The 71,833-nt window shown below is 47.4% G+C and overlaps 3 protein-coding genes and 1 pseudogene across 3 annotated transcripts; all 4 read right to left on the reverse strand.

Moving 5' to 3' along the window:
- Positions 1–16,488: 16,488 nt before the first annotated feature.
- On the reverse strand, positions 16,489–17,424 carry LOC146341511 (olfactory receptor 5V1-like). Its single transcript, XM_084807503.1, has one exon. It carries the CDS (start codon positions 17,422–17,424, stop codon positions 16,489–16,491), a length of 936 nt encoding a protein of 311 aa, XP_084663629.1.
- A 15,762-nt stretch (positions 17,425–33,186) lies between these two features.
- On the reverse strand, positions 33,187–36,195 carry LOC146341512 (olfactory receptor 5V1-like; annotated as a pseudogene).
- Positions 36,196–47,473: 11,278 nt separating this feature from the next.
- Positions 47,474–48,409, reverse strand: LOC146341513 (olfactory receptor 5V1-like). Its single transcript, XM_084807504.1, has one exon. It carries the CDS (start codon positions 48,407–48,409, stop codon positions 47,474–47,476), a length of 936 nt encoding a protein of 311 aa, XP_084663630.1.
- Positions 48,410–53,656: 5,247 nt separating this feature from the next.
- LOC146341514 (olfactory receptor 5V1-like) lies at positions 53,657–54,592 on the reverse strand. Its single transcript, XM_084807505.1, has one exon. It carries the CDS (start codon positions 54,590–54,592, stop codon positions 53,657–53,659), a length of 936 nt encoding a protein of 311 aa, XP_084663631.1.
- Between the last annotated feature and the right edge of the window lie 17,241 nt (positions 54,593–71,833).

Genomic DNA, 71,833 nt, shown 5'->3' on the forward strand with positions numbered 1-71,833 from the left:
CCCCTGCCCTGAGACGTGCAGTAATTACTTTCAGCCAAAACACTTCCTCCTCCTCCTTGGGGCTTCCCAAAACAAGGCTGCCCCAGGTGTGCCTGAGCGATGCACTCTTTGTTTAAAACAACACTGTTTGAAAGAAAGAAAGAAAGAAAGAAAGAAAGAAAGAAAGAAAGAACCTTTTAAAATGGCCATGACCATCTGCAGCCCTGCATGAGGTATTATTCCCCCTGCTAGGCTTTCTATTTCCACATCCAGCCTTGTTGGTGACGTTGTGAGGCTAAAATGGAGAGGAGAACCAACTCTGTGCATGTCTACTCAGAAGTAAGTCTTATTGAGTTCAATGCAACTTACTCTTACACATGTCAGCACCCCACTTGCCCCCAGCTCAGCTTTGTATTTCCACATCCAGCTCATTAGCAAACCTCCTGTTAGTTATCTCACTGGGTGACTTTGGGCTGGACTCTAACCACTACATCATACTTCTGTTATATGAAACTTGTGAAGAAAAAGAGACAGTATAATGGAAAGTTCTTTCTGAAGCAGTCACACTTCAGAAGCACCAGTAGAGAAGCACCAGTGCATGCTCCCCCCCCCAACACACGCTGGGGTTCATTCCGCGGGGTGGTGTGGGGTGGGAGGCTGTTCTGCCATGGGTTTCGGGGGGCCTCACTGCATTCAGCCTCACTGAAATCTGTGGCACAATTCTCCGCCATCCCTAATGTTAAGAAAAAAATGTTGTGGAAATAATATGCCTATGTTGGGAGCGGGGGGAGCATGCACTAGGTGAACTGGATACAAAAATCAATGGATCATTTTTTCACAACATAAACAGCAGGTGTGTGGGAATCTAAAATGGAGGCCCTGTGCTTACACTAGAGTAAAAAAACAAACAAACAGGTGTATGCATGGGGAGAGAACAAAATATGTAGCTGCCTGCTGCATCTTTAATATAGTGTCTGCTTTGGTCCACAGAATTAATATATTGGGTTGGATCCAGATTTATGCTGGAACTAGGGATGTCAGAGAATTCCGCCACGGACTGAAATGGGATCGAATTCCCTTCAGTCTGTGCCATGGATGGTACTTCCTGAATGGTTAGTGCCCCACTTTTGTCAAACCCCTTGAATTACAGCTGGAAGTCCTGACTTCACTCCCATCTGGGTGTGTTTCCTTTCAACTTCAGTGTCGTGGTGTACAGAGGCCAACTGCCAAAACAGTTATCCTTGTTCCAATATTTCTGGCCCTGACTGTAAAATGGCAGAACACAGAATGTCCTTGCATATGTATGATGAGACACACTGTATCTCCCAAGCCTTCTGGACCTGCAAAATGAATCTGTGGATTCTGGTAAACCTCAGCTCATTATGGGACAGGCAGAGCCAAATGATGCTATCAAGAGATGAGAATGACCCAAAGCAAAGCAATGTATTGAGGATAAATTAATAAGGGATAATTCTCTTTTGCAGTGGCTGTAATACTAGTAAGGTCTGCATTGGTTCTTCAGACTCAATATTATTTTTTTATTTTATTTTATTTATTTATATCCCACCTTTCTTCTACCATGGAATTCAAGGTGGCTACATGTGGTTCCCAGGTAGTCTCCCCTCCAAGCACTGACCAGATCCAGACCTGCTTAGCTTCAGCAAGGTGGTTACCTCATGTGCCTTCAGTCTATGCCCAGACTATTTCAACACTAGATGGTGGTACGCTGTACAGAAGCTCTGATGTATGCTGTCTAATGGTGCAATTATGTAATTCTGTAATGCTATTTTTTTGTTTGTTTCTTGGCCAAACCAGTTAGGAAGCTAATGACATCCAAATTATTACCCCAGCTTTTATATGGGTCTGCTCTGTGGGTTCATTCAGATATCTTGGCCCTGGAATCAGAATAGTATACATTTCTGTTTAGAGCCCTGTGTGTTCCTAGATCCACCTTCCCAAGGCCTGTTGTCCAGTGGGAACTTCAGCTCAGACGATGGCTATCTAATTCTGGCTTGAGATAATTTTTCAACAAGATTCTCTTTTGTCCTATTGGCATAGAAAGACATGGGGGAAGAATCATGGGCCACCAAAATGCATGAAATCAGCCCCAAAATGGGGTTTTCCATGAGCTATTTGATTTCCAGGTGCCACTTCTCTGGAAGACATCTTATTGATGTTGATTTTCAGACTATGACCATACTACTGGACAATATATTCAATATTTCAAAGCGAGGTGTCAGTGGGCCGCAAGAAAACTCTGATGCATGTTATTACACGCTTCTGATACTATCTTAAGGTGCAATTATGTAATTAGGTTAAGAGAAGGTATATGTTTGCTTTTGTTTTATTGGTTACATAGCAGCAAAGAGATAAAAATAATGTTTATTACAAATACATGTCACAGATTAAACAGAGACTGAAATTTGATATATACAAGTGGGACAAGCAACAAAATGTTGCAGTGTAGGGTGCTCCTGTTCTGGATGCCTCCTCCCCTCCTAACAGGCAGTCACTCCACACACTCAGTCCTCATAGGACTGTTTGAGGGGTGATTCTCCCTCTTCCTCCCTCGCCTGAAGTTTTTGTACTTCTGCAAACCACTGAATTACCTTGAGACTGCTAATCCTCCCCCCTTGCACACTTCCAAATCAGAATTCTTGTGAACAAGGTAATAACCCAGGGGAAATGCTTACCAATAAAGTTAAATAAATAACTAAAAAGCAAAGAAAAAGAAAAGAAAAGTAATGGTTCCTTGTATATGATCCTATGGTGGGGTGAGAGGGGAAACAGAAGACATCACTTGCGAGCGGAGATGGGTTAAAGAAGACGCAGACAACAAGCTTGGGTTGAAAATTGGGCCACATTTATTAAATACTTGCAAAGGGGTAACTAGGACGGGCATCTAACTGTGTCAGCAGCTAGCTGGCACTTCTTGGGCAAAAACATACCCAGCCTGAGGGGTGGCGGTGATCTCGCCATCCCTCTGGACTGCCCCTTCTGGGGGAGGTAGACCTTCCGGTGTCACCCCCGACCTGGTGCCGCACAACACCTGGGTGAGTGAGTAGGGTTGGTCTCCCAGGCAACCCTTATCCCCCCGCCGAGCCGCACAACCCGTTCGGGGGGCCCTCAGGCATCACCTGTCACCAAAAGGTGCCTCTGCATGCACACCATCCCTACTTTTCTGTTTTTGCCTGTCCTAGCCGCCAACTGGAATGTGACCGATGATAAAGACGATATTCCCTTACAGGACACACTCGACCCGCAAAACAGTGTGACGTAGGCAAAAAAGACGCACAGTAATAGGCGAATCGAACTGTGAGCCAAAAAATTCCTACATGGTTCCCAAAGGGCAACCGGTAATAAACCCACACTGCTTAGGGGAGGGTGGGAGGGAGCTGCGTAGAGCCAGAGAGCTGAGATTGGGAAGGGGACTGAGTTTAAGGCAACTCAGCCTGCCCCTCCTAGCATGGTGGTGCCACTGGGGTGCACCAATCAGAGGCCCCTATGTCTTGTCACCCCACCCGCCCACAATGCCCCCCCCTTTTGGCCAGACAAGCTGGCATTGGGTGAGGGCATTTGTGAGCGGAGATGGGTTAAAGAAGACGCAGACAACAAGCTTGGGTTGAAAATTGGGCCACATTTATTAAATACTTGCAAAGGGGTAACTAGGACGGGCATCTAACTGTGTCAGCGGCTAGCTGGCACTTCTTGGGCGAAAACATACCCAGCCTGAGGGGTGGCGGTGATCTTGCCATCCCTCCAGACTGCCCCTTCTGGAGGAGGTAGACCTTCCGGTGTCACCCCCGACCTGGTGCCGCACAACACCTGGGTGAGTGAGTAGGGTTGGTCTCCAAGGCAACCCTTATCCCCCCGCCGAGCCGCACAACCCATTCGGGGGGCCCTCAGGCGTCACCTGTCACCATAAGGTGCCTCTGCATGCACACCATCCCTACTTTCCTGTTTTTTGCCCATCCTAGCCGCCACAGGAGTCACAAGCCTAGAGCTTATGAAACTCCCCCCACCTGCGCAGAAGAACTTCCCGCAGGGCCCTTTGCTGATCAGACAGACATATGTTATTCACTAAATGAGACAGGCAGACACCGTCCCACCTGTAACGCTCCCTTCATGTCCACAGAATTCCCTGTTGGGTGGTGAATCCAACACCTCATTCACTTGGCCATAAGCCAATTCTCTGTGCACTTTCAAACATGCCCTGCTACTGGTGATATCATTCCATTCCTTCCCATTGATCCATGGGAGCAGTGAGGGCTGCAATAGGCTACTTCCGGCCAGGTATGCCGGACCACCTGCATCTCAACCAAGGCCTGTTCCATCAGGTCCTTGCCTGGCTTACAGCCGAAGTCATTCCCTCCAATGTGCAGCACCTGGACCTGTGGAGGAAGACTGACAAACTTTGGTGGGACAGAGTGAGGAGGGGACTCCCACCGTATGCCATATCTATGGAGCCACTGGATCTTAATGTGACGGGGTGACAGAAGCTGAAGTTTGAAGACGACATACATGCCCTTCATGCAGCTCCAGACATCATAACGTGCCCATGTAAGAGCACCCGTAGCGGTGTACAATGAGACTGCTGGTCTAAGGAATAAGCACATTAGAGCCAGCAAAGCAAAAATTGCATCAGGAAGAAGCGGACAACTCGTGAATGCAGGCCAAAACACTGAGAAGCCCCATTTGAAATGTCGTAACATGCCTGAGAGAGAAATCTCCAGAGGCTGCCATGGAGACTGCTTCCATGTAACAACAGTGGGTTCTGAACTGCAAATTACCTAGGCCTAGCGGGGTAAAGCTAATGCAGGAACTGCCCAATTGCCCTTCAGTCAACAGTAAACCGTTGAATTGCTTAAAAAAACGGGGGGCCCTCCTCAGACCCATGGCACTCCATAAAACCCGTAAGGTGCCACCAGAGCATAATCCGTTGACTTGCGTTTGGCCATGGGCCGCTGCCGTGCCCTTGCCATACCGATCAGTTTCCTTGCAAATATGTAAATGGGTTACATTGGGCCAGACCTGTACCTTGAAGCAAATCGAGGCCCTCCGGGACGAGTCGGCCTTGTGAGCCCAGACCAACCCTGCATTCTGTTAAGGCTGCTACGTGGAACAGGGAATCATAGAATCATAGAATAGTAGGGTTGGAAGGGGCCTACAAGGCCATCGAGTCCAACCCCCTGCTCAATGCAGGAATCCAAGTCAGAGCATCCCTGACAAATGGCTGTCCAGCCTCGTCTTGAAGGCCTCCAGTGTGGGAGAGCCCACCACCTCCCCAGGTAATTGGTTCCATTGCCGTATTGCTCTGACACTCAGGAAGTTTTTCCTGATGTTCAGTCGGAATCTGGCTTCCTGTAACTTGAGCCCATTATTCCGTGTCCTGCACTCTGGGATGATCAAGAAGAGATCCTGGCCTTCTTCTCTGTGACAACCTTTCAAGTACTTGAAGAGCGCTATCATATCTCCCCTCAGTCTTCTCTTCTCAAGGCTAAACATGCCCAGTTCTTTCAGTCTCTCTTCATAGGGCTTTGTTTCCAGTCCCCTGATCATCTTTGTTGCCCTCCTTTGAACCCTCTCCAGCTTGTCTGCATCCTTCTTAAAGTGTGGTGCCCAGAACTGGACACAGTACTCCAGATGAGGCCTAACCAGTGCTGAGTAGAGGGGAACTAGTACTTCCCGGGATTTGGAAGCGATGCTTCTATGAATGCAGCCCAAAATAGCATTTGCCTTTTTTGCAGCCACATCACATTGTTGGCTCATATTCAGCTTGTGATCGACGACAATTCCAAGATCCTTCTCGCTCGTAGTGTGGTTGAGCCACGTATCCCCCATCTTGTAACTGTGCATTTGGTTTCTTTTTCCTAGGTGCAGAACTTGGCATTTGTCCCTATTAAATGCCATTCTGTTGTTTTCTGCCCAGCACTCCAGTCTATCCAGATCACTTTGAATTTTGTTTCTGTCTTCCAAGGTATTAGCTATCCCGCCCAATTTTGTGTCATCTGCAAATTTGATCAGCATTCCCTGCACCTCCTCCTCCAAGTCATTAATAAAAATATTGAAGAGCACTGGGCCCAGGACTGAGCCCTGCGGTACCCCACTCGTTACCTCTCCCCAGCTTGAGAAGGTCCCATTGATAAGCACTCTTTGAGTCCGATTCTGTAGCCAACTGTGGATCCACTGGATCGTTGTTTCATCTAGCCCACTTCGAGCTAGTTTGCTCATCAGGATATCATGGGGCACTTTGTCGAAAGCTTTGCTGAAGTCGAGGTATATGATGTCTACAGCATTCCCACGGTCTACAAGGGAGGTGACTTGATCAAAAAATGAGATCAGATTTGTCTGGCAGGACTTGTTTTTGACAAATCCATGTTGGCTTCGAGTAATCACTGCATTGTTGTCAAGGTGCTTCCAGATGGATTGCTTTATGATCTGCTCCAGAATTTTCCCAGGGATTGATGTCAGACTGACTGGTCTGTAGTTCCCAGGTTCCTCCTTTTTACCCTTTTTGAAGATAGGGACAACGTTAGCCCTCCTCCAGTCATCTGGCACTTCCCCGGTCCTCCATGATTTCTCAAAGAGAATAGACAGCGGTTCTGAGAGCTCTTCTGCCAGTTCCTTTATGACTCTAGGATGCAGTTCATCTGGCCCTGGAGATTTGAACTCATTCAAAGTAATGAGGTGTTCCTTGACCATATGCCTGTCGATCTCAAGCTGCAATCCTGCCCCTTCAGCCTGTACTTCGCCTTTGCCAGGGGGGTCATAGACCCTCTTTTGGGAGAAGACTGAGCCAAAGTAGGAATTGAGCACCTCTGCCTTTTCTTTGTCATCTGTTATCATTTTGCCATCCTTATTTAATAGCTGAACAACCATTTCTTTCCTCTGCCTTTTACTATGCACGTAGCTGAAGAAAGCCTTTTTGTTGTTTTTAGCATCCCTCGCTAACCTCACCTCGTTCTCCGCTTTAGCCTTCCTGACGCCATCCCTGCAATTCTGTGCTACCTGCCTGTACTCTTCCTTTGTTACTTGGCCTTCTTTCCACTTCCTATATGTGTCCTTTTTTGTTTTCAGGTCATCCCTAAGCTTTTTGTGAAGCCACATTGGCTTCTTCTGTTGTCTTCCACCTTTTCTTCTTGTTGGAATTGTTTGTGATTGTGCCTTGAGAATTTCCTTTTTTAAAAGTTCCCACCCATCTTGGACTCCTTTTCTCGCTAGCATTGTTTGCCATGGGACCTTACTGATCATTGTTCTGAGTTTATTAAAATCAGCTTTCCTAAAATTCAGGGTACGCGTTTGAGTACACTCGGCTTTTGCTTCCCTTAGAACCAAGAACTCAAGTACAACATGGTCGCTTTCCCCCAGAGTTCCTGTAACTGCTACTTTATCCACTAAGTCATCTCTGTTGGTTAGGATCAAGTCAAGGATAGCCGATCCTCTAGTTCCTTCCTCTACTTTCTGTAGGAGGAAGTTATCCGCCACACAAGTCAGGAATTTCCTGGAGGGGCCATGTTTTGCAGAATTTGTCTCCCAACAAATATCGGGGAAATTGAAGTCCCCCATTACTACTACATCATGCTTCCTTAAAACATTGGCTATTTGCTTTTCAAAAGTTTCATCCTTGGCTTCTCCTTGATTGGGTGGCCGGTAGTAGACTCCGACCACCAGGTTCCTTTTATTCTTTGCTCCATTTATTTCAACCCAGATGCTTTCGATGGGGCTACCAAGCTCCTCCTCCTGTATTTCTGTGCAGAGATATGTATTTTTCACATACAGTGCAACCCCGCCTCCCTTTCTGTTCCTCCTGTTCTTTTTGAACAAGTTATATCCTTCAACTGCTGTATTCCAGTCATGAGAGTCATCCCACCAAGTCTCAGTTATACCTATCAAGTCATAATTTCCCTCCTGTATTAAGAGTTCAAGTTCGTTCTGTTTGTTTCCCATACTCTGGGCATTAGTATATAGACATTGAAGACCATGTGCTTCATAGTCTGGCTTTCTTCCTACATGTGTCTGAAGACTATTATTGGGCGCTATCAGCGCTGTTCTCTCCATTGCAGTGCATGCGCCTACGTCCATTGTTACCCCCAACATTACATCTCCCTTCCCCGTAGGATTCAGTTTAAAGCCCTCCTGATGAAGTTCTTCATGCTGTGGCCAAACACATTCTTCCCAGCCTTTGTGAGGTGCAACCCATCCCTAGCCAACAGCCCATCTTCCAGGAAGTATAGCCCGTGGTCCCAGAATCCAAATCTCTCTCGTCGGCACCACCTTCGTAGCCAGTCATTCACCCGGAGTATTTTTCGTTCCCTTTCTATCCCTCTTCTAACTACTGGAAGGATGGATGAGAAAACTATCTGGGCCCCAAAGTTCTTGAGTTTCCTTCCCAAAGCTTCAAAGTCTGACGTGATCTCTTCGTAGCTCCGCTTGGCGGTATCATTTGTTCCCACATGGATGAGAAGAAAGGGATACCTGTCAGTGGGCTTTATGAGTGCAGGCAACCTTTCAGTCACGTCTCTAATCTGTCCTCCCGGGAGACAACATACCTGGTGAGTCCACGGGTCTTCGCGACATACTTGGGTCTCGATCCCACGCAGCAAGGAGTCTCCCACTACTACCACTCTTCTCTTCTTCTTCTTGTAGGCCTGGGTTTCATCGCCTCTGTTTGACTGACCTTTAGCCTCTTGCTCACTCTCATGCAGGTTCCCCTGTGATTCTTCCTCTGCAGGCTGTCCTCCAGTCTCATCTGCAAGTACCTGGAATCGGTTCCACAGCTCCACCGCTTCCACTGGTGCAGAGTGGCGTCTAGTTCTTCTTCTCCTAACTGTCACCGTTTTCCAAGGAGTATCCTCTACTCCATTTTTCTTCACCTCAGCATTTCCCACTGCCTCATCTTGCTGTTGCTCTTCAAGCTTCTGGTCTGCCCTTTGCTGCTGTAGTTCCCCCATTCTGTCCAAGAACTCTTCGTGTTCTCTTATTCCCCGGAGGGTTGACAGTCGCCGCTCCAGTCCACTTACTTTTTCCTCCAGCAGCGTGATCAACTTGCACTTGTTGCAGGTGTAGGCCATGTTGTTCTCAGGCAAGAAAACAAACATTGCACACACCTTGCAGGTCACCACCACTGGAGAGTCTTGTCCTTCCATAGCCTCTTTTCCCTTTTTGTGTCTAGCTTTGTGATTGTTCTAGACTAGCCTGTGCCTGCTCCTCTACTCAGTAGAGGTTAAAAGCAGAGTCCCACTGGTGTGGAAGTGTGTGTTACAAGACAAATAAATGAAAAAAAGTTAGTAAAAAAAAAATAAAAAAAAATGTTAGGGGCCTCCCCCTTGACCTCCCCTGCCGAACTCCCCTGGCCAACTCCTGTTTGCTCCCCCTGTTCGCTCGCTCTGTTCGCTCGCTCTCTGGGAGCTTGCCTGCTTCTGTAGTCCCTGGACCAGCTGGAGCAGCTTGCTCTGCTCTGCTCTGCTCAGCTGGGAGGCGGGAAACAGACTGAAGCTTCCCGCCCAGTCAGCTGCTGGGAGTACTCAGGCCACACCCCTCCAATTCAGTTGGAGCTCTCAGAAGCTCCTGGTGAGCTCACAGCCAGTCAGAAGGATAAAGGGCAGCGCCCTGGGCTTCCTGCAACCCACTTACCTCTTAGCCTCTGTCTCCTTTGTCTCCTTTGTCTCTTCAACCACTGCAACTCCCCTGGCCAACTCCTGTTTGCTCCCCCTGTTCGCTCGCTCTGTTCGCTCGCTCTCTGGGAGCTTGCCTGCTTCTGTAGTCCCTGGACCAGCTGGAGCAGCTTGCTCTGCTCTGCTCTGCTCAGCTGGGAGGCGGGAAACAGACTGAAGCTTCCCGCCCAGTCAGCTGCTGGGAGTACTCAGGCCACACCCCTCCAATTCAGTTGGAGCTCTCAGAAGCTCCTGGTGAGCTCACAGCCAGTCAGAAGGATAAAGGGCAGCGCCCTGGGCTTCCTGCAACCCACTTACCTCTTAGCCTCTGTCTCCTTTGTCTCCTTTGTCTCTTCAACCACTGCAACTCCCCTGGCCAACTCCTGTTTGCTCCCCCTGTTCGCTCGCTCTGTTCGCTCGCTCTCTGGGAGCTTGCCTGCTTCTGTAGTCCCTGGACCAGCTGGAGCAGCTTGCTCTGCTCTGCTCTGCTCAGCTGGGAGGCGGGAAACAGACTGAAGCTTCCCGCCCAGTCAGCTGCTGGGAGTACTCAGGCCACACCCCTCCAATTCAGTTGGAGCTCTCAGAAGCTCCTGGTGAGCTCACAGCCAGTCAGAAGGATAAAGGGCAGCGCCCTGGGCTTCCTGCAACCCACTTACCTCTTAGCCTCTGTCTCCTTTGTCTCCTTTGTCTCTTCAACCACTGCAACTCCCCTGGCCAACTCCTGTTTGCTCCCCCTGTTCGCTCGCTCTGTTCGCTCGCTCTCTGGGAGCTTGCCTGCTTCTGTAGTCCCTGGACCAGCTGGAGCAGCTTGCTCTGCTCTGCTCTGCTCAGCTGGGAGGCGGGAAACAGACTGAAGCTTCCCGCCCAGTCAGCTGCTGGGAGTACTCAGGCCACACCCCTCCAATTCAGTTGGAGCTCTCAGAAGCTCCTGGTGAGCTCACAGCCAGTCAGAAGGATAAAGGGCAGCGCCCTGGGCTTCCTGCAACCCACTTACCTCTTAGCCTCTGTCTCCTTTGTCTCCTTTGTCTCTTCAACCACTGCAACTCCCCTGGCCAACTCCTGTTTGCTCCCCCTGTTCGCTCGCTCTGTTCGCTCGCTCTCTGGGAGCTTGCCTGCTTCTGTAGTCCCTGGACCAGCTGGAGCAGCTTGCTCTGCTCTGCTCTGCTCAGCTGGGAGGCGGGAAACAGACTGAAGCTTCCCGCCCAGTCAGCTGCTGGGAGTACTCAGGCCACACCCCTCCAATTCAGTTGGAGCTCTCAGAAGCTCCTGGTGAGCTCACAGCCAGTCAGAAGGATAAAGGGCAGCGCCCTGGGCTTCCTGCAACCCACTTACCTCTTAGCCTCTGTCTCCTTTGTCTCCTTTGTCTCTTCAACCACTGCAACTCCCCTGGCCAACTCCTGTTTGCTCCCCCTGTTCGCTCGCTCTGTTCGCTCGCTCTCTGGGAGCTTGCCTGCTTCTGTAGTCCCTGGACCAGCTGGAGCAGCTTGCTCTGCTCTGCTCTGCTCAGCTGGGAGGCGGGAAACAGCCTCCCAGCTGAGAAAGTCTTATTGGAAATAAGATTATTATCTGATAATATAAGATTATTATCTTATTATCTGGGAAAGTCTTATTGGAAAGCTCAAATGGAGGGCCATTACCCCCAGAGCCCGAAAGGGGTATCCGGAGGGAGAGGGTGATTAATTTACTAATGTAGGCAACATCTGTGCCCAACACTATCTTGCACGCCGAAACCTAAAATCTGACATGGAATCAGTGAAACCTGCCTTTGTGGGCCGAAGGCTAATTGGCCAGCTTGCGACTTATGGTCCCAAATATTCTGTTGTTCCTTAAGGAGACGTGAAATTGTGGCCAATGATCTATAGATAATGGCCATGAATCCTATCACTGAGGCTTTGCCTAATGTGTGGCATGCCCCATCTGCTCTGTCGCAGGCGGCTTCTGTACAGAGAGCCATGGAATGCTGGCTGGCATGCCTGGCTTCAGTATCCCGGTCTCCCATAGTACTGCAAGGATGGGATCTGGGAATGGAGCACCCACGGGGCTAAGGCCTGGGAGATGTTGACCTAATTGCATGACAAGGCATTGACAATTGGGTTTGCCTAACCCAGCACATGGTGGAGCCAGAACCAGACGTTGTAACACTGACTCTGGAGCGTGAACACACTGGCACATGACATGACCCTCCAATTCCAGGAGGACGGAGAATGAAAAACGTGGTCATGTTGTCATACCGAAGGGGGGGGTGTTACTGACTTGGCTATAAGGTCATCCCACAATGTGCTTGGCAGGGGCAGCATTCTCCACTCTACAGGCCACTATCCACAGCATGATCGGACCTGCCCTAAGAATCTGAAACCCCATGGGGTAGCGGCGGAACCATGTGAGTCCGCAGTCCGGCTTTGAGGAGAGGCTCATGCTTCCGGAATGAGGTGCCATTAAAGCCCTACTAAGTTGAAGCCATGCCTGATGTATAACTGCTTGGAGCTGTGCCTAAAAGACCTGAAAGTTGTCCTGAGGGAAGTGAGAATAACACCTAAGGGTATCAGATAGGCTTCACCGAATGTTGCCGTGGAAGACGGGCCATCAGCCTTTGTGAGCTAATGGGCACCGAAGAACAGTAAAGGGGAGCAATACTTGCAATAGGTCAGAACATTGACCACTGTCTTTGGACTCCATGTAGCACATGCCCCTCAGGGACCCGTGGACAGGATCCCAGACCAAGACAGCTGCCTCATGAAGAGGTGTGTCACATTGAGCAGAGATGATCAGGGATCTTGTGATTAACTGACTGGCCCTCAGGAAAGAGAGGTTACGAATCAGGATAACTCCCTAGAGGATTTCCTGGGTACCATTTCGAGAAGGGAGATCCCTAGAGTAGCTAACGGGGTGTGGAGAAAAAAAGGGGGGGGCTAAAACCCTTCTGCCAGTACTGCCCTGTTAACCGCTTAGAACCTATCATAAACCGAGTTCCAAATTAAGATGCGTTCCCCCAGTTGGGGTAGTGTCTTAAGCCGGAGTAACGGCGCCAACCTAACTAGGCATGGGCCATCCAGAGCTTCCTACTGTCTTGGCTTTTCCAAGGGGGACCTCCCCATCCCGGGGCATTGGACAAGAGGTGCATGAGTGCTGACTACTACAAGGGAGCACTCACGAGGGAAACTGCACGTGTCCTGGGAGTATGTGCCCTTGGGGCTTTATTCCCTGCACAGATAGCAGTGCTGAAGCAGCAGACCCACCATAGGCCGAGGACCAGTGAGGGAGACCACCTGGTAAGTGTGGCCACTGCCAGATCTGTTGCCAATCCCGACCGGGAAGGAGTCAATACTTGGAGCGAAAGGTCCTGGTCCAACAGATCCTTATGCAGAGCAGGGCAATGGCGGCCCTCCTGCGAGAGGCCTCAACAAGCCATTCAAACACCTCCTCAGGTGAAAGACATTACGAGAAGGAGTAGCCCTGGTGACAAAACAACTCACCAGATTAGCATAGGGATCTGATATGGCCCTTACGTAGATGCCTCAACAGGCGGGGGCAGGCGAGGGATCCTAAATTAATCCAGCCAAAACCCAGTAAGATGCTGCATTAAGCGGCTGGGGTTACTGGCGTGTGACAGGCGGAGCTACAAGTGGCTCGGGCGTCCTATAGGGAGATGACATTGGGAGGGACAGCCGCCTCAGGGAGGTAACCTAAGGCGGCAACACCACGGCCCTGAAGGTCACCCGACTGGACAACTGGGGTGAGGTGCAATCATCTCACCCATATCCAGGGCAGCCGTGTCTGGGTCCCCAAGAGCAAGGGAGGCGATGCTCCTTGTAGTGCTCCTGATGGAGATGCCCCATGAGGGCGGACCGCCTCCAGCTGTAGTATGTCGCCTGGCCTGGGCGAAACCCCAAGAAGGAGGATGTTGCTTGGATTGTTGCTGATGGAGATGCCGCAGGAAGGTGGACTGCCTACAGTGGTGGAATGCTGCCATGTTGAACCTGCAAAGGCGAGATGGAGACCTCAATGGCGTACGGGTGCATTGAACCCAGAGACGAGCTGAAATAGAAATAAGTTGTGAGCATTGGGTCTGCTGTCGCGTTCACTTAGGCTGGACCAACAGGATCCCTGCAGAATGCTGAGCAAGAATTGCCACCCAAACCGGGTCCGTTTCATCATCTAACTCAGAATCGGGCCTTGGTAGCGGACTGTTGGGGATGGGAGGCAGGGCCCTACTCTTCCAGGGCCCAACCTTTCTCAGTCTTTCAACCTTGGCCCTTCTAGGGGGGGGGCATGATGTAGAAAGTGAGGTAAGCTTGGTATGACATTGGCAAGAAGAAACAAGGGCCCGTGTGCCCGGACCAGTCCAACACATCAACCACCACTCCAAGAAGTAAATGCGGCAAGGGTCAAAGCACATAGCAGGAGGTTCCAGTGGGCTAGTCACAGGGCACCCCAGGCAACAGGCGACTGTGCCGCCATTACCGCCAGATGGGGGGGGGACACCCTCAGTGTCTGGCAGCGGCTAGAGAGGTGAGCTCAAAAACATAGACCCTCTCTCTGTATGTGTCTATGTGTTCACCGTTAAGACACAGTGTGTCTAGCCATTAACTTTATTTGCTTATAGGGCAGGGGTGGAGAATCTGTGGCTCACTCAATGGCTCTGCAGGGGTTCAGATAGAGTTTTTCTAGCCCTATCAGGAAATGTCGGGACTGGACCTGGGACCTCCTGCATGCCCAGCAGGGGCTCAGCCTTAAACGATGCCCCCGGAAAGGAGTCTAGAACCTGGGACTCTCAAGTCCCAGTCCAACACCCTAGCCACTATAGCACAGTGGCTTTGAAGGGGGGGCGCAGTTGCTATCTGCTTTAATCCTGTCACCAAAGAGGCGCAGCAAGGGCCTGCGGCCACGGGAGCCACTCCTAAGAGCGGGTGTCCCCAGGTGGTTATTTTGTTTTGTTTGTTTTGTGTATTTTCGAGTTTGTTTGTGTATTTTTTTTTGGGGGGATGCATGTGCTGCCGCCGTAAGCTCCCCATGCTCACGGGAGGCAGCAAGAGCTGGCGCCCAGGCCCGTGCAACCACCAGCGAGAACAAAAGCATGTTTTGGGGGGTTTTTTGGCTGAACGTTGGAAACTGCCTTATACTAGGCCAGACCATTGCTCCCTCCAGCCAAAGAGTGCCAACATTGCTCAGCAACAATGGCTCTCCAGGGTTTTCTGGCAGGATTCTTTCCTAGCCCTGCCTGGAGGTGCCGGGGATCAAACCCGGGACCCCTGGTTTGTCAAGCAGGCGCTCCCCCCCCCGGTGGGGGGGTGGGCGCCTGGCCGCAGTTTTTTTTAATTTATTTATTTATTTATTAAAAAATTGGTGGTGGGGGGGCGGACGAGTGCTCGCAGAAAGGACGCTGGGCGAGCACGCCGTCGCTCTAAGCACTGGCACCCGCCCCAAGGCCGGAAAGTGCCGGCAGCCATCAGTGCTGCGCGCACACTTGTGCCGCGCAGCACTCACACCGGCCCCGCAAATGCAACCAGGAGGGGCGGCGCACGGAGATGCACGCCCCACCGAGAGCACCGGGGTCTCGGGGCCGTGGTAAGGGGGGGCACCGAGCAGCCGCAATCACCGGCGCCACACCGGGGAACGGGCCAACCGGCGTCGCACCCGAGCGCGCGCCGGCACCGCCGCTCGCACTCCCGCCAGGGCGGCAAGTGCCGGCTGAGTGGGCGGCCATCGCCCACACACGAGCGACCCACCATGAGGGCCAGCAAACCTGGTGGCGCAGGCACATTGCAGCCAGAGAGGGAGGGGCGGGTGCTTGGCCTCCGCAAATGCCGGTGCCCCAACAGGGGAGAAAGACAGCGCGGCAACTGGGCACTCGCCTGCACAATCGCCCATGCGCCCGCCCAGGCGGCAAGCACCGGATGAGGGGGGGCGGCGCCTACACACAACCGCCTCGCCGGGAAGGGCCAGCAACCTAGGGGCCGCGGTGGCACAGGCATGCCGCAGCCAGGGAGAGGGAGGGGCGGGCGAATGATGGCACGGCACCCGGGCGCGCGTGGGAGGGAAGCGCCGGTCATGATGGAACCGCGCCAGAGCACGCGCGTCCCACCACGGAATACTAGTCCCCCTCTACTCAGCACTGGTTAGGCCTCAACGTCAGTGAGGCTTTGGGTGAGCAGATTGCATGCCGAGTTCACGTGGCTGGGAAGACGACGAAGCCGGTCTCCAACAGGCAGATGTCCTTCGTTGTTTCTCGGCGAACTTGTAGTTCTCTCTAGCTGCGTAGAGCCAGAGAGCTGAGATTGGGAAGGGGGCTGAGTTTAAGGCAACTCAGCTTGCCCCTCCTAGCATGGTGGTGCCACTGGGGTGCACCAATCAGAGGCCCTTACGTCTTGTCATCCCACCCGCCCACAATGCCCCCCCCTTTTGGCCAGACAAGCTGGCGCCAGGGTGAGAGCATTAAGGTATTTGAAGACTATTCTTCTCAGTTATGTGCCTCAAAAATATTCTTCTACAAGGGAACAAGCAGAATAAATGCTTCATAAAATCTCACTTGTAAATGATCGGGACAAGGATTTTCTTGAAGCAGAAGTTACACTGGAAGGAATAAATTACACAAGAAGAAATTAATATACTAAGAGAAGGGTTTGCACAAAGGAATAAGACTCCTGCTTTTGACAGTTTTGACTCCAGGAATTTGGAGTTTTAGAATGTAATGAACAGAAAGGACAGGCAGGCCTGTAATGATGAATCCCAACAGACTGCCTTGATATAGGCAGATAGACAGAGAATATTCTTGAAAACTTCTCACTATTATTTTTTGGTTATGACATGACATTCTGACTGTTTTTTAACACCCCTGGGTCTAGGCTTACTGATACTTTCAGGAAAGCAACTTCTTCACCATGATCTTCTGCAGTGCCTCCTTCACATCTTTATTCCTGAGGGTATAGATCAAGGGGTTTAATATAGGGGAGAGAATGTTGTTAGTCAGGGCAATCATCTTGTCCTTGTTAAGTGAGTAGCTGGAGATGGGCCGGACGTATGAAAAAAGGCAGCTGCCAAAGAAGAGCAAGACAACAGTGAGATGAGAAGCACAAGTAGAAAAGGCTTTCCTCATCCCAACTGAGGAGTTCATTTTCAGAATCCTCCAGATGATGTGAATGTAGGAAATCATGATGCACATGGCTGGCCCAAAGCCCATTACAGGGCTAGTGGCCAGCATTGCAATATTGCTGCCAGAGATGTCACCACAGGAGATAGCTACAAGTGGAGGGATATCACAGTAGAAATAGTTGATCTCATTGACACCACAAAAAGACAGGCGGAATGTGAAAATAATGTGCACAGTAGCATTGAGTGAACTTGTCAGCCAAGTACTTGACACTAGCTGGGTGCAGATTTTCTGATTCATGACCACATGGTAGCGGAGTGGGTTGCAGATGGCAACATAGCGATCATAAGCCATGGCAGCCAACAGGATTGTCTCAGTGCCAACGAAAAAAACAACGAAAAAGAGTTGCATCTTGCATCTTTCATTAGAGATGGTATTTCTTCCAGAGATTAGGTGTGCTATTATCTGAGGAATGGTGGTTGTAGTCTGGCAGATGTCCAGGAGGGAAAGGTTGCCCAGGAAGAAGTACATGGGGGTTTGAAGGCTTGGTTCCAAGGAGATCAGGAAGATGATCAGAAGATTCCCCATGAGTATAAAAAAATAGGTGATGAGCATAAATCCAAGGACGAGGAAACGCCATTCATTAATATTTGAAAATGCCAGAAGGATGAATTCTGATGGAGCGGTTGCATTACTGACATCCATCTTATTAGCATCACAGATTTATTTTTCTCTGTAGACCAAAAAACATAAATCATTGAAGGATATCAAAGAAAAACCATGACACAAAACTCTAGGAGCATTGAAAAAAGCATTTTAGTCATATACTTGATAACTAGCTTCATTTTTCAAAGTCTATATAAACCCATAAATTGTGCCCTCATTTTTAACATACATTTTACCAAATTAAATAGGCAAGTGGTCAGGACAAGTGGTGTTATAGTGAAAATATCTTATGGGAAGTGGGATGATTTCAGATAACTAATGAACAAATGAACACTCTTGCCTGAAGAGAGCCTCTGAACATACATTCAGAATGCTGAAGCAGCACATAAAATAAAATGCAATGCCAATATGTGGAAACATCAGAAAACTCCAAAAGTGATGTCAGTTCCGGTTTTATCATTATCTAGCTTGACAGAAATCACCTCTTCCTCATACCCCTGTTGTCCTGGGACTTCTAATGGGCCAAACCAAGATAAATGTGGTAGCCTGTTTCTCATTGGTTTCTCACTCCCAGAAATATCTGCAGGAAGCAGGTAGGAAGGGGCTGATCACAAACTGGCCCATAGTTCTGCAAAAAGCAGCTTGTGCTTCAGGAAGTATTGCAACAAATTTTGATGAATTTTTGCTTGTTAAGTGAAAATAAAATAACATAATTATGTGATTTGAAATTGGTGGGATGCGTTTAACAGCATGCAAAATCGCCCTTAAGCCAAACTACAGTTGTGTTTCATTTTTCTGTGATCCAGTAAAATAGCATGTCAGCACAGTGGTTAGTGAAAGGAGCTAGAATATTGGCCCCCTCTTTTAGGAATGGACACTTTGGGTCCATGTAATTTTTCATTCACTCCTAAATCCATTCCATCCCATTTCTGCATTAATCTCCACTTAAAAAAAAAAAAAAATCCATAGGAAAATCCTTTTGCCTCTGTCATTTTCCTGTTAAAAATCCCCCCCAGCTAAAATTCCCTTAAAGTGCTGGCTGTTTCCAGTAAATTGAACCTTTGGGGACAAATAGCAATTGCAACAGAGAGGGAGATTTTTTATTATTGTTATTTTTTTCAGCAGGGAGAAATGAGTTAAATCCTCTGCCTGTGCACCATAGTCGAGATCTGAATTGGGGCCCAGCACTGCTTGTTTAAAGTGAATGAATGAATGAATTAATGAAGAAAAATAAATAAATAAATAAATAAATAAAGAAAGAAAGAAAGAAAGAAAGCACCAAGGCTGAGCACGCTGCTAAAAAATTGCACTAAGTATAATGTGTGCATCGACCCTTAGAGAACAAGTTTTTAATAAGAGCAGTGTCCCCTTTTTAACTGTTTTTATGTATTTTATTGCTGTAAGCCGACTTGGAAGGGCTTCTGTCCTGAAAGGCAGCCAAGAAATGTTTTAAATAAGGATGGTGCGAGCGCCTGATTCAGTAGAGGAATCCGGTGGAACTTCCCCTGCCCGCACCCCTGCACCCCACTCACCAAGCCCCTGCCCCTTCTTGCCCCCTGCCCAGGCTCAGTAAATGGCCTGCACTCACCCCACTGGCCTCATTGAGCTTCGCGGTCACCATTTTTTGAGAAATAAAATGGTGACTGCAAAAATGTGCATATTTGCGCACACGTGAAAATGCACATTTTTCAAAAATGCGCATTTCCGCACACACAAATGTGCACCTTCGCAAAATGCGCATTTCACACATGAGAATATGCACGTTCACAAAAATTCACATTTTGCGCACACAAAAACTTGCACATTTTTGCGATCGCCATTTCAACTGCGGAGCTTGACAAGGCCACCGGGGTGAGTGCGGGCTGCTTGCCGAACGTGGGAGGGGCTCGAGTGCAGTTGCCATTTTTTGGTGGGGCAAGGGCTGGGTGGGCATCTGGAGAACCCAAACGGGGGTGAGTTTGCACATCCCTAGTTTAATATAAATAATAAATAAATAAATGTGAACACTCAAGCTCTCTGGTTTTAATGACCCCATCAGGGCTGGCCCTAACATTAGGCAGAGTAAAGCAGTCACCTCAGGCAACAGATGCTGGTGGTGGAGTGGGAAGTGGCAGTGAGGTGTTGGAGCTATGTGTACTACACAATCAGCCCTGCACTCCCTAAGCTAACCTGCTGTTCTCAAATGGAGCGGAGGACAGCGTTCCATTCCCAGTATTGAAGAAGGAGTCAGCTGCTAGTCTGGCTGGTTATTGTACATGGACTATTTGACACGGTGGGGATGGAAACAAACATGTCCTCCACTTCAGGTAGAAAAATATCTTGGGCTGCCCCTAGACCCCATCAAAAATATAAACAAAGAGTTCTATAACGTTTTACCCTTTCTACTTGGTCCTGGTTATTTCAGGCTTAGAGGCAAATGGTTTAAGCATCTTCTTAGCCAGGCTTAGAGACAGCAGCATTTTTATGAATGCCAAGTCTGAGTAGAGTGTCATGTCTGTTCACATCAAGCCTTGGAGATGCTCTACTTAGGAAGAACTATACTTTAGAATTATATTTTGCATTGGTGTGGCACTAAAAATACAGTTTCTACTCAATGAACTTTCTATAAGGCTTAAAAAACTGTAAAGCTTAGTTTTGTTTTTGTTTTTTTAAATAATCGTTTAAACTGAGTTTAAATCTTCAGTACCCAAGTAGGGAGGGAGGAGAGAGAGAGAGTTCTTACCTAAAACCTCTTTATGGCACTTCATTGCAGAAAACCAAACAATGATAAGCACTTTATCTTCTTTCATTAATAAACTCTTCCTGGTGCTTTTATATATTTGTGAGCATGGACCTCCCTAGTGGATAGGTCTGTATGTCTCTGTTCCTGTGTGCATGCGTGTGTGTTTGTGTGTGTGTGTGGGGAGGGGGAGAGGGGCTGTAAAAAAAGAGAGTGCAAAAACAAGCAAGCCAGGAAACATAATCCTGTTAACATAAACATAATGGCTGACATGTCTTTGTTATTTTCCAAAGAAAGCACATCTGATAAAACAATACTGTGAAGGCACTCAGAAACCTGAAAGAACATATCTATGAAATATCTGTTTAGAAAAGGAAATATGCAAGTCCAGGTTAAAGCTTCTTTATGCAAGGATTCAGATGTCCTGTTTTGGTTTGTCCTGATATGAAATACTTAGTGATATATTAATCGGGATCCTAAATTGTATCATAACCCCACCCCACCCTCATCAAACCCAAAAGACAGAGATGGCACTCAGGGTTCAATTGTTTACCAACAGCTTTTATAAATCCTAGGTTTTTTTTACAATTGTGAATCTACCTGGGTTTTACTGTCTGGCCCAGTGCAGATGTTAACATGGTTTATCAACTTTGAGAACACCATAAGTAGGGGTGCACGAAACCCACTTACCTGGTCTCGCAGCTTTTCGCGGTGGGGGGGAGGCGCTTCGCTGCTCTCCCCCCGAAGTTCAGGCAGGGGGGGGGAGGCTTCCTGCCTCGCCCGGCCGAAATTCAGGCCGGGGAGGAGGCGCCTCGCCTCGCCCGGCGGCGAAATTAAAAGTAAAAAAAAAAAACAACGCCCCCGTGATAGGCTACGTGACGATTAACGTAGCCTATCATGGCTAGATCTGCAAAGTCAGCCATGATAGGCTACATAAATCGTCACGTAGCCTATCATGGGTGACTTTAAAAAAAAAAAAGCGCGTACGCAAATGGCGGCCCCCATAGGGAGCCGCCATTCGCGTTCCTTATTTGGTCGCTGTAGTCTACGTAATCTTTACGTAGACTACAGCGACCAAATAAGGAACGCGAATGGCGGCTCCCTATGGGGGCCGCCATTAGCCGTACGCGCTTTTTTTTTTTTTTAAAGTCACCCATGATAGGCTACGTGACGATTTGCGTAGCCTATCACGGCTGACTTTGCAAATCTAGCTGTGATAGGCTACGTTAATCGTCACGTAGCCTATCACGGGGGCGTTTTTTGTTTTTTTTTTAGTTTTATTGGAATGGTGGCGGCGGCAGCCGGTCGAAAGATCGGCTGCCGCCCCCGCCCCTGATGAAGACCTGACGAACTGCCGCTGGGACCCGCCGCCGGGAGGGACATTTGGCAAAGGTAAGTCCCATCCCGGGGTGGGTGCGGGGGGCGGGGGGGTGGAGAATTTCTCCCCGAAACTTGTTCGGGGGGCCGAACACGTTGACGCTCGGTCCCCCGAAGTTTCGGGGAGAAATTCTCCGCCAACCCTAACCATAAGTCTATATCCCCACACACACCTGCGCAGCCTCCTCTCTCCAGTGGGCTTTCCTTGTTCCTTTAAGTTTCAGAGCTAACTACGCTTAACTTTATGTTTTCTGAAACCTTAGCAATTCAGCACTGGGCCAATATGACAATCATTATCTATAATGACAGGTATAGTTCAGTCACTCACTGAAGGGTATCCAAGGATCCAATTAAATGTTCTGTGAATATTTATTTAGTTTATTTTAAAAAATATATTAATTTATTACATTTATATCCCACCTTTTTTTCCCCTTCTCCTTGCAAGGAAGCCAAGGCAGCTTACATGGTCCTGCCCCTCTTCGTTTTATCCTCACAACAACCCTGTGAGGTAGGTTAGACTGAGGGTCAATGACTGGCCCAATGTTTCATGGCCAAGTGGGGACTAGAACCTAGATCTCCCAAGTTACATACCAATTGTCTAACCATTACATCACACTGGCTCTCAGTGTTGCGTTATGTTCTCTCCCTAAAAATGATGCATGGAGACAAGTATTCCTGGTGACTTAGTTTTCTATTCTATTATTAAAAAACATGGGATTTTGGTCGGAACTGGTAGGAATTGTTAATCATTGCTTCCTAATGATGTTGTTGGTTGTTTAAGTGATGGCTCAGCCTAGTGTTCACCTGAAACTGAAATTCAAAAAAAGATTGGCAATTCTTTTGAGGCTCCTTCTCTGGAGGAATTGGAGGAATTTTGAGAGAAGCCAAAAGAAATCTTGGGCCACAAGTACAATGTTCTGTACCCCTGTCCCTATTCTTATTGAGTGAGTAGCTGGAGATCATCCCTATATAAATAAATCTGCAGCTGCCATGAAGAGCAAGATGAGAGTGAGATGAGAAGTGCAAGTAGAAAAGGCTTTCTTTTTGTCATGATGGCCAGGACATCAAAGTTGTTGTATAAAATGTATTAACAGCCCTCCCCCCCCCCAAGTTTTGCTCACTCTGACCTGGTCCACACATAACATTAACCCACCCATGGGCTGATTTAGGATTGCGGGTGGCATATCAACAACCTCAGCAACCCACCCTCACTAGGTTTGCGCATAATGAGAAGCTATGATGCACTCTTGCCACATCCCAAGTATTCAAAATGGTGACAGCTTCCACAAAGAAAAGCCTCACAGGGAAATTCAACCATGCTGGCTTCTCATTAGGTGTGAACAAGGCCTTTATGTGCCATCTTGTGTTTGGTTCCAAATGTAGCTGAAGGCCTGGTACCATCTGGGTCCTTCCTGCTGGACACTCTTGGCCTCATCAAATTCAAGCAGGAATGTCAACCAATCTCCTTCAGAGAGAGATTAACTCCAGAGTCCCAACTATCCTTTGACAAGCCCAGAGAGAATGGGCTAAAGAGCACTGCACACTGCAGTTCTGTCACTCCTTTGTTACTTGTTAATTTGTCCAGACTAAGTCTAGTTTGGTCACTTAGTCGTTGCCACTGGCAAAGGTCCATAAAAGCCCCTTTTGAAATGGACACATTTTTCCTTTGCCATGGAGGCATGAGAGTTTCGACGTGCCCCAATCTTCTGTGTCAGGAACAGCTCAAGGCCTGATTCAGAGAGAGGTATCTTTAAAGTCCTATCCTATTTTAAGGAGGATCTTCTACACATTGTAGTCTCCTACCCTGCACCCCATTTTCTGTGTGTGTGTGTGTGTGTGTGTGTGTATGTTCTCATTTAGTCTATTTTGGGACCTGGATTGGAGCCCCAGCTCCTATGCACATCTTTCCCTGGCCAAACTAATGGAAAGGATTGCCTCTTGTTTTTTACCTTGTGTTTCCTCTTTATTCCAACCTCCATTGTCCAAATCTTCTGGAAACACTGCCCAAGTTGAGGGTAAGGGATGTACGAAAGTCACTTACCTTGAATGAAATTTGATTCGCGGTGCGGGGAGGTGCTCCGTCCCTCCCCCCGAAATTCTGGCGGTGGGGAGGCACTCTGTCCTTCCCCCCCAAAATTGTGGCTGGGAGGGAGGCGCTCCATCCCTCCCCCCCAAATTCTGGCCAGGGGGAGGCGCTCCATCCCTCCACCCCTGAATCCTGGCCGGCCGGGCCGCAAATGGCGGTGGCCATAGCCGCCGCCGTTTGCGTCCCTGCAGTCAGCCGTGATAGGCTACGTAAATGTTTACGTAGCCTATCATGGCTGAGTAAAAAAAAAACAACCACACGTACGCAAATGGCGGCACCCATGGGTGCCACCATTTGCATTCCTTATTTTGGCACGTCTAGTCTATGTAAACATTTACGAAGACTATGGTGAAAATAAGGGGAACGCAAATAGCATAGCGTCTACGCTATTTGCGTTCCCCTTATTTTCACCATAGTCTATGTAGTCTAAACATTTACATAGCCTATCATGGTATTTTTTAAAAATCTAGCCGTGATAGTCTATGTAAATCTTTATGTAGCCTATCACGTTTTTTTTATTTTTACTGGAAATGGCGGCGGCAGCCGGTCGGAAGACCGGCCGCCACAGCCGCCGCTGCCAAACTGCCGCCGAACTGCCGCCGCAGCTGCCGCCGCCAGGACGATCTGCCCAAGGTAAGTCCCATCCCGGGTGGGCGGGGGGGCAGACCGTTTCACCACCAATTTCGGGGGGCCGAATGCACTGGCATTCGGCCTTCCCGAGATTCGTGGTGAAATTCTCTGACATACCTAGTGGTGGTAGAGGGCCCAAACTGATTTGGCTGGTTGCAAGCTTGTTTCCCCTCTGTGGAGAGAGAACAATAATAAAGTGCACAAAGTGCTATGAATTGTAGTGAATGTATTTTAAGCTCTAGGCAACCTTCTCCTGATCCCCTTTTGTTATTGTGGCTGTGTATTGGGACTAGCCTAATCACACTGTCTCTTGTTAGCACAAACCTCCATAAAATCCTTTTCTTCCACTCACAAGCTCACCCCAAACCTTCCTTCCCCTTGTCCAAGAGCTATGGGGACTTTGATTTATTTAATCCCCATTTCTTGTACCTCTTACACTGACAAGCTTATCCTATAACATGCTGAACTATTTGTGCATGTCCTCAAACTGATTTAAGTTTCAGAATTCTCAGATTTAAGGATGGGCAGATCACTTACCCCCTTCTGGGTGGGGGGGTCCGCAGGGGGGGGAGGCGAGCCATTCCTCCCCCCGGAATCTGTCCAGGCCAACTCCATTTCCCCTTGATCCTGCGGAGCCAGCCACCAGCTCCGCTTCGCTGGCGAATGTTGATACAGCCAGCAGCCATTGTTGTTGTTGTTGTTGTTCAGTCGTTCAGTCGTTCAGTCGTGTCCGACTCTTCGTGACCCCATGGACCATAGCACGCCAGGCCTTCCTGTCCTGCGCTCTTTCCCGGAGCATGCTCAAGTTCATATTCATTGCATCCGTGATGCTATCTAGCCATCTCATCCTCTGCCGTCCCCTTCTCCTTTTGCCTTCAGTCTTTCCCAGCATCAGGGTCTTTTCCAGGGAGTTTTCTCTTCGCATTAGGTGGCCAAAATGTTGGAGCTTCAGCTTCATTATCTGTCCTTCCAATGAGCAGTCAGGGTTGATTTCCTTTAGGATGGACTGATTTGACCTCCTTGCAGTCCAGGGGACTCGTAAGAGTCTTCTCCAGCACCACAGTTCAAAAGCATCAATTCTTCGGCGCTCAGCCTTCCTTATAGTCCAGCTCTCACAGCCATACATTACTACTGGGAAAACCATAGCTTTGATTAGACGGACCTTTGTCGGCAAGGTGATGTCTCTGCTTCTTACTATGCTGTCTAGGTTGGCCATAGCTTTCCTCCCAAGGAGCAAGCGTCTTTTAATTTCATGGCTACAGTCACTGTCTGTGGTGATCTTGGAGCCCAAGAAAGTAAAATCTGTCACTGCTTCCATTTCTTCCCCTTCTATATGCCAGGAAGTGATGGGGCCAGATGCCAGGATCTTAATTTTTTAATGTTGAGTTTCAAACCAGCTTTTGCACTCTCCTCTTTCACCCTCAACAAGAGGCTCTTGAGATCCTCTTCGCTTTCTGCCATTAGGGTGGTATCGTCTGCATATCGGAGGTTGTTGATAATTCTCCCAGCAATCTTAATTCCGACCTCTGATTCATCCAACCCGGCATTTCTCATGATGTACTCTGCATATAAGTTAAATAAGCAGGGTGACAATATGCAGCCTTGTCGTACTCCTTTCCCAATTTTGAACCAATTGGTTGTTCCATGTCTGGTTCTGACTGTTGCTTCTTGACCCTCGTACAGGTTTCTCAGGAGACAGGTAAGGTGGTCTGGTACTCCCATCACTTTAAGAATTTGCCACAGTTTGTTGTGATCCACACAATCAAAGGCTTTAGCGTAGTCAATGAAGCAGAAATAGACGTTTTTCTGGAATTCTCTTGCTTTCTCCATGATGCAGCGAATGTTGGCGATTTGATCTCTAGTTCCTCTGCCTCTTCTAAACCCAGCTTGTACTTCCGGTAGTTCTCGGTTCGCATACTGCTGAAGCCTAGCTTGTAGGATTTTGAGCATCACCTTGCTGGCATGTGAAATGAGCGCAATTGTGCGGTAGTTTGAACACTCTTTGGCATTGCCCTTCTTTGGGATTGGAATGTAAACTGACCTTTTCCAGCCTTGTGGCCACTGTTGAGTGTTCCAGATATGTTGGCATATTGAATGCAGCACTTTAACAGCATCATCTTTTACGATTTTAAATAACTCTGCTGGAATACTGTCATCTCCGCTAGCTTTGTTGTTACTAATGCCTCCTAAGGCCCACTTGACTTCACTCTCTAGGATGTCCGGCTCATGTTCAGTGATCGCACTATCATGGCTATCAGGGACATTCAGATCTTTCCTGTATAGTTCTTCTGTGTATTCTTGCCACCTCTTCTTCATCTCATCTGCTTCTGTTAGGTCCCTGCCTTCTTTGTCCTTTATCATGCCCGTCTTTGCACAAAACGTTCCCTTGAGATCTCCAATTTTCTTGAAGAGATCTCTCGTCTTTCCCATTCTGTTGTTTTCCTCGATTTCTTTGCATTGTTCATTTAAGAAGGCCTTCTTGTCTCTCCTTGCTATTCTCTGGAACTCTGCATTCAATTGGGTATATCTTCCCCTTTCTCCCTTGCTTTTCGCTTCCCTTCTTGCATGAGCTACTTGTAAAGCCTCATCAGACAGCCACTTTGCTTTCTTGCATTTCTTTTTCTTTGGGATGGATTGAGTTGCTGCCTCCTGAACAATGTTACGGACCTCCGTCCATAGTTCCTCAGGCACTCTGTCTATCAGGTCTAATCCCTGAAATCTATTCCTCACCTCCACTGTATATTCATCAGGGATATGATTTAGGTCATACCTGAACGGTTTAGTGGTTTTCCCGACGTTCTTCAATTTAAGCCGAAATTTTGCAAGAAGCAGCTCATGATCTGAGCCACAGTCACCTCCAGGTCTTGTATTTACTGACTGTATGGAGCTTCTCCATCTTTGGCTGCAAAGGACATAATCAATCTGATTTCGATATTGACCATCTGGTGACGTCCATGTGTAGAGTTGCCTCTTGTGCTGTTGGAAAAGAGTGTTTGCTATGATCAGCATGTTCTCTTGGCAAAACTCTATTAGCTTTTGTCCTGCTTCTTTTTGTACACCAAGGCCATGCCTGCCTGTTATCCCGGTGATTTCTTCACTTCCTACTTTAGCATTCCAGTCCCCTATGATGAAGAGGACATCTTTTTTTGGTGTTAGTTCTAGAAGGTGTTGTAGGTCTTCATAGAACCGATCAACCTCAGCTTCTTCGGCCTCAGTGGTTGGGGCATAGACCTGAATTACTGTGATGTTGAATGGTTTGCCTTGGATTTGTACTGAGATCATTCTATCATTTTTAAGATTGTACCCCAGTACTGCTTTTCCCACCCTTTTGTTGACTATGAGCGCTACTCCATTTCTTCTAAGGGATTCTTGCCCACAATAGTAGATATGATGGTCACCTGAATTAAATTCGCCCATGCCTGTCCATTTTAGTTCGCTGATTCCCAAGATGTCGATGTTCAATCTTGCCATCTCATGTTTGACCACCTCCAGCTTACCTTGATTCATTGATCTGACATTCCAGGTTCCTAAACAATATTGTTCTTTACAGCATCGGATTTTCTTTTCACCACCAGACACATCCACTGCTGAGTGTCCTTTCGTGTTTGGCCCAGCCGCTTCACTCTTTCTGGCGCTACTTGGAAATACCCTCTGCTCTTCCCCAGTAGCATATTGGACACCTTCCGACCTGAGGGGCTCATCTTCCGGCGTCATCTCTTTTAGCCTTGTGATATGTTCCATGGGGTTTTCTTGGCAAGGATACTGGAGTGGGTTGCCATTTCCTTCTCCAGTGGACCACATTTTGTCAGAACTCTCTGCCATGACCTGTCCGTCTTGGGTGGCCCTGCACGGCATAGCTTATGGCTTCACTGAGTTATGCAAGCCCCTTCGCCACAACAAGGCAGTGATCCATGAAGGGGCAGCAGCCATTGCCATGCCATATCACTGTAAGTCAGGCTCTGGATGCAAATGGCATAGTGGGCACCATTTGTGGCTGTAAAGCTGGTAGCTTAGCCTAAATGCAGCCATTTACAGCTGCATTTAGGCTAACCTACCAGCTTTATGGCCGCAAATGGCATCCACGATGCCATTTGCGTCTGGAGCCTGACTTACAGCAATATGGCATGGCAATGGCTGCCTGCCATATTGATATTCACCAGGGACGCAGAGCAGGTGGCCAGCTCCGCAGGATCAAGGCAGTGATGGATCTGGCCCAGATAGATTCCACGCGGAGGTGGAAGTGGGTGCTCCATTCCTCCATGGGCCCCAGTGAGGCTGGATTCTTGGAATCCAGCCTCATTGGGGTCTGTGGCGGATTTCTCCCCCATCCCTACTCAGATTCAGGCTTCAAAAGAACTAAGGGCGCAATCCTATGGCTGCTAGTCAGCAGCTAGATGGCCATAGGACAGGTCGGTTCCTGGGAACTGGCCTTGGGGCCCACGCTCCAAGGTTGGGTCCCTGAGAACTGACCGTCACCCCCTGCTGCGCTGCCTCATAGGCAGTGTGGATCGGCCCTGCACTCCATGCTCAAAAGAGAAATGCAGAACAGCAAAAACGGGATATTCCTGGGGGCGGAGAGGGCGGACGTGCCTTTCCAATTCTTCCTATGCATTGTCCGGCGTCCCCTCCCCCACTCTGTCTTCCAGAATTGGCTGTCCAGCTGCAAATGCAGGGCAGCCGAAGCACTGAGGGGAAGAACGCCTCTGCACTGCTCTTGCCCTTCATTGCATAGGTGGTCACCTCCAAGTTCAGAGGCAGACACCTAAGGATGGCGGAGAATTCCTCCATGGATTCCAGTGAGGCCGGATTCTGTAGAATCTGCCCCCCCGGAATCTGTGGCGGAACGGCCTCCTGCCCCCTGCTCCCTCCACGTAATCCCCCGGGATGGCACTTACCTGGGGTGGATGCAGCGGCTGCGGCAGCGGCGGCTCCGGCGGGGTGGCGGTGGGACGGCGGGTGCGGCAGCAGCAGATGCAGCTGTGGCAGGTGCGGCACCAGGTGTGGTGGTGGCGGCTGGTCCCCTGGCTGGCCACGGCCAGGCACAGCATACGCAAATGACCGCAGCTACAGCGACCGCCATTTGCGTTCGCTATTTTTCGCCGTTCTAGCCTACGTAAATATTTTCGCTGTTTAGAACGGCGAAAAATAGCTAACGCAATTGGTGGCCGCTGTAGCTGCCACCATTTGCATACACTTTTTTTTTTTTTAACTTTTCCGTGATAGGCTACCTGAATATTTGTGTAGCCTATCACGGTTAAGTGCAGGGACGCAAACGGCGGCGGCTTTGCCCACCGCCATTTGCATCCCTGCTGCCCAGCGGCCAGATGTCCGGCTGTGGGTGGAGCCAGCCGGTGGCTCCGCGGAATTCCTGTGGAGCGGAGCCAGCCGGGCAGGACTCCGGGGGGAGGGACGGAGTGCCTCCCCCCCACCGCAAAGCAGATCCGCGAAACGGTAAGTGACTTTCATACATCCCTACAGCCACCTATCCCGATAAGATTGCTCCCTAAGTTGATTTTCCCATGATCCAGTTCTCTCCACTGGCTCTGAGAGTATGAAGGTATTGATTTGTGTGCTTGTATCTGAATTACTATTGTTCTACAAAGTTACTTTCCCCAAAGTAATGAGTGTCCATTTTAAATTCTTGCTAGTATTTAAAGCTTGTTGGAAGAAACTTCTGTGGGTGTGGATTATTGGTTTCCCCCTTGTCAAAGACACACTATTGCATATATATATATATGGATTGACTGAAAAAAGGTGCATAATACAATGCATTTGGGATTCAGGCTACCAATAATATACCTATTTGAATAATACAGATATTTTATTTGGTATTAGGAGGAAAGAAAATTATAGCCCTTTTTCAAACTGTGTGAACACATGGAGGAGGAGGGAGCGGGGACCTGTGTGCCCAACTTCCACACATTCATAACAAGGATTCGAAAGACACCCCCTACACAAACACACACACACACACACGGATGTCAGAGAATTTCACCACAAATCTTGGGGAGGCTGAATGCCAGCGCATTCAGCCCCCCGAAATTGGTGGTGAAACGGTCTGCTCCCCGCCCACCCCCAGCGGCGGCGGCTCCGGCAGCGGTTCAGCAGCGGTTCGGCAGCGGCAGCTGCAGTGGCCGCTCTTCCGACCAGCTGCCGCCGCCACCATTTCCAGTAAAAAAAACCCAAAAACAAAAAAACCCAAAAACAAAAAAAAGATTTACGTAGCCTATCACAGCTAGATTTTTTAAAAATACTGTGATAGGCTATGTAAATGTTTATGTAACCTATCACGGCTGAGTAAAAAAACAAAACAAAAAAAACACCGTGTGTATGCAAATGGCGGTGCCCATGGGCGCCGCCATTTGCATTCCTTATTTTGGCACGTCTAGTCTACATAAACATTTATGTAGACTACGGCAAAAATAAGGGGAACGCAAATAGCGTAGTGCCAAAATATGGAACGCAAATGGCGGCGCCCATGAGCGCCGCCATTTGCGTACACATGGTTTGTTTGTTTTTTACTCAGCCGTGATAGGCTACGTAAACATTTACGTAGCCTATCACGGCTGACTGCAGGGACACAAACGGCGGCAGCTACGGCCGCCACCATTTGCGGCCCGGCCGGCCAGGATTCGGGGGTGGAGGGACGGAGTGCCTCCCCCCCACCGCGAATCAAATTTTGTTCAAGGTAAGTGACTTTCGTACATCCCTACACACACACACATTAACTCCTCAGACTTTGTGTTTTGAATACTTGGAGATGAGGCAGGCTGAATCCCATGCTTAACATGATTCTGACTCAAAAGTGTTGCATTAATTTTGTTGTCTGGTTTTATTATTTCATGTGTTGTTGTTGTTTTTCTTGTTTTTCTTTGTTAATTTTGCTATGGCCAATGTCCCTAACAAATAAGAACAGGATTAAGAAAGCTGTTGAGTGCATATCATTAATTATGCTGAGGAATCAAAACAAAAGGCAGTAAAACTGGCAGAGTTATAGGTTACCAGTTCGAGCTGTGATAGGTTACCAGTTCAAGCTGTTAGGAGTGTGAGATATACCTAGGGATGGGCAGATTCTAGGGGTGTACGAAACCCTGCTTACCTGGCTCTGCCGTGTTCCCCTGGGGGGGAGGTTCTCCCTCCCTCCCCCTGGAATCCTGGCCGGCTGGCTCCACTCCGCGGGGATTCCGTGGAGCCGCCAACCGGCTCCGCCAGCAGCCGGACATCTGGCTGCTGGCTAGCAGGGATGCAAATGGCGACTGCCGTAGCCGCCACTGTTTGTGTCCCTGTATTCAGCCGTGATAGGCTACGTAAAGACTTACGAAGCCTATCACGTCTGGGTTAAAAAAAAAAAATGCGTATGCAAATGGTGACGGCTACGGCCACCGCCATTTGCGTTCCTTATTTTTGGCCTTCTTAGTCTACGTCAATATTTACGTAGACTAAGATGGTGAAAATCAGGGGGAACGCAAATAGCATATTGGGCCCTATTTCCATTCCCATTTATTTTCGCCGCCTTAGTCTACGTAAATATTTACGTAGACTAAGATGGCCAAAAATAAGGAACGCAAATGGTGGCAGCTGTAGCCACCACCATTTGCGTATGGGTTTGGGGTTTTTTTTAAACCCAGACATGATAGGCTACGTAAGACTTTACATAGCCTATCACGAAAGGGGGGGGGGAAGACTGGAAATGGCGGCGGCAGCTGTTCAGAAGACCAGCTGCCACTGTTGCCACTGCCGCCACCGCTGCTGGAGCCGCCGCCGTCCGGAACATCCGCCCCAGGTAAGTCTCATCCCGGGGGGGATCTGCGGGGGGTGGCAGGCCATTCCGCCATAGATTTCAGGGATCTCACGGAGATCCGTGGTGGAATTCTCTGACATCCCTAGTGGATTCCACACTATTTGCAGCCATAAAGCTGGTAGATTTGCCTAAATGCAGGCATTTATGGCTGCTTTTAGGCTAATCTACCAGCTTTATGGCCGCAAATGGCACCCACTATGCCATTTGCATCCGGAGACTTACTTATACAGAGATATGGCACGGCAATGGCTGCCGGTTGTTTCAACTTTCGCAAGTGATGCAGAGCAGGTGGCCGACTCCGCCGGATCGCCGTTGAGAGGGATCCAACCTGGATGGATTCCACGGGGACGCAGAGGTGACTGGTCCGTTCTGCCACGGACTCGCGGCGGGACAGATTCTTTAGCTTCTTTAGCTTCTAAATCCGGCCTCATTGGAGTCCGTGGTGGAATTCTCCGCCATCTCTAGATATGCCAGAGGATTGCCTGTTCTGAAAATTCCATTTGTAATGGATTCGTTTGTATGGGAAGCCCAAAAGATCTCTGATGATTGTAACATCAGTCTAAAGTTGTTTGTACTGCCCCAGCAACATTGACATATCTCAGCTGTATGATAACAAATGCTAGACATGGGGATGGCCTATCTGTGTGGAAGGTAAGGGGTGTGTGTACAGATAAGGGTGTTATTCATGCAATTGTGTGTTTGGAGTATAATTTTTTGCTTGGGTGAAACTGTAAGACTTCTCTTACAAAGTGCACCTCGGCGATATTCAGTATAGCAAAATATGTCCTTTTGTATGAGGGCCCTGTTAGTGGGCCCCTGCTGGGATGTGGGCCCTTGGCAGGTGCCCAACCATGCCATGGCATGGGCTCTGCTTAAGTTATACTAGCACTGGATGCAACCTCATATTTTGTTTCTTTAAATGATATATAGGATTAGACTCTCTACCCTGAGTGTGTAAGGAGGGAAAGAAAGAAGGCAATATATGAAGAGGGAAAGAAAGAAGGCAGTATATAAAAGAAATAAAACTTCACTTTGATTAATGAGGGTATAGATCTATATGCATCCATGGATATACAACTCTTAAAATGATCATTACTACATTCTTAAAATTAGATAATATTTTTAATCTTGGACTCCTCCTCATGTGATGAACATGATTAAATGAACCAGGCCCTAGAATACAAGGTGTTATATAAGAAGAACCCGGACATCATTTAGAAGGTTTATGCTTTCCCTATCAAGCTTCGGCCAAGCTTTCTTCACATCCTTGTTGCGTAAGGTATATATAATAGGATTTAAAAGCAGTGTCAAGATACTATACATCAATGAGACCAGCCTTGCATTAATTGATGAATGAGTGGAAACAGGTCTTGAGTAGGTAAAGATGGCACTACCATAGTACAGAAGAACCACAGTGAGATGGAAAGAGCAGGTGGAAAAAGCCTTTTGTCTCCCTTCTGAAGAACATATTCTTAAGACAGTAGAAATGATGTAAATGTATGAAAGAAGGATGCTTAAAAGTGGTGTCCAAGCCATGAGCATGCCAATATAAAGCAAGAGCATTTGGTTTAGGGAGATGTCCCCACATGACAGCTTCAGCAATGGTGGAATGTCACAGTGGAAAGCATCAATTCGGTTGTCCCCACAGAAAGGCAGCCGGAATGCATAGACTGTGTGTACAGCGGAGTTGGAAACCACCAGCCCAGCATGCTGTAGCTAGTTGGGGGCAAATATTTCTGTTGATAATGAGTGTGTAGCGCAGAGGGTTGCATATGGCAACATAGCGGTCAAATGCCATCACTGCCAGAAGGAGGCATTCTGTGCCCAAAAAGGAGAAGAACAAATATAGCTGGAACACACAGCCCATGTAGGAAATGTTGCTTCTCTCTGAGACCAGATGATCCAGCATCTGGGGGATCATTGTGGTAGTGTAGCAGATATCAAGAAAAGAGAGGTTTCCTAGGAAGAAATACATGGGGGTTCTTTTACACCAGCATTGCATCTTCTCAGTGGAATCCAGTGGAGATTTTCTGAGTGGTTCATGGCCTGTTACAGTCTGGGCCAGGGAGAGAGATGGTGGAACCCTCGGCAGCACGCTGTGATAAGTTTGCAAGGCACTTTGAAGATAAAGTCGCTCAGATTCATCATGAATAGGACACCATGATTAATGCAGTTCCATTGGTAGAGGCGTTCAGAGCACCATCTGGTCCAGTTTTATTGGATGAGTTTCAGTTACTGAGGCCTGAGGATGTGGACAAGGTGCTTGGCCAAGTCTGACTGACCACTTGTGTGCTTGACCCTTGCCCTTCATGGCTTATTAAATCAAACAAGGAGGGGATGTCCGGCTGGGTCCAGGAGGTTGTAAATTCCTCCTTGAGAGAGGGAGTGGTGCCTGCTGCTTTAAAAGAGGTGGTAGTTAGACCACTCCTGAAAAAGCCTAAACTGGACCCAGAGGATGTTAACAATTATAGGCCAGTGGCCAACATCCCCTTCCTGGGCAAGGTGCTTGAGTGGTTGTAGGACAGCTCCAGGCACTGTTGAATGAAACGGATTATCTAGATCCATTTCAATCGGGCTTCAGGCCTGGTTTTGGAACAGAAACTGCCTTGGTCGCCTTGTGGGATGACCTCTGCCTGGAGAGGGACAGGGGGAGTGCGACCCTGTTGATTCTTCTGGACCTCTCAGTGGCTTTCGATACCATCGACCATGGTATCCTTCTGGATAGGTTGTCTGGGTTGGGAGTTGGAGGCACTGCATTACAGTGGTTCCGCTCCTACTTGGATGGCTGATTCCAGAAGGTGATGCTGGGGGATTATTCCTCTGTGCCATGGCAATTGTGCCATGGGGTTCCACAGGGCTCTGTTTTATCCCCTATGCTGTTTAACATCTACATGAAACCGCTGGGGGAGGTTATCCAGAGGTGTGGGCTGAGGTGCCATCAATATGCGGATGACACCCAGTTCTACCTCTCTTTCTCATCAAAACCAGGTGAGGCAGTGGCTGTTCTGAATCAGGGCCTGGGCACGGTAATGGACTGGATGAGGGCCAATAAACTGAAACTCAATCCAGACAAGACGGAGGTACTGTTAGTGGGTGGTTCGTCTGCCCGGCTAGGTGATATTCAACCTGTTCTGGAGGGGGTTGCACTCCCCCTAAAGGATCAGGTTCGTAGTTTGGGGGTGCTCTTGGATCCAGAACTGTCACTTGAGGCACAGATGAACTCAGTGGCATGGAGCACTTTGTATCAGCTTAGTCTGGTATACCAACTACGCCCTTATCTGGACAGAGATAGCCTAGCTACAGTGATCCATGCTCTGATAACTTCTAGTCTGGATTACTGCAATGCGTTATACGTGGGACTGCCTTTGAAAATGGTCCGGAAACTTCAGCTGGTCCAAAATAGGGCAGCAAGATTGTTAACAGGGACTGGCCTGCGAGTTCATATTACGCCAGTACCTTTCCAGCTGCACTGGCTGCCAGTCCATTTCCGTGCCCGATTCAAAGTGCTGGTGTTAACATTTTAAAGCCCTTAACAGCTTGGGTCCAGGTTATCTGAAGGATCGCCTCCTCCCATATGTGCCTGCCTGGACCTTAAGATCATCGTCAGCAGCCCTCCTCCGTGAGCCCCTGCCAAAGGAAGTGAGGCGGGTGGCTACTAGGAGGAGGGCTTTTTCTGATGTGGCACCCCGGCTCTGGAATTAGCTTCCTAGCGAGGTTCGTCTGGCACCTACATTGTATTCCTTTTGGCGCCAGGTGAGGACCATTTTATTCTCCCAGGCATTTTAGCATTTTAGCATCTTAGCTTTCTGAACTTTTAGCTTTGCTGTTTTAAATCTGTATTTTAAACTCCTGCACTGCTGCAAGGTTTTATTGTGGTTGCATTGTTATATTGTGGTTTTAATGTTCTATATATTTTAAATTGTTTTATTGTGTGCTGTTTGGTTTTAATTTTTGTGAAGCACCCAGAGAGCTTCGGCTATTGGGCAGTATAGAAATAAATAAATAAATAAATAAATAAATAAATGGGGTTCTGAGCCTTTTGTCCAGTATAGCAATGATGATGATGAAAGTATTCCACAGCAAAGTGAATAAATAGATGATCAAGAACCCTCCAAGAAGTACGTTATGGATGTCCTCCAGAGTTGAAAAGCCCAGAAGAATAAATTCAGTCAATTCAGTCTGGTTTTGCAAATCCATGTCTCAACCACAAAGATGATAGTATTTCTACACAGGGATGTGGAAAAAATCAAGTAGTGTTGCATTGGCTTTAATTTCTAGAACATTTTTTATTTTATTTTTAATATTCAGATCATACATGGTAAAGAAACATCACATGCTCACATCCATATTCAACAACATATAATCACATTGCCCAGAACAATGTGCTATCGTAAGTACTGTACTTAGTCCAAATTAGGGATGTACGAAAGTCACTTACTTTATGATGAAATTGATTTGCCGTGGGGGGAGGCTCTCCGTCCCTCCCCCCGAAATTCTGGCCAGGGGGGAGGCACCCCGTCCCTTCTCCCCGAAATTCTGACTGGGGGGAGGCACCCCGTCCCTCCCGCCACGAATCCTGGCCAGCCAGGTCTGCAAATGGCGACGGCCGTAGCTGCCGCTGTTTGCGTCTCTGCAGTCAGCCGTGATAGGCTACGTAAACATTTTTTTTACTGGAAATGGTGGCGGTGGCAGCTGGTTGGAAGACCGGCCGCCGCAGCCGCTGCTGCTGCCTAGGGATGTACGAAATTCACTTACTTTTACAAAATTTGATTTGCGGTGGGGGGGAGGCGCTCCGTCCCTCACCCCGAAATTCTGGCCGGGGGGGAGGCATCCCATCCTTCCCCCCTGAAATTCTGGCCTGGGGGGGAGGCGCCCATCCCTCCCCCCGAAATTCTGGCTGGAGGGGAGGCACCCCGTCCCCCCCCGCGAATCCTGGCCGGCCGGGTCTGCAAATGGCAACGGCCGTAGCCGCCGCTGTTTGCGTCCCTGCAGTCAGCCGTGATAGGCTACATAAATGTTTACATAGCCTATCACAGCTGAGTTAAAAACAAAACAAAACCGCGCGTTCCCAAATGGTGGCGCCCATGGGCGCCGCCATTTGTGTTCCTTATTTTGGCACGTCTAGTCTACGTAAACATTTATGTAGACTACGGCGAAAATAAGGGGAACGCAAATAGCGTAGTGTCTACGGTATTTGTGTTCCCCTTATTTTTGCTGTAGTCTATGTAAATGTTTACATAGACTAGACGTGCCAAAATAAGGAACGCTAATGGCAGTGCCCATGGGTGCCACCATTTGGGTACGCGTGGTTTTGTTTTGTTTTTAACTCAGCCGTGATAGGCTACGTAAACATTTATGTAGCCTATCATGGCTGACTGCAGGGACGCAAACAGCGGCGGCTACGGCCGTTGCCATTTGCAGACGCGCGGTTGTTTTTTTTTTAACTCAGTCGTGATAGGCTACGTAAAGATTTATGTAGCCTATCATGGTATTTTTTAAAAATCTAGCCGTGATAGACTACGTAAATCTTTACGTAGCCTATCATTTTTCTTTTTCTTTTTTTTAACTTGGAAATGGCAGCAGCGGCAGCCAGTTGGAAGACCCACTGCTGTAGCCGCCGCCGCCAAACCGCCGCCGAACCGCCGCCGGAGCTGCCACCGCGAGGGAGATTTGCCCAAGGTACGTCCCATCCCGGGGGGGCGGGGGGGCAGACCGTTTCACTACTGATTTTGGGGGGCCGAATGCGCTGGCATTCGGCCTCCCCAAGATTCGTGGTGAAATTCTCTGACATCCCGACCGCCGTCGAAACGCTGCTGAACCACCGCCGGAGCTGCCGCAGCCAGGGAGATTCACCAAAGGTAAGTCCCATCCTGGGTGGGGCAGACCGTTTTGCCACCAATTTCAGGGGGCCGAATGTGCTGGTATTCCGCCTCCTCGAGATTCATGGTGAGATTCTCTGACATCCCTAGTACAAATACATTTCCTCAAAATAATAACATACATCATTATTACACCTTATATAAAAGTCATTAGAATAAAGTGTATATATGATACAAACATTATTGATAATATATAAAGATAACATATAAAACAGAATAGCATAGGTAGCATTAATAATCAATTCCAAGTAGTTTATGAAAATAGCATATGCTATCTGTCTAGTGCAGCCATTAGCAATATGATGTATACCAAGAAACTAGATTGTTATTTCTGATACCAAATGTGTGTGCTTCCACGCTTGGAGTACAGTTCTGGTCATCATACATAAAAAGGTGGAGCAAAGGGACTGGAGAAACTCCACTATGAGTGAAAATTACAGTATCCGGGAGACTGTTCAGCTTAGAAAAAAGGTGAGTAATGGGAGAGACGAATGAGGCATACATTTTTCTCCCTCTCTTATAATACTAGAAGCCAGGGTCAGTCCATGATTGGTGGGAGATACACTACAGATAGAAGGAAGTACTTCTTCACACAGTACATTGTATGGAGTTTGCTACCACAAGATGTAGTGATGGCCACCAATTTGGATGGCTTTAAAAAGGGGTTAGACAAACTCATGGAGTATAAGTTTATCAATGGTTAGTAGTTATGATGGCTATATGTTCCAACCAGTATTGGAGGCATCCTTCCTATGTACATCAGTTGCTGGATAACACAACCAGGGGGGTGCAATTGCACTCATGTCCTATTTGTGGGCTTCCCACAGGAAGCTGGTTAAGAATATAAGAACTATGCTGGATCAGACCAAGGAACCATCTAGTCCAGCATTCTGTTCACACAGTGGCCAACCAGCATCCCACGGGAAACCCACAATCAGGACATGAGTGCAACAGCACCCTCCCACCCATAGGCATACAGTTGCTGATACCACATGTAGCATACAGCAATCAGGATGAGTAGCCACTGATAGCCTTCTCCTGCACGAATTTGTCTAACCCCCTTTTAAAACCTTCCAAATGGGAGGCCATCACTATGTCTTGTGGTAGTGAATCCCATAGTTTAACTTTGTGCTGGGTGTAGAAGTACTTCCTTTCATCTAATGACTACCTTTCCTCTAAATCTCCCCCCAATCAGCTTCATGGGATGACCCGAGGTTCTAGTATTTTGAGAGAGGGAGAAAAATGTCTCCCTATCCACATTCTCCACACTATGCATAGTTTTATGATTATGTGGATGGAATGCCCTAGTTTTGATCGAGCATGGCTCTCCTTATGTTTCTACTTAATAGGTGGATAGTATGAGTCTGAGTGACATTCCTAAAGTAAATTTCTTAACCTTTTCTCAGAGGAGCAAATATTGCAGAATGTTGAACACAGGGATAGATGGATATGCCAATCTTGATCTCACTGAGATTCTCGGATTCTTAAAGATAAGCTCATTCCATTCCATTTCTGTATAAGGTCTGCATGGAAATTCGTACATTTGTGTACAGGTTTTTCCTAATGTGCACATTTTTCTTCACATTTTCTTCACAACTCCCCAATTACTTTACATTGCTGTAATGCAGTTTTCTGCACCCTTTCCACAAATGCATGTAAATTGTGCAGACATTTTCCTAATATGTGCATTTCTGTGCACATTTTCCCCGCAAAATGTGCTAGATCACAAACCTCACATGCTGATTCTATAATGCAACTCTGTATCAGCTTGCTTAAAGGCATATATATATATATATATATATATATATATATATATATATATATATCTCCCCTTCATGGATCACTGCCTTGTTGTGGCGAAGGGGCTTGCGTAACTCAGTGAAGCCATAAGCTATGCCATGCAGGGCCAGCCAAGACCGACAGGTCATGGCAGAGATAGGGATAGACGAAAGTCCCTTACCTGTTCCCGAAGCTTCCTTCACAGTGGAGGGGAGGCGCTTCGGTTCTCCCCCCGAAGTTCAGGCGAGGGGGGGGAGGTGCCCCGCCTCGCCCGGCCAAAATTCAGGCCAGGGGGGAGGTGCCCCATCCCTCGCCGGTGAAATTCAGGCTGGGTAGAAGCGCCCCATCTACCCAGCCGCGAAAAGAAAAGTAAAACAAAACAAAACACACACACACCCCCGTGATAGGCTATGTAACGATTTACGTAGCCTATCACGGCTAGATTTCCAAAGTCAGCCGTGATAGGCTATGTAAATCGTCACGTAGCCTATCACGGGTGACTTTGAGAAAAAAAAAAGCGCGTACGCAAATGGTGGCTCCCATGGGGACCACCATTTGCATTACTTATTTTGACACATCTAGTCTACGTAAAGATTTACATAGACTACAGCGAAAATAAGGACAACGCAAATAGCGTTCCCTTATTTTCGCCGTAGTCTACGTAAATGTTTACGTAGACGAGACGTGCCAAAATAAGGAATGCAAATGGCGGCACCCATGGGCGCCGCCATTTGCGTACGCACTTTTTTTTTTTTTCAAAGTCACCCGTGATAGGCTACGTGACGATTTACGTAGCCTATCACGGCTGACTTTGGAAATCTAACCATGATAGGCTACGTAAATCATTACGTAGCCTATCACGGGTGTGTTTGTTTTTTTTACTTTACTTTTTTTTTTTTGCAATGGCGGCGGCGGCAGCCGGTCGGGAGACTGGCCGATGCCCCCACCCCTGACGAAACGCCGCCGAAACGCCGCCGGGACCCACCGCCAAGTGGGACATTTGGCCACAGTAAGTCCCATCCCGGGGGTGGGGCGGCGGAGAATTTCCCCACCAATTTCGGGGGGCCGAATGCATTGGCATTTGGCCTCCCGAAGATTCAGGAAGAAATTCTCCGCCATCCCTAGTAGGGATGTTGGAGAATTTCTCCACAAATCTCTGGGAGGCCAAATGCCAACGCATTCGGCCCCCCGAAATTGGTGAAGAAATGGTCTGCCACCCGCTGCCACCCGCTGCCCCCCCCCAGGGAATGGGACTTACCTTTGGCTAATGTCCCTGGTGCTGGCGGCTCCTGGCGGCGGTTTGGCAGCGGCGGCGGCGGCCGGTCTTCTGACCGGCCGCCACTGCCACCATTTCCCAGTAAAAACAACAACAACAACAACAAACGTGATAGGCTGCGTAAAGATTTACATAGCCTATCACGGCTAGATTTTCAAAAAACACCGTGATAGGCTACGTAAATCCTTACATAGCATATCATGGCTGGCTTGGGGGGGGGGAAGCGTGTACACAATAGGGATGGATGAAAGGGACTTTCCTGGTCCCGCAGCTTGCTTCGCGGTGGGGGGGAGGCGCTTTGCTTCTCCCCCCAAAGTTCAGCGAGGGGGGGTAGGCGCCCCGCCTCGCCTGGCCGAAATTCAGGCCAGGGGGGAGGCGCCCCATCCCTCGCCGCTGAAATTCAGGCCGGGGAGTAGTGCCCCGTCTACCCGGCCGCGAAATAAAAAGTAAAGTAAAAAAAAACAACACCCATGATAGGCTACGTAACGATTTACATAGCCTATCACGGCTAGATTTCCAAAGTCAGCCATGATAGGCTATGTAAATCGTCACGTAGCCTATCACGGGTGACTTTGAAAAAAAAAAGTGCATACGCAAATGGCGGCGCCCATAGTCTTTACATAGACTACGTCTAGTCTATGTAAAGATTTACGCATACTACAAAGAAAATAAGGGAATAAGGGAAATTTGGAAATCTAGCCGTGATAGGCTACGTAAATCGTTATGTAGCCTATCATGGGTGGTTTTTTGTTTTTTGTTACTTTCCTTTTTTATTTTGCAATGGTGACCGGCCGCCGCCACTGCCCCCAACGAAACGCTGCCGAAACGCCGCCGGGACCCGCTGCCGAGTGGGACATTCGCACGAGGTAAGTCCCATCCCGGGGGGGGGGGCGGGGGCTGGTGGAGAATTTCCCCAACAATTTCGGGGGGCTGTATGCGTTGGGATTCGGCCTCCCTGAGATTCGTGGAGAAATTCTCCTCCATCCCTATAAAAAGGACAAAGAAGGCAGGGACCTAACAGAAGCAGATGAGATAAAGAAGACGTGGAAAGAATACACAGGAGAACTATACAGGAAAGATCTGAATCTCCCTGATAGCCATGACAGTGCAGTCACTGAACTTGAGCCAGACATCCTCAAGAGTGAAGTCAAGTGGGCCTTAGGAATAGGGATGTATGAAGTCACTTACCATTTTGAAGGGTGACATTCGCGGTGGGGGGGAGGCACTCTGTCACTCCCCATCAAATTCTGGCCAGGGGGAAGCGCTCCGTCCCTCCCCCCTGAAATTCTGGCCGGGGAGGAGTTGTTGGCATTCGGCCTCCCGGAGATTCGTGGAGAAATTCTCCGACATCCCTAAAGGGATGTCGGAGAATTTCTCCACGACTCTCGAGAAGGACAAATGCCAATGCATCCAGCCCCCCGAAATTGGTGGGGAAATTCTCCAACACCCCCCCGCACCCCCCTGGGATGGGACTTACCTCGTGCGAATGTCCCTCGCGGTGGCGGGTCCCGGTGGCGGTTCGGCGGCAGTTCGGCGGCGGTGGCCGGTCTTCTGACCAGCTGCCACCGCCACCATTTGCAGTCTGGTCTTTTGTTTTGTTTTTTACATAGACGTGATAGGCTACGTAAAGACTTACGTAGCCTATCACATCTGGGTTAAAAAAAAAATGTATGCAAATGGCAGCGGCTATGGCGGCCACCATTTTCATTCCTTATTTTTCGCCGTCTTAGTCTACATAAATATTTACATAGACTATTACGGCAAAAATAAAGGGGAATGCAAATAGCGTAGGGGCGCTATTTGCATTCCTTTTTGATTCACCGTTTTAGCTATTTGCGTTGCCCTTGTTTTCGCCGTAGTCTACATAAATCTTTACGTAGACTAGACGTGTCAAAATATGGAACGCAAATGGCAGTCCCCATGGGAGCCGCCATTTGCATACGTGCTTTTTTTTTTCCCAAAGTCACCCGTGATAGGCTACGTGACGATTTACATAGCCTATCACGGCTGACTTTGGAAATCTAGCCATGATTTAATGAACGTAAATCATTACGTAGCCTGTCATGGGTGTGTGTGTGTGTGTGTGTTTTACTTTTTTTTTCGCGGCCGGGTAGACGGGGCGCTTCTACCCGGCCTGAATTTTGCCAGCGAGGGATGGGGTGCCTCCCCCCTGGCCTGATTTTCGGCCGGGCGAGGCGGGGCACCTCCCCCCCTCGCCTGATTTTCGGGGGGAAAACCGAAGCACCTCCCCCCCACCGTGAAGCAATCTTCGAGAACAGGTAAGTCTTATGTATTCCCCATGAATGCCTTGGTTGAAATGGTTCAATTTTGTCCGGACGATCGCAAAGAGACGTGGCTGCACAAGGCAAATCCATGTGCAAGTTTTTCCCTGTTCCCCTCTCTCAATGTTGCTTGAAAATAATGATTGTGAGTCAGAAATAGGATACTTCTGTGTGGGGTGGGTGGGGGAGTACCAGCAAGAGCAAAGAAACCTGATAGTGTTGTAGGAGCGGAACACACTCACATGTCCGTTGTCTAGCTGGACAATGGATCACACTAGACATCGGTAAGACTCTGGATCTGAAAGAGCTTTATTGCATGGCCAGCAAGGCACTCTGTCAGCAAAGGGGCAGAGAGCCCCGAGTGTTCAGTGGGGCAGGCTTTTATACAGTGAGATACGTTACATATAGGGAAGAACTCTAGCCATGCTCTATTAGACACATTAAGTGGAACCATTCATCTACCCTGTTAGCTGGTTGGACAGGATGGATGCATGCCAGTTGCTGATAAACAGTTGAAACACGGAGTACAACACTTATCAGAGCTGCAACTACTCCCTAGTAATTCCCAGGACATTTTGCTGACAGGCTTTCTCACAGACTGTGGAGCTAAGATAGGATGCGAACCAACATGGAGTAACTCTGGTTCATACTAAACACAAGCCAATCTGGGGTACATATAACACATTAGGGGTGAGGTTAAAGGATCTCTTTCCACAATAGCCAGCAAGGTAAACGAAGCAATCTGTTAGCAGATGGTTTGGCTAGAGAGCAGGTCTACCTACCCCAGCATAGGCGACCATGGCCATGAAGCCTGTAGAGGGAGCAATGTAGTTACTTCAATAAGGGCAGACATAAGCAAAGAAAATTACTCATCAGCCCCTTGGTCATGTACAGGAGGGAGAGACTATCTTAACAATGGAAAGAACATAAGAGAGCCTGTGAAGGATGGTGGTTCAACTGCTGGACCGGGCCTTGGAAGATCCAGGTTCTAGTCCCCACTTGGCCATGAAGCTCACTGGGTAACTTGAGGCCAGTCACTGACTCTCAGCCTAACCTACCTCATAGGGTTGTTGTGAGGATAAAATGGAAAGGAGGATTATGTCAGCCACCTTGGGTTCCTTGCCAAAAGAGAGAAAAAGGGTGGGTGGGATAGGCAAGCATGGTCTGGGAGAACAAAATGAAGCAGGACATAGGCTGATAGAATTTTGCCAAGACAACTCACTGTGCATAAAAAACACTCTCTTCCAACAACCTAAGAGATGACTTTATACATGGACTTCACCAGACGGTCGACACCGAAATCAGATTGACTACATCCTTTGTAGCCAAAGTAGTGGTTAGGGGTGGACGAAAGTCCCTTACCTGTCGTCGAAGGACGTTCGCGGTGGGGGGAAGGCGCTTCGCTGCTCCCCCCGTGAGGTTCAGGCCGGGGGGGGAGGCTTCCCGCCTCGCCCCTGCCAAAATTCAGGCCGGGGAGGAGGCTTCCCGCCTCGCCCGGCTGCGAACGCGAAAGTTTTTTTTTTTTTAAAAAAGCGCCCCCTGATAGGCTACGTGACGATTAACGTAGCCTATCACGGCTAGATCTGCAAAGTCAGCCGTGATAGGCTATGTCAATCGTCACGTAGCCTATCACGGGTGACTTAAAAAAAAAAAAGCGCGTACGCTAATGGTGGCCCCCATAGGGAGCAACCATTCGCATTCCTTATTTGGTCGCTGTAGTCTACGTAAATCTTTACGTAGACTACGGCGAAAATAAGGGCAACGCAAATAGCGTTGCCCTTATTTTCGCTGTAGTCTACGTAAATCTTTATGTAGACTACAGCGACCAAATAAGGAACGGGAATGGCAGCTCCCTATGGGGGCCGCCATTATCCGTACTTGCTTTTCTTTTCTTTTTTTAAGTCACCCATGATAGGCTACGTGACAATTTACGTAGCCTATCACGGCTGACTTTGCGAATCTAGCTGTGATAGGCTACGTGAATCGTCACGTAGCCTATCAGGGGGCATTTTTTTTTTCTTTCATTGGAATGGCGGCGGCGGCAGCCAGTCGAAAGACCGGCTGCCGCTCCCGCCCCGCTCAAACACCCACCGAACCGCCGGCCGGACCCGCCACCAGGAGGGACATTCGGCGAAGGTAAGTCCCGTCCTGGGGGGGGTGCGGGGGGTGGGGGGGGTTCGGAGGATTTCTCCCCGAAACTTGTTCGGGAGGCCAAACACGTTGGCGCTCGGCCCCCCGAAGTTTCGGGGAGAAATTCTCCGCCATCCCTAGTAGTGGTGCACAAAAGCCACTTACCTGGTCTCACAGCTTTTCACGGTGGGGGGGAGATGCTTCGCTGCTCTCCCCCCGAAGTTCAGGCCGGGGGGGGAGGCTTCGTTTATAGGCTACATTAATTGTCACGTAGCCTATCACGGGTGACTTAAAAAAAAAAAAAGCGTGTACGGCTAATGGCGGCCCCCATAGGGAGCCGCCATTCATGTTCCTTATTTGGTCGCTGTAGTCTACGTAAAGATTACGTAGACTACAGTGACCAAATAAGGAACATGAATGGCGGCTCCCTATGGGGGCCGCCATTTGCGTACGCGCTTTTTTTTTTTTAAAGTCACCCGTGATAGGCTACGTGACGATTGACGTAGCCTATCACGGCTGACTTTGCAGATCTAGCCATGATAGGCTACGTTAATCATCACGTAGCCTATCACGGGGGCATTTTTTTTTTTAACTTTTTATTTCACGGCCGGGCAAGGTGAGGTGCCTCCTCCCCGCCCTGAATTTTGGCCGGGCGAGGCGGGAAGCCTCCCCCCCGGCCTGAACTTCAGGGAGAGAGCAGCGAAGCACCTCCCCACCACCACGAAAAGCTGCGAGACCAGGTAAGTGACTTTCGTGCACCCCTAGAAAATCTAGCCGTGATAGGCTACGTAAATCTTTACGTAGCCTATCACTTTTTTTTTTTTTTTTACTTTACTTGGAAATGGCGGTGGCGGCAACCGGTCGGAGGACCGGCTGCTGCCACCGCCACTGCCAAACCGCCGCCGAACCACCGCCGAACTGCCGCTGGGACCCGCTGCTGCGAGGAACATTCACACGAGGTAAGTCCCATCCCGGGGGAGTGGCAGACCGTTTCTCCACCAATTTTGGCGGGCCGAATGCATTGGCATTTGGCCTCCTGGAGATTCGTGGAGAAATTCTCTGACATCCCTAACAACAGTTTCATCTTTCCCCAGTTCATCAGTCTATATGAACAGGACTTTCATGCAAGGAAAGCTATCTATATTAAGTAGGCATGGTGCAGTTGCCCGATTGGGTCTGGGAGACCAGCGGACACCCCCCCACACCCGCCAAGCCCTACCTGCTGAGCCCCTGCCCCTGCACCCACCTGCCCCATGTGCACTCACCGAGCCACCGGGACTCACCCAGGACCCGTCCGCAAGCACCATGAGCACCATTTTGCAAAAATAAATGAAAAAAATAAATAATTGGTGATCGTTAATATGGACACATCTCGTTGTATGCAAAATGGCACCACAAATGGCCCATATACACAAGATTCCAAGTGTAAATGGCCCATTTATGCCTGTAATCTTGCGTATATGGGCCATTCACAGCACCATTTTGCATCCCAGATGTGTGCATATTCGCTATTGCCATTTTTTTTTTTTTTTTGGCAAAATGGCAACTGCGTTGTTCGTGGATAGGTCCCAGGTGCATACGGGCGGTTCGGCGAGCAGTGGGGAGCTTGAGCACAGGCCTGGAAGAGTGCAAATAGGGGCAGGGGCTAGGTGGGCACCCAGAGAACCCAGAAAGGGGAGGCGCCTGTCCATTCCTATCTGTAAGCTCCCTGCCTGTCTTTGGAGGACTTTCTACAATTGTAGCCTTTTTTTTCTTTCCTATTGTAGTTGTTGTGAGGATAAAATGGAGAGAAGGAGGATTATATATGCCACCTTGGTTTTCTTAAAGAGGAAAAATGGCGGGATATAAATGTAATAAATAAATAATAAATAAATAGGCTGCTAAAGATGAATCCAATACAGTGCTTTGATAGGTCCAATACTAAAAGAATCATAAGCCAGAGAATATACCTGTCCACTTGTCATTGTTACCACATAACATTCTGAATATACCCCTCAGCTTTTTCAGCATCAGCAAAGTAAACAAGAAACCCTGGGCTAGAACTACAGTTTTGAACCACAGTTGTCATTTTATTGCACTGTTAGATAATGAGAACAAGGATTTTTTGATGTCTGTGTTTACTGTCTTTTTCAGAATGACAACTTCTTCACTATGAACTTTTGCAAAGCCTCTTTCACATCTTTGTTCCTGAGGGTGTAGATCAGTGGGTTTAACATAGGGGAGAGGATGTTGTTAAGTAGGGCAATCATTATATCGTTGTTGAGGGACTGGTTGAAGATGGGTCTGATGTACATAAAAATGCAGCTGCCAAAGAAGAGCAAGACAACAGTGAGATGAGAAGCACAGGTAGAAAAGGCTTTCCTCATCCCAGCCGAGGAGTTCATTTTCAGGATCCTCCAGATGATGTGAGTGTAGGAAATGATGATGCACATGGCTGGCCCAAAGCCCATTACAGGACTAGCAGCCATGATTGCAATAATACTACTGGAGATGTCCCCACAGGAAATAGCTACTAGAGGAGGAATGTCACAGAAGAAGTAGTTGATCTCATTGACACCACAAAAAGACAGGTGAAATGTGAACAGCGTGCGAACAGTGGCATTGACTGAACTTGTGAACCAAGAAGCTGACACCAGCTGGGCACAGATCTTCGGATTCATGACCACATGGTAGCGGAGAGGGTTGCAGATGGTGACATAGCGATCATAAGCCATGGCAGCTAAAAGGATTGTCTCAGTACCAACGAACAAAACAAAGAAAAAGAGTTGCATCTTGCATCTTTTATATGAGATGTTGTTTTTCCCTGACATCAGGTGCGCTATTATCTGAGGAATGGTGGTCATAGTTTGACAGATGTCCAAGAGTGAAAGGTTACCCAGGATGAAATACATGAGGGTTTGAAGGCTTGGTTCCAAGGAGATCAGGAAGATGATCAGAAGATTCCCCATCAGTGTAAAGGGATAGGTGATGAGTATAAATGCAAGGAGGAGGAAACACCATTCATTAAGGTTTGAAAATGCTAGAAGGATAAATTCTGATGGAGTGGTTTCATTACTGACATCCATTTCATTAGCTTCCTTGGTTTATTTTTCTCTTTAAACCAAAATACATAATTAGTGAATTAACAATAACAGGAAAAACAGTAGCACAAACCAGTGAGCACTGAAAAGCATTGAAGTCATACTCTTGCTATGTAGCTTCAAGTTGTTTTGTTTTTCAATATCTACATAAGAATATAAACTGTCCCCCCTCCCCCCGTTTTTACACATTTTACCAAATTACCTAGTCAGGTGGTCTGGATGGGTGATGTGGTAGTGTAAAATTATTACCATCACAGCAGTGGTCATAATCTTAAGGCCCTTCAGTAAATTGAGCATGCTGTGTTAAATTATCATGGGGGTAGCTCATCCTAACCTTTATACAATTGAAATGGTTTGTTTGACCAATCCTTCTGAAATTTTCAGGTGCCAGAAGGAACTATTGATTATATATACCCTAACAATTTCAGTATGATTGGTCAAATACTGAGGGAGAAAGAACAAAAGCAAAAAGCAAAAACAAGAACACCCTCCCTCTGTGAAATATGACTTTGAAAAAAAGGTTGGTGAAAATTCTGTAGTCACAATTCCTGAAGTGACCAGAGAGTTTCTTGTACTGGAGTTGGTAGAAAACTACTTTTTCTAGGTTCCATTTCATTTATTCTTAAAATGCAGCTTTTTTACATGTAAAAAGTACAGACATGCTCAATAGCATGCTTTCTCTCTCTCCCTTCCCCATCACAGCCACGTTAGAATGTTGAGAGAGGGGAAACCCTACCATTTTCCTCATATTATCAGTGGCTGAGAAGAAGAAGGAGACAATATCATGATGCTGTTTGATGGCTTGGTGGTGGTGGTTGAATCTGCCTAGAAAGTGAGGGAGGGACCCCCGATTCTGCTGGGATACTGGAGCATGACGGGGGTTCTCCTCCCACTGTGATTTCCCCACAGATTCAGCCACCCACCAGCCCTCCAAAGACCCCACCCATCTGAACTTGATACAAGCTCCTTGAATTCTACTGAAGGGACTAAGGGACAATGGTTAGAGTATAGCCATTACTGTCATGTTGGCTGTACCTCAGGTCATCAATAAAGCAAGTGTTCTATCTATACAAGAGCTGATGTGGGTACAAGTCATTCTAACTTTCATAGAATTGAAATGGTTTGTCCAATCTTCATGAAATTGACAGGTGCCAGAAAGAACTGTTGGCTGTACATATCCAGAAAAAAGTCAAGATGGCTGGTGGAAGTTTGAGGGAGAAAGGACAGTTTAAAACAAAAAGCAAAAAAGACCCCCCCCCAAATGACAACCCTCCCTCTGTCAAAAGTGACTCATAGACTCTCAGCCTAACCTACCACTCATGGCTGCTGTGAGGATAAAGGTGGCACAGGCCATAGAACCAACAAGTTAACCCAGGTTTCTTAATTCCACTACAACAATAATTCAAACAATCTCCGAACACAGACACAAAATGTAAAATGGTTCCTTCTTATGAGACACCCTTTAAAAGCTTTTAGCTCCTTCTGACATTGGCTAATGAAAAATCATCTATGATAGATAGATAGATAGATAGATAGATAGATAGATAGAGTGAATGGGAACTCATGAGGATCAATGGGGTTTAAGAAATTAATAACTTGTCCCAATGATTTCAATGGGATCTACATTTCACTAGCTTAGGCTGCAATCAATCCTCCATGCTCTTCCCTGGGAGCATTTCCCATTGAAATAAATCAAATCATTGATATTAGACAGACAGACAGACAGACAGACAGACAGACAGACAGAGGATCTATCATAGATGATAGATAGATAGATAGATAGATAGATAGATAGATAGATTATATATATATGTCCAGGTACGCTAAAGGACAGTGAAGCTCACTTAGTTTGTAAGTCATTCTTTACTTAATTATAACACAGCCAGGGGGAGATTTATTAATGTATTTGTTCATTTGTTCAATCTCAGCTAGCATTTTGATCCACAAAAAATTGTTTACCCACCCATAAAATACACCTTTCCTTACCTGAAGAACTGTTGCATTTCATGTTGTTAGTATTGTTTGTGTGTTGTGCAAGGACTTCACATTTGTTTTTCATATATATGCCCAATATCCCTTTGGGAATTCTACCCCAAGAGCTTTCCTAGACAGGTAACATTCCCAGAAGTGTATCAGAGACTTGAAGATAATCAATTGCATCATAACTCAAACTTACAGAAAGTTCTTGTGAATAAAAGAATGCTTGAACTGCTTAGACCAGCCTTCACCAATCTGGTACTTTCCAGATTGGTGGAAATTTTGGACTACAGCTTCCATTAGCCCCATCCAGGATGTGGAAGTGCTGACTTAGACCCAGTGTGCCTAATGCTTTATTATTTTGTGAGAAATATGGGGTCATTTTGTGAGAACTGTCTACTACTGGGTTTAACAAGAACCTGTCTGTTCATAAATAAAGAACAATGCTCACACTAGTCCAGATATGGGACATATGTATACAGAAGCAGGTATCTGCCCAGCTGGATGAGGGGCCATGGATACAAATGTACCCCACACAAACACCAATCCAACCAATCCAACCAGGGCTATGCCAGAGTCTTCTGAATTAAGATAATTTTCCAACAAGACTCTTTTATTCTCCTACTGGCCTATGAAGACATGGGGGAAGAATTATGGGCCACCAAAATGCATGAAATAATCTCTAAACCTGGCTTTTCTGTGGGCTATTTGATTGCAAGTGACTATGATGCCACCTGTCTAGAAGTCTGAAGGCATCTTTGATGTTGATTTTCAGACTATGACCATTCTAGTGGACAAGTGCCATTCCAACAGGTTGTATAAAGATTTCATAGCCCTTCTTGGGAAACTGCCCCCATATTTGTCTTGTATTTGCCCATATGGTTTTGGATGACTAACTAAGTGCAGATTAAATGCCCTGCCAATAATGGAGGTTAAGTGGCCAACATAGGGTGGACAGACATTGTCCAGTCAGATGCCATAACATTTTGTTCACTTTATTTTGGAGTCCCCATTGTTCTTGGATTTGAGGTTCAGTATCTTGACCTGCTTATTGCTGGTATTAGAGACAACTCACTTTTGAACAACAACAGCAACAAAATCCTGTTGGTTGGGATAGATTATTCTGTGACATATTGTACAGTTAAATGCATTACACCAGCTCTAGGGAAGAGGAAGTCTTTCATTTTGACTGACGATAGCACAGAGCATTGAGCTATTTTAATTAATTTAATAATTGTAGTGTACTAATAAGCTGCCAATGGTTTGTCAACCTTTCTCTTATTTTCTTATTATTATGCCTAGTCTGATTTCCTCATCTGTTGACATTGTGTATTCTTTCTTGTTTTGTTTTGAATTTGATGTATGTGCAAATCCTGGTTAGCTATTGAGCAATAAACTGAATCTGTAGCTGGGTTGAGAGGAGGTAGGTATTTGTCTCTGCTTTATTGGTTACAATAGCAGCAAACAGATGACAACAACAAGGTCAGCCCATAGGATGACTAAGGCAGTTTCTGTTTCAACACCAGCTTACAGCTTGATAGAAGTGAATCTAGAAAATCAATTTCATTCAAGAGTGGCTGGAGTTAACCAGCAACCATTCACTCAAGGCCCTTGCCCAAGATGAGAATGCTGGCAACTGGACTATAACTAAGCCATTATATGGTCAGCCCTGGTTAGTACTTGGATGGGAGAACGTGGGAATCAGGCTTCCTGCATTGAGCAGGGGGTTGGACTCAGTGGTCTTGTAGGCCCCTTCCAACCCTATGATTCTATGAATAACAATGACAAAATGCCCCGATTAAACAGAGAATGAAATTTTGTATATACAAGTAGGACCTGCAGCAAAATGCTGCAGTGCAGGGTGCTCCTGTTCTAGATATCAGTTCCATGCCTCCTCACTGCCCAACAGGCAGTTGGCATTCCATGGGTACTCAGCATGCTTAGTCCTCATTGGGCTGTTTGTCTATTCCTAGGGGAGGGGGGTTCATTTCTAGGGGAGGGGGTTTATTACTTTGTTCAAATAGAGATATTTGAACAAAGTAATAAACCAGGGAAAATGCTTATCAATTTATTTATTTATTTATTCATTCATTCATTCATTCATTCATTCATTGCATTTATACTCCGCCTTTCTTCCTCTTGCAAGGAACCCAAGGCGGCTTACATTATCATCCTCCTCTCCGTTTTATCCTCACAACAACAACCCTGTGAGGTAGGTTGGGCTGAGAGTCTGTGACTGGCCCAAAGTCACCCAGTGAGCTTCCATGGCCGAGTGGGGACTAGAACCCGGATCTCCCAGCTCCTAGTCCAACACTCTTGCCACTACGGATTCCAGGATCCAAGGTGAGAGATAGCAGTCCAAACATGGGCCCAGGAATCCATGCTCCCTGCCCTCTGCCCCTCACAGCCAGTGAAGAGAACCATGCCAGCTGCCTCTTCAAGGCTGCAAAAGTGACCTTGTACAGGGGATAAAGGGGGCATTCTGGTATGTGGGGAGGGGACTGGAGAGGCTGGGTTATGCTGTATCCCCAGCCCCTCCAGTCTCCTTCCCTTCCCCTCTGCAGTGTCCCAGCTAGACAGGCAGAAAAGACTATCTTGATGAAATGCAAAGCAGGAGGTGCAGCCGATGCAATGATGACCTCTGCTGCTCCTCCCTCTCTGCACTGGTTGCCTGGAAGCCTCTGAGTTTGGAGACTTTCTAGCACTTGAGGTCACAATTGATAGGATTGCACCCTAAGTCAAGTAACAAAAGAAAGGCAGTTATTCCTTGTATACGATTCCAGGGTGGGATGAGAGTGGAAAGAGGAGACATCACTGAGGAATGTGAAGACTACTCTTCTAAACAACATGCCTCATGCATATTTCTCTACAAGGGAACAAACAAATTAAATGCTTCATAAGATCTCATCATTTGTTAATGAACATAATAGAGATTTTCTTGAGGCAGATGTTACATACAAAATTAATATACTAATGCAACGGTTATGTAAGAATAAGATTCACTGTTTCAACTCCAGGAATTCTTTTAATCGGTGTGTTACTATGACACTAGTCTATCCCTATATCTGGAGCTTTAGAAGGTAATGTGAACAGAAAAGATAAGTAAGGTAAGCCCCAAAATGTAAATCAACCCAGTGGACTGCCTTGATATATCAATATTAAAAAAAATATCCCCAAAGTTAGAGAACATTGTTGGAAACTTGTTACTGATATCTTTTGGGCACCACATGAAATTTTAGATGTTTACTGACGCTTTCAGGAGAGCAATTTCTTCATCATTGTCTTCTTCAGTGCCTCCTTTACATCCTTGTTCCTAAGGGTGTAGATCAGTGGGTTTAACAGAGGGGAGAGAATGTTGTTAAATAAGGCAATCATCCTGTCATTTTTGAGTGAGTAGCTGGAGACAGGCCGGACATGAGTAAAAATGGAGCTGCCATAAAAGAGGAAGACAACAGTGAGATGAGAAGCACAGGTAGAAAAGGCTTTCTTCATCCCACTGGACGAGTTCATTTTCAGGATCCTCCAGATGATGTGAGTGTAGGAAATAATGATGCACATGACTGGCCCAAAGCCCATTACAGGACTAGCAGCCAGGACTGCAATAATGCTGCCAGAGATATTCCCACAGGAAATAGCTATTAGAGGAGGGATGTCACAATAGAAGTAGTTGATCTCATTGACACCACAAAAAGACAGTCGGAATGTGAAAATAATGTGCACAGTAGCATTGAGTGAACTTGTCAGCCAAGTAGTTGACACCAGCTGGGTGCAGATTTTCTGATTCATGACCACATGGTAGCGGAGTGGGTTGCAGATGGCAACATAGCGATCATAAGCCATGGCAGCCAACAGGATTGTCTCAGTGCCAACGAAAAAAACAACGAAAAAGAGTTGCATCTTGCATCTTTCATTAGAGGTGGTATTTCTTCCAGAGATTAGGTGTGCTATTATCTGAGGAATGGTGGTTGTAGTCTGGCAGATGTCCAGGAGGGAAAGGTTGCCCAGGAAGAAGTACATGGGGGTTTGAAGGCTTGGTTCCAAGGAGATCAGGAAGATGATCAGAAGATTCCCCATGAGTATAAAAAAATAGGTGATGAGCATAAATCCAAGGACGAGGAAACGCCATTCGTTAATATTTGAAAATGCCAGAAGGATGAATTCTGATGGAGCAGTTTCATTACTGATATCCATCTTATTAGCTTCACAGATTTATTTTTCACTGTAGAACAAAATGCAAAACTGAACAATGACAAAGAAGAAAAAAAATGACACAGTGAACACTGAAAAAGCATTTAAGTCATATTCTGAATAGCTACCTTCATTTTTCAACATCTGTGAAATAACATAAACTGTTACCAAGTTACATAAGCAGGTGGTTAGGATAGGTGATGTAGTAGTGCAAAGTAGGTCTTCTATTTTGCGGTGCTTCCAAATACACAATGAAAGGTGAACACTCTTGTCCGAAGTGGGCTAAGATTATGCTGCAACAGCACAAAAATCAAATACAAAAATGTGGAAATGTCAGGCAAATCCAAAACTCATGTCAGTTCTGGTCTTCTCATCCCCTGGAAATGGCATCTTTTCATACTCCTATTGCCCTGGATGTATAATGAGGCAAATGAAGGTTAACACTGTAGTCTGTTTCTCATTGCTTGAGCCCTTCCAGAAAATAGAAAAAAGAAATAGGAAGGGACTAATTGTGTTGTGATCCATAGTTTTAGTAAAAGTGTGTGCTTCATAAAGGGTAGCATACTGTATACTTTTTTTTTTCCCCTGAAGCAAGAATTGCTGGTTTGACAGTGGTGGGGCATGTGTGAGTTGTTCACATCTTGTTCTTGTGAAAATCTTGTTCACTTAAGCAAATGTAATGTTGTGTTTTATTTGACTGTGGTCCTGTGAAATATAATGTCAGCACAATGTTAGGGAAAGGAATTGGAGCATTGGACCTCTACCCTAGGAACTGAAAAAGCTGTCTGCTTCAGGTTCATGCAATGTTTGCACACATTTACTCATAGGTCTGGACCCTAGACTGTAGCGGAACAACTCTGATCTTCACTCTCTCTTCACATTATGAGGTCATTTACTAAGGTTCAAATGACCCATTATCTTAGGCATGGATTTTTAAAAGTGTGCATAGCACTGACTACTTTCCTTTTTCAGAAAACAAAAGCAGTCTTGCAGGGACACAAAGAAGATCAAGACCATGGAGGGACGATCGTGCAAATAAAATTAATCCTTTTGTTTTGCCTGAAAATCCCTGCATCTGCTATTTCCCTTAAGGCCCTGGCTGTTTTCTGTAGGGATAGGAGAACCAGGGATGCTCAAGCTCACTGAAATTCTCTGAACTTTATTATTTCAAAGCTTGGCTCGGCTCGTTCCTATTCTTGTCTGCAAACTGTGTGGGCTATGTGTGTGCATGTGTGTGTGTGTGTGTGTTTCAGTTCGTTCAAATGGGGAAAGTGTTTTAAAAATGCACAATTGTGAACACACACAAAAAGGCAAACTTTAAATTGTGCCTTTTTAAAAAGAGTGCATTTTAACATTGTGCATTTTTAGGAACATGAATTTTTTAAGTGCACATTTTGCAAATGTGAATGTATGTTTGGAAATTTGCAGATATTGGGGGGCGGGTAGGAATGCTGGAGAAATTTGAGATGGACTAAAACGAGCTCAGATTTCTGAGAATCCAACCTGTGTAATCTATGGCGGAGTGACCCCCTCAGGCTGCATGGAGTCCATGGACTTCAGGATGATTTTTCTTACTTTCCCGAAATGTATGCAAATAAATTCATAGGAAAATAGGTACATTTCTGCTGAGGAAATGTTTGAATGGAATGGGGGACAATACGCTAAATGATACATATTAAGGAAAATTATGTAAATACTTATGTAAATACTTACATAATTATTTGAATATTTTTCTGCATGCCAAAAGAAATATTCACATCTGTCTGTGGGTGGACGACGGAACAAAAGAGCTTTTGTTTTCTGAAAAAAGAAAGTAGTCAGTGCTATGCACACTTTTAAAAATCCATGCCTAAGATAATGGGTCATTTGTACCGTAGTAAATGTCAATCCGCGAAACACAGATGGAGTGGATTTTACACCGTCTGTACATCCCTAAGGGGAAATGCACTCCCACGTTCAGGATTGTGAACGGGGCATTTTCAAGAGATTTGTGAACTCAAACCACATTCTCAAACATCCCTAATTTACTGCAAATAGAACATTTGGGGACATATGGTAATGGGAACAGTGAGGGAGATTATTTTTTTTTTCATAAGGAATAAATGGGTTAAACTCCCTGCCCTGTGAGCCATGGCCTTGATCCGAATCCAGGGCCCACACAGTTGCTGTAAAAAAATAAATAGCAGTAGGCAGTGCTAAGCATGCTGTTTAAAAGTTGCACTGAACATAGCATATAGTTCCACCCTAATAGGGCATATTTTTCATAAGAGAAGTGCCTCTTCATGTGAGCCTTTAAGTTTCTGATTTTATTGACCCCAACAGAGCTTGCCCTACATTTAGGCACAATGGGGAACACATTTCAGACAGCAAATACTGAGGGGGGGGGCAGAGGTGGCCGTGAGGTGTTGTAAAACATAGCTGGGTGTGCCATGCAGCCTGCCCTGTGCCTCCTACATTAGCTTGCTGCCCTCAGAAATAGTGGAGGATTCTGTCCCATTTGCCAGTGTTGAAGCAACTCCTGGTTTGCTGGCTGTTGAGCATGGAATTTCTGGTGGGGGGAGGAAATCTTGTCTTTCACCAGACACAGAAAAATGTCTTGCACTCTCCTGGTCCCTATCAAAATGATAAACAAACAAAATTATAAACACAAACTTGCAAAATGTGTCACCCTCTCTACTTGGTTCTGATTGTTTCAGACTTCGAAGTGAATCCTTTAAGCTTCATCTTAACCAAATTTAGAGACAGCAGGATTTTTATGAACACTCAGTCTGAGTAGAAGGTGGATTTCATGTCCATTCAAGGGCAAATAATGTTTGAAATCAGTGGAATTTCCCTAGGACTTAGACAACTGTAAGGCAGTGAAATTAACATCCTTTAAACACTGAGTTTAAATCTATGGAACCCAAGTAGGGAGAGAGAGTTCTTACCTAAAATCCTCTGTTGGAGACACTTCATTGCAGCCAACCAAAGGATAAGAAATGCTTGATCTTCTTTCAAGCTCATCCATTCTTCATGGGAGTTTTATATATTTGTGAGAGTGTCAGCTGGGCATTCCCTAGTGTACTGGGTGTGTCCCTAGTGTACGGGTCCATGTGTTCTGTGTGGGTGCACATGCATGCACCTAGGGAGAAAAAGAGTGTGCAGACAAGAGAAAGCCAGGTCACAAATCCTGGTAGCATAAACATAATGGATGACGTGTTCATTACTTGCCGTTGAAAGGAAATCTGATAAAAAATACTGTAAAGCCACTCAAAAGCATGGCAGAATAAATCTATGGAATATGTTTTTAGAACTTCATTTCCAGGCTAAGCCTTCTACATGCAGGTTTTCACTTGTCCTGTTTTGTTTTGTCCTAATATGAAATACTTCATGATATGTTAATTCATGACCCCCTCCCCATCAAACCTCAGAGACAGGGGGTCAGGGTCAGAGTTCAATAGTTTACTTATGCCTTTCCGAAATCCTATTGTTCCCTTTTGTGAATCTAGCTGATCTGTGTATGTGGGATGGGTGGGGGGTTTGTATTGGCAGGCCAAGTGTAGATGTTAATACTGCCAAATTACTAAGCATGGTAAGGCAACTGGGAGAACGCCATAGGCCTGCATGCCACTGCCATCCCCATTCTCACCAATGGGCATTCCTCATTACTGCAGGCTTCAGAGCTAACCATGCTTTGTTCATGGTGTGCAACTACATTGAGAAGCAAGCAGCGGACTTGAGCAATATGGCAATCAGTTTCTGTAATGATAGATATAGTTCAGTCATTCACCGCAAGGTATCCAAGAATCCAATGAAATTCTCTGTGAATATCAAGTGTTGCTGTATGCTCTCTCCTTCAAACTGATACTCAGGGACAAATATTACTAGGGAATTGTTTTTCATATTATTTTATGGTGTGGCATTTTGGTCAGAACTGGTAGAAGTTGCTGATAGCCACTTCCTAGTGGTGTGGTTAGTTGTTGAAGTGATAGCCCATCCTAGTGCTGCTACCAAAACATCACCTAAGCTGCAACTCAACAACTGAGTGTTCCTTTGAGGTTCCTCCTGGGGTGAAACATCAAAGGACTTTTGAAGCAAGCCAACAGATATTTGTAAGGTTTTCTCAAGGGGGGTACTCATCCATTCCTCGGCCCAAACATTTTAGTGCTCCTTCCAGAGATCTCCATTTCCCATTTAAGATGAAGAGGTGATCATCATCTTTTACCACTTCTTTCTAATTCTTGGAGCCTCATTCATTCTCCCCATAGAGTATGGTATTCTGACTCTTACATATCACTGTAAATTAGAGATGTCAGAGAATTCCGCCATGGATCTCGGGGAGGCCGAATGCCAGCGCATTCGGCCCCCTGAAATCGGTGGCGGAACAGTCTGCCCCCCGCCCCCCCCGGGACGAGACTTACCTGGGGTGGATCTTCCTGGCGGCGGCGGCTCTGGCGGCGGTTCAGCGGTGGCGGCTGTGGTGGCCGGTCTTCCGACTGGCTGATGCCACCGCCATTTCCAGTTAAAAAAAAAAAAAGCAAAAAAGTGATAGGCTACGTAAAGATTTACGTAGCCTATCACGGCTAGATTTTTTTAAAAAAACATGGTGATAGGCTGCGTAAATCTTTACGTAGCCTATCACGGCTGACTTAAAAAAAATGCGTGTATGCAAATGGCGGCGCTCATGGGCGCCGCCATTTGCGTTCCTTATTTTGGCACGTCTCAGTCTACGTAAACATTTACGTAGACTAAGACGGTGAAAACAAGGGGAACGCAAATAGCGCAGTGTCTACGCTATTTGTGTTCCCCTTATTTTCGCCGTCTTAGTCTACGTAAATGTTTACGTAGACTAAGTTATGCCAAAATAAGGAACGCAAATGACGGCGCCCATGGGCGCCGCCATTTGCATACACGCATTTTTTTTTAAAGTCAGCTGTGATAGGCTACGTAAAGATTTACGCAGCCTATCACCATGTTTTTTTTAAATAATCTAGCCGTTATAGGCCATTTGCATACGTGCGTTTGTTTGTTTTTTTACTCAGCCGTGATAGGCTACGTAAACATTTACGTAGCCTATCACGGCTGACTGCAGGGACGCAAACGGCGGCGGCGGCTATGGCCACTGCCATTTGCGTCCCTGCTAGCCAGCGGCCGGATGTCCGGCTGCTGGTGGAGCCGGCCGGCGGCTCTGCAGAATTGCTATGGAGCACAGCCGGCCGGCCAGGATTCCGGGGGGGGGAGGAACGGAGCGCCTCCCCCCCCGGCGAGGATTCCGGGGGGAGGGACAGAACACCTCCCCCCCAACCATAAACATAATTTGCGAAAGGTAAGTACCTTTCGTACATCCCTACTGTAAATGTCACCATTCTATACTTTCACGTAATGGAGAATTTCTTATTTCCAATACTACTGCACTCCTCTTACCATCAGTAGTTGCAGACAGTTCCAAGGTACGTTGCAATGTATAAAACTGATGTCCCTTTCTTGAAAATTCAGATAGAACATTCTATGATTTATTGGTGAAAGGTATTAGTGCACAGTCTCACAGCAATGGACACAATTTATGCATGGATGGGTATCAGTTTATTGTTGTCCTGGAGATATGACTGAGATATCAAATGAAAACAGTGGATATGCAGATTTGCTGAAAAATCACCACCTTGGACAAAAATAAAACTTATCACAGGCTTTCTCAAGGTTGTCTCACACCTGACAGCAGCACGTTTGCAGCCCCTGTCCCCACCCATGGCACCCATAGGACTAATGCACCCTTTGGCAACTCTCTTGGCATCCACTGAGATGCCCAACTCTCCTGCTTAAACAAACAAACAAACAAACAAACAAACAACATTTCTTATTGGCAGCTGGGATCACTTGAAAGCAAAATGAGGACCTCTAGATGCTTCCATCTTCTTTTCCCACAAATGCCTCTGTGCCACACGTGGGGCTCAAATACATTCTTAGGGAATTAAGATGGCAGGTGGCTGCATGCTGATGCTTTCATCTGGAGTGTGCCCATTTTGTGGTGGTCCCCAGGACAGTTTCTCAAACTGCCAAATGTGCCCGTAGGCCCCAAATAGTTGTCTACTCCTGGCATAGTGGTTCAAAGTTGAAGATTAGGTAAGGTCACATTAAAAAAATATAAAATAGATTTCTCCCACATCCCTACTCTGAGCATACATGATAGCCATGAGCAATCACTATAATACCACTATAATACGAGAGCCAGAATGGTGTAGTGGCTAGAGTGTTGGACTGGGAGTCAGGAGATCTGAGTTCTAGTCCCCACTCAGCCACAGAAGCTCACTTGGTGACTTTGGGCCAGTCACAGACTATCAGCCCAACCTACCTCACAGAGTTGTTGTTGTGAGGATAAAATGGACGAAGAAGATTATGTATGCCACCTTGAGTTCCTTAGAGGAAAAAAGGCAGGATATAAATGCAATAAATACATAAATAATACATTTCCTGGGAGATCATTATTTCTCAGCTAAAGCCACAGTCATCACTAGGAGTATGACACCCAAGGCACTAAGCTCAAAGTAGAGAGATGGGGAGAATTTTGTTTAGTTCGTATTTTTAAATAAGAACTTAGCAAAATACACATATTTCATCATAAAAGAGACAGAATGAACTTGGAAGAGACAGAATGAACAGACAGATGAGTTCTAGGGATAGGAGAACTCCCCCATGCCCACCTCATGTGCCACTGGCCAGACATCTGCTGCTTGCCTGACCCGGCGGGCGCATGGTATGAACCATCGGAAACTCGATGAGTCTGATGGCATCCCACTTTCCGCAAGCTGCCATTTTATGCAAAATCACAGGTAAGCCTTTTATGAAAATCACCATTTTGTGCAAAATTGCGACCATAAATAGTGTGATTTATGCAATGTTGCAGGCAGAAATGGTCTCATTAGACAATTTACACCTTCAATATTCCATAAAGTGCACCATTTATGAGCACTATTTTGCACAAAATTGTGATTTTTGTAAAAGGCTAACCCACGATTTTGTGTAAAATGGTAGCTCATGGATAAGTGGGGAACTGCAAGGTTGCCCAACTTGGTGCATGCCAAGTCAGGCAAGGTCAGAGGTCTGCAAGTTGGCCTCTGAGGGGTTGAGCTGGAAACAACTTGCTGAGTTTGGACCCCAAATCAGATTCCTTTGTCATCTCTAATTAGTTCAACACTAGCTCGAATCTCAGTTGTAGACTTACAAAAGCACATTACATATTACAAAAAGTCATTACAGTCAGGATTCACAGTGAAGGGATGCAGTGTGACTCTGATTTCCCAGAAGAGGAGAAGTCACCTGGTGGGTCTGAGCCCAAAGCCCCTGTTTGCTCTGATGATCCCAAATGTCAGGCAGTTACCCCACTCTTTCGCACATGGATCACACACACCATGCCTGGGTATTTTCCCTTGTATTTACCAGATATGTACTTTAAGCATGGAAACACACCAGAGAAAATGCTTGCCTGGGAGGTTAAACAATTAAAATGAAAGATAGTGGCCCCTCCTGTGCAATTCCAGAGTAGAATGAGAAGACATCATTAAGGATTGATGCGAGCGCAGATCGGTCAAAGAAGAGTCAAACAACAAGGCTTGGGTTGAAAATTGGGCCACATTTATTGAAAATATCTGCAAAGGGGTACCTAGGACAGGCAGCTGACTGTGCCAGTGACTAGCTGACACTTCTCAGGCAAAAACACACCCAGCCTGAGGGGTGGCATCGATCTCGCCACCCCTCCGGACTGCCCCTTGTGGGGGAGGTAGACCTTCCCTTGTCACCCCCTCCCGGTGCTGCACAACACCTGGGGGAGTGAGGAGGGTTGGTCTCCCAGGCAACCCTCATCCCCCTGCTGAGACACAGTGCTAGGGATGTCAGAGAATTTCGCCATGATTCTCAGGGAGGCTGAATGCCAGCGCATTCAGCCCGCTGAAATCGGTGGCGAAACAGTCTGCCCCCCCCCCCGGAATGGGACTTACCTTGGGCGAATCTTCCTGGCAGCGGCGGTGCTGGCAGCAGTGCGGCAGCGGTGCGGGGGCTGCGGCGGCTGGTCTTCCGACCAGCTGCTGCCGCTGCCATTTCCAGTAAAAAAAAAACAAACAAAAAAAGTGATAGGCTACATAAAGATTTACGTAGCCTATCACGGCTAGATTTTTAAAAAATATCGTGATAGGCTACGTAAATGTTTACGTAGCCTATCACGGCTGAGTAAAAAAATAAAAAACAAAAACGCATGTATGCAAATGGTGTTTGCGTTCCTTATTTTGGCATGTCTAGTCTATGTAAACATTTACGTAGACTACAGCGAAAATAAGGGGAATGCAAATAGCGTAGCGTTTATGGCTGACTGCAGGGCTACAGCCGCCGCCATTTGCGGACCCGGCCGGCCAGGATTCGGGGGGGAGGGATGGAGTCCCTCCCCCCAGGCCAGAATTTCAGGGGGAGGGACAGAGCACCTCCCCCCACCTCGAATCACATTTCGTTAAAAGGTAAGTGACTTTCGTACATCCCTACGCACAACCCGTTTGGGGGGCCTCAGGCATCACCTGTCACCACAAGGTGCCTCTGCATGCACACCATCCCTAATCTCTTTCTGATTTTGCCTGTCCTAGCCGCCACAGGAGTCACATGCCTAATGCTTGTGAAACTCCCCCTACCTGCACAAAAGAACTTCCCGCAGTTCCCTTTGCAGATCAGACAGAAATTTGCTATTCCCTGCATGAGACAGGCGGACACCGTCCTGCCTGTAACGCTCCTGCCTTGTCCAGAGAATTCCCTGGTGGGTGGTGCATCCATCACCCCATTCACATAGGCCATGAGCTATTTCTCTGTTCACTTTCCGATGTGCCCTGCCAATGGCAATGTCATCCGAGCCTTCCAATTGATCCATGAGAGCAGTGAGGACCGCAATGGCTACTTCCAACCAGGTATGCTGGACCACCTACACATTAACCAAGGCCTGTTTGATCAGGTCCTTGCCTGGCTTACAGCTAGGGATGTACAAAATTCACTCACCTTTTCCCAGAATCTTTCGCAGTGGGGGGGAGGCGCTCTGTCCCTCCCCTCAGAATCCTCAAGGGGGGGGAGGCGATCCAGTCCTCCCCCCCGGAATCCCCGATGGCCGGCTCTGCTCCACAGCCAGGCCGCAGAGCAGCCGGCCAGGGCCATCTGAAGCCAGATTTCCAGCTGCGGACGGGCTGCTGCGGACGCAAATGACGGCCACCGCAGCGGCCACCATTTGCGTCCAGCCAGGCAGCCGTGATAGGCTACGTAAGAATTTCCATAGCTTATCACAGCTAACCCCCCCCCAAACCCAGCGTACGCAAATGGCGGCTATGGCGGCTGCCATTTGCTTTCCCGATTTTTCTCCGATTTATCTTACGTAAATATTTACGTAAGATAAAATGGCAAAAAAAGGGGAACACAAATAGCGTAGTGGACGCTATTTGCGTTCCTTTATTTTTTGCTGTTCTAGCCTACATAAATATTCTTTCTTTAGAATCCGGCCTCCCTGGAATCCGTGGCGGAATTCTCTGCCATCCCTACTTACAGCCCAAGTTGTTCCCTCCATCATGCAGCACCTGTACCTCCAGAGGAATACTGACCAAACCTTGGTGGAACAGGGTGAGGAGGGAGGACTCCCACTGCATGTCCCGTCTGCCAAGTCACTGGATCAAAACGTGTCAGGGCAACGGAAGTTGAGATCTGAAGGCCGACATAGAAGCCCTTTGTGCAGCCCAAAACACCATACTGTGCCTGCATAAGAGCACCCATACCGGCGTACGTCAAGTTCCTCCAACAGTCTGAGGAATAAAACATTAGGGCAAGCAAAGGGAAAATTGCATCAGGAAGAAGCAGTCAAATTGTGAAGGCCAGGCTGGAATGCTTTGAAGCACCATCTTCCCACCCCGTAACATGCCTGTGAAACCTGAAGCGGCTGCCTTGGGGACCACTCAATGCAAAAGAGGGTTCCGAATCAAAAATTACCTGACCTAGCATGCTAGAGCTGATGTGGTGACTGCCGAAATTGAAATTTTGTCAATGGTGAACCATTGGAGTGACAAGAAAGAGGTCCCTCCCAGGCCCAGTATTCCAGTAAAAACCCGTGATGACCCTGACGGGGCATTAACCTCTGAATGGGTAGGTGGAGTACAGCGGGGCAGACCTGTACATCGTAGTATCTCAAGTCTCTCCTGGACAAGTCAGATAGGGGAACCTGAGACAACCCTGAAATCCCAAGGGCCCCAAAGAAGGCCGTTAAGGCTGCAGCATGGAACAAGGGAACGTCACTCTGAGAAGTGCAAATGGGGGGCCAACATCTCAGAACCTCAGAAGGGTATCTGGAGAGAGAGGGTGCCTGGAATCTGCAAAAAGCAGGTGGCATCCGTGCCACAACCCTATACCGCACGCCTGGCCCCGAAACCTAACTTGGGGTCAGTAACTCACTTTTGCTGTGGCCAAGAAGACTAAAGACGGCCAGCTTGCCCCTTATGGCTCTGGCAGATACCCCTTTTGCTCCTTAAAGAGGTGCTGAATTGCAGCAAAGGGTCTACAGGGACGGGCTATGAGTCCTGTGACTGAAGTTCACTCCTAAGGTGCGGAACTCCCTACCCGCCCTGTCATAGGTGGCTCTAGTCCTGGGAGCTATGGAATTCAGGATGACATGCTCGTAGGGGTGGACGAAAGTCACTTACCTTTTCTCGCAGCTTGTTCGTGGTGGGGGGGGAGCGCTTCGCTGCTCCCCCCGCGAAGTTCAGGCCGGGGGGGGAGGCTTCCCGCCTCGCCCGGCCAAAATTCAGGCCGGGGGGGGAGGCTTCCCGCCTCACCCGGCCGAAATTCAGGCCGGGGAGGAGGCTTCCCGCCTCGCCCGGCCGCGAACACGGAAGTAACAAAAAAAAAAAAAAAGTCCCCTGATAGGCTACGTGACGATTCACGTAGCCTATCATGGCTAGATCTGGAAAGTCAGCCATGATAGGCTACGTGAATCGTCATGTAGCCTATCACGGGTGACTTTAAAAAAAAAAAAAACGCGTACGCTAATGGCGGCCCCCATAGGGAGCCGCCATTCGCGTTCCTTATTTAGTTGCTGTAGTCTACGTCAATGTTTACGTAGACTACGGAGAAAATAAGGGCAACGCAAATAGCGTTGCCCTTATTTTCGCCGTAGTCTATGTAAACATTGACGTAAACTACAGTGACCAAATAAGGAAGGGGAATGGCGGCTCCCTATGGGGGCCGCCATTATCCGTACACACTTTTTTTTTTTTTAAGTCACCCGTGATAGGCTATGTGACGATTCACGTAGCCTATCACGGCTGACTTTGCAAATCTAGCCATGATAGGCTACGTGAATCGTCACGTAGCCTATCAGGGGACGTGTGTTTTTTTTTTTCTTTCATTGCAATGGCGGGGGCGGCGGCCGGTCGAAAGACCGGCTGCCGCTCCCGCCCCGCTCAAACACCGGATGAACCGCCAGCCGGACCCGCCGCCGGGAGGGACATTCAGGGAAGGTAAGTCCCGTCCCTGGGGGGGGGGCGGGGGGGGCGGAGGATTTCTCCCCAAAACTTGTTCGGGGGGCCGAACACGTTGGCGCTCGGCCCCCCGAAGTTTCGGGGAGAAATTCTCCGCCATCCCTACATGCTCGGCTTCAGTACGCTGGTCCCACATAGTACTGAAAGGATGGGTTCTGATAACAGATGCCTACGGGGCTTAGGCCCAGAACCTGTTGACCTAATTCCATGACAAAGCATAGGCAAATGGGTTTGCCAAACCCGGCACATGGCAGGCCCAGAACCGGATGTTATGACACAGACACTGGAGCGGGAACGCTCTGACAATGACATGATCCTGGACTCCTGGGGGATAGGGAATCAATAGCACACACAGTGGCTATGTCATACGCCTCCCCCCCCCATGAACATAATCCGTGGAAAGGTAAGTGACTTTCGTACATCCCTACGCCAAGGTGAGCCTACGGAGATGAGGTAGAGGCCGCAGTGGCATCCAGATGAGCTGCAATGGAAAGCAATAGTGAACATTGTGTCTGCTGGTGTGTCTGTTTGGGTTAGACTGCTGTAGCTTTGCTGGGCACAGCCTGGAGAGGGGGAGTGATCCACAAGAATGTTCTGCAGCTTCCAGATGTGGAAGACTAGAAGCGAAGACTGATCCCACATCATATTATGACTCAGCATCGCACCTATGTTGAGGCCATTCGGGGGGGGGGGTCGCAGAGCTTTACCCTTCCAATCCCTCTCCCATCCCTTACATGGGGACATGATGTCATCAGACAGAGAGGGTGGTCTAAAACAGCCACCCGGGGAACCCACCCGAGCAGGGAGAGAAACCCTGGGTGCGGAGGCATGAGAAGGGGTGCAAGATGATCACTCACTCCACTGAGGAAGTGCCGTGCCCCGGCGGCAGCAAGGACAGCCAGCTGGTGGTGGCCCCCATGTCCGCCGCGTCCCCGAGGCGAGACAGCGGTGCAAAGGAAGACTGATCAGGTGCCGCTTGAAGCGGCCCCAAGAAAGCCACGCACAAAGTGCAGGTGGGCAAGGTCATCCACTCACCGAGTCCTCTGCCTTCAACTCTCCCTCGCCCTGGTTGTAGCCGTGACAGCAAGTGAGCTGGTTTGGGAGGGGGTGCAGAGCGTAAGAGGGCTCTGGCCACCCCTCCCCTGCCTGGTGGTGCCATGGAGGGGCACCCAATAGGCAGCACCCACCTCTTCTCACCCCATCCGCCTGCAACATCCCCCCTCCTTTTGCCAGACAAGCTGGCGCCGGGGTTAGGGCATATTTGAAGACTATTGTGCTAAGTTATATATCTCAAGCAATTCTACAAGGGGACAAATACAATAAATGCTTCATAAAATGTCAGTTATTAATAACCAGTACAGATATTCTCTTGAAGTAGAAGCTACACAGAAATAAATTAATTACATTAATTATACAGGAAGACATTCATGCAATAATAGAAGTATTGGCAAAGAATATGTCTCCCACTTGGTTTTGGTAGATTATTGCTGGAATTCCTTTATTTATGTATTTCTGTCCATAGACTGTCCCTTTACAGGGAATATAGAGTTGGACAAATCTGTCAATTTCATTTTCACTCATTTTCTTATTTTTCATTCTTACTTAGGTGCATCCTGAACTTCAAGAAGTGGGGGGGGGGGAGATTTCACAGGAAAATTTGTATGCATTTCTCAGCACATTTCTCATTGTGTAAACAGTATGAAATTTTGCCTATTACAAACACTTTTCACATAATTTTCCTATGATAATGCATTTTAAAATATTATTTTCTTTTTTTGAATCTATATTTATTTTATTTTATTATAAGTGAAATAAACAATACCAACAACATAGTCAAAATCTACAGTTTCCAACATTACAGTATTCTGGGGAAGAAAGAGAAAAAAGGAGGAAAGCAAAAGTAGAAGAGAAAAAAAAGAAAGAAAGAAAGAAAGAAAAAGATTATATCTAAGCTTCAGTGAAAGCAAACCAAATATCCAAATATAAGTCCAATTGCAGATTATACCTATCCAGCACTCTTCCAAACACTGCAAATATTATCAAATCTTCAATCCGCTGCTCCGTCAACTGTGAGCCTTGTCTTTCAGTGTTATAACCTCAGTCTTATAGCAAATAAACAGGAGCAAAGTCCATTTCCATTAACCATATATTACCCTTCCATTAACACATATTAGTACACATTAAAAGTTTAACCAACAAGAAATAATCATATTCATAATCCCATAATGATGATAGTAATACTAATATTAATGATAATTAAAAAAGGAGAAGAAGAAGAAGAAGAAGAAAAAGAAAAAGAAAAAGAAGAAATTTAAGAGAAGGATAAAAAGTAAAAAGTAAAAAATAAAAACCAACCATTTATTTATTTAAGTAATATCATATCTAAAAATGTATTTAAATGTGTACATTCACATACACACATACAATATAACACACAAAGGAGAAAGAAAACAAAAATATGCAAAGATTTAATCTGGCAAACTTTCCAGACAACCTATCAGCTAAACCCCAAACAAGACTACAGAAGAACAGTAAAAATGGCTAAATTCCAACTCAGGAGGCTTGGAAAGTTGGCTCCCTTACTTTAATGTTAACACCAATGAGAAATGATTCAGCCGTGTCAGGATTTAAAAATCTTTTCATTTGGCCTTCAGAACAAATGCAAATGTAGCAGGATATTTAATATGATATTGCAGGTTATTTTGCTTTGCCAACTTCTTGCTCTGGTGAATTGCCTTCTTATGTCAGCAATTTCTTTAGTATAATAAGGAAAGAGCATAATCTTGTCATTTGCTGGTCCCCACCGTAGCTCACCTCAGTCTCTTGCCAGACGCAGAAGATAATTTTTTGTAGAAACTCGTGAAAACTGCACAACAACAGCTCCAGAAGTCCCTTTAGTGTCATGTATTGAGCCAGGAACACAATATGCATGCTCAATAAGAAGTAGAAAATCAGATGGCAAAACCAATAACTCATGCAAAAGTTTACCCACAAATTCAGCCAAACATACATCAGCAGCCAAGTCTTTAATACCCAGAATACGAAGGTTCGCTCTGTGTGTAAAAGCCTCCAATTGGGTGATTTGAGCAGACAAAGTATTGTGCGAAGCTTGCATAGCAGATTCATGAGCAATAACTCAATCTTCAAGCTCATTAACCTTCGTTTCCATCTTTTGAAGAGAGATATTAATTAAATCCACAGCCCCTTGTAGGGCAGTCATTGAGTCCTGGATTGTTTCAAGCTTCTTTGACTGCACTGATAGCTGAGAAGACATCATTTTTATCAAAGTGAGCAACTCCTCTTCCCCTCTGGCCTTTCTAGAAACCTTTGCTGGGGGAGCAATTGGGGGCGGGGTAGGTGGCGTTCCCAGACCTTTTGTTTTCCCCTTTGATACTGCCATCCTCCACTTCCAAAAGAAAAACAAGCAAATATAGTTGCAGAAACAGAAAAGACAAACATTTTATTAGATTTAAGTTGCAGTCCCCAGATATTGCTGGTAGTTTAAGTTCACAAATATTTTTTGGAGCTTGTCAGTCTCTTGCCAGAGGCAGAAGATAATGTTTTGTAGATACTCGTGAAAACTGCACAACAACAGTCCCAGAAGTTTCTTTAGTGTCATGTATTGAGCCAGGAACACAATATGCATGCTCAATATCAAGTAGAAAATCAGTCTAAGGAGATAAATAGTCTCCTAATTGCTAGGAGTTACAGACAGCATTCAGTAGATGATACTCCGGCCACTGACCTTAGATTGCAGCCCTTCTACTGTGCTGCAAAAGCTGCTGTTCTTCCAAGATTTCAACCGGATGGTACTGTAAGATTCCCCTTTGAATTCCAGGTAGGGATGGGGGAGAATTTCTCCCCAAAACTTCAGGGGGCCGAGTGTCAACGAGTTCAGCCCCCCGAAGTAGTTTCGGGGAGAAATTCTCCGCACCCCACCTGCCCCCCGCACCCCCCCCCCGGGACGGGACTTACCTTTCCCAAATGTCCCTCCTGGCGGCGGGTCCCGGCGGCGGTTCGTCAGGTCTTCGTCAGGGGCGGGGGCGGCAGCCAGTCTTTCGACTGGCTGCCGCCACCACCGTTCCAATAAAAGTTAAAAAAAAACCCACCCCCGTGATAGGCTACGTGACGATTAACGTAGCCTATCACGGCTAGATTTGCAAAGTCAGCCGTGATAGGCTACGTAAATCGTCACGTAGCCTATCATGGGTGACTTAAAAAAAAAAAAAGCACGTACGGCTAATGGCGGCCCCCATAGGGAGCCGCCATTCACGTTCCTTATTTGGTCGCTGTAGTCTATGTAAAGATTACGTAGACTTAGGGGTGGACGAAAGTCACTTACCTTTTCTCTCAGCTTGTTCGCGGTGGGGGGGAGTGCTTCGCTGCTCCCCCACGAAGTTCAGGCTGGGGGGGGAGGCTTCCCGCCTCGCCCGGCTGAAATTCAGGCCGGGGGCAGGCTTCCCGCCTCGCCCGGCCGAAATTCAGGCCGGGGAGGAGGCTTCCCGCCTCGCCCGGCCGCGAACACGAAAGTAAAAAAAAAAACGCCCCCTGATAGGCTACGTGACGATTCACGTAGCCTATCACAGCTAGATCTGCAAAGTCAGCCGTGATAGGCTACGTGAATCGTCACGTAGCCTATCACAGGTGACTTAAAAAAAAAAAATAAGCGCGTACGCGAATGGCGGCCCCCATAGGGAGCCTCCATTCGCGTTCCTTATTTAGTTGCTGTAGTCTACGTAAATGTTTACGTAGACTATGGCGAAAATAAGGGCAACGCAAATAGCGTTGCCCTTATTTTCGCCGTAGTCTACGTAAACATTTACGTAGACTACAGCCACCAAATAAGGAATGGGAATGGCGGCTCCCTATGGGGGCTGCCATTATCCGTACACACTTTTTTTCTTTTTCTTTAAGTCACCCGTGATAGGCTACGTGACGATTCACGTAGCCTATCACGGCTGACTTTGCAAATCTAGCCGTGATAGGCTACGTGAATCGTCACGTAGCCTATCAGGGGACGTTTTTTTTTTTTCTTTTATTGCAATGGCGGGGGCGGCAGCCGGTCGAAAGACCGGCTGCCGCTCCCGCCCCGCTCGAACACCCGATGAACCGCCAGCCGGACCCGCCGCCGGGAGGGACATTCAGGGAAGGTAAGTCCCGTCCCGGGGGGGGGGTGCGGGGTGCGGGGGGGTGCGGAGGATTTCTCCCCGAAACTTGTTCGGGGAGCCGAACACATTGGCGCTCGGCCCCCCGAAGTTTCGGGGAGAAATTCTCCGCCATCCCTACGTAAACTACGGCGAAAATAAGGGCAACGCTATTTGCGTTGCCCTTATTTTCGCCATAGTCTATGTAAAGATTTATGTAGACTACAGCAACCAAATAAGAAACATGAATGGCGGCTCCCTATGGGGGCCACCATTTGCATACACACTTTTTTTTTTTTTAAGTCACCCGTGATAGGCTACGTGACGATTAACGTAGCCTATCACAGCTGACTTTGCAGATCTAGCCATGATAGGCTACGTTAATCATCACGTAGCCTATCACGGGGGCTTTTTAAAAACTTTTTATTTCGTGGCCGGTCGAGGCGAGGCGCTTCCTCCCCAGCCTGAATTTCGGCCAGGCGAGGCGGGAAGCTTCCCCCCCGGCCTGAATTTCGGCCAGGCAAGGCGGGAAGCCTCCCCCCCCGGCCTGAACTTCGGGTGGAGCAGCAAAGTGCCTC

Source organism: Heloderma suspectum, chromosome 6 (assembly GCF_057233095.1).
Source record: "Heloderma suspectum isolate Gila_16-S chromosome 6, 16-S_ref, whole genome shotgun sequence".
Lineage (NCBI taxonomy): Eukaryota > Metazoa > Chordata > Lepidosauria > Squamata > Helodermatidae > Heloderma > Heloderma suspectum.

What these genes read in the sequence shown, in the direction of transcription:
- LOC146341514 (XM_084807505.1), bottom strand. Translation starts at nt 54,592, where the DNA reads ATGGATATCAGTAATGAAACTGCTCCATCAGAATTCATCCTTCTGGCA.
- LOC146341513 (XM_084807504.1), bottom strand. Translation starts at nt 48,409, where the DNA reads ATGGATGTCAGTAATGAAACCACTCCATCAGAATTTATCCTTCTAGCA.
- LOC146341511 (XM_084807503.1), bottom strand. Translation starts at nt 17,424, where the DNA reads ATGGATGTCAGTAATGCAACCGCTCCATCAGAATTCATCCTTCTGGCA.